General features: G+C 46.5%; 5 protein-coding genes across 6 annotated transcripts in view; 1 reads left to right on the plus strand and 4 right to left on the minus strand.

The window, feature by feature from the left end:
* LOC129835230 (Y+L amino acid transporter 2-like) overlaps positions 1–11173 on the minus strand; it is a 20325-nt gene extending 9152 nt beyond the window's left edge. The window contains exons 1-2 of the mRNA XM_055900757.1: positions 10843–11173; positions 5090–5751 (exon numbers count right to left, since the gene is read on the minus strand). Of these exons, the coding sequence (XP_055756732.1) occupies positions 5090–5594 (505 nt within the window). The 5' untranslated portion in view covers positions 5595–5751; positions 10843–11173. The remainder of the gene's footprint in view (positions 1–5089; positions 5752–10842) is intronic.
* Positions 11174–12865: 1692 nt separating this feature from the next.
* Positions 12866–20940, minus strand: LOC129835232 (sal-like protein 4). Its single transcript, XM_055900758.1, has 3 exons — positions 20572–20940; positions 15461–18792; positions 12866–15267 (listed from the first exon to the last, which is right to left on the minus strand). Exons 1-3 carry the CDS (start codon positions 20645–20647, stop codon positions 15028–15030), a joined length of 3648 nt encoding a protein of 1215 aa, XP_055756733.1. The 5' UTR covers positions 20648–20940; the 3' UTR covers positions 12866–15027.
* Positions 20941–28862: 7922 nt separating this feature from the next.
* Positions 28863–37755, minus strand: LOC129835234 (tetratricopeptide repeat protein 5-like). Of its 2 annotated transcripts, none has more exons than XM_055900760.1 (10): positions 37623–37755; positions 36904–37057; positions 35845–36056; positions 35251–35401; positions 34898–34989; positions 34704–34760; positions 34415–34561; positions 33933–34147; positions 30470–30614; positions 28863–29571 (listed from the first exon to the last, which is right to left on the minus strand). In XM_055900760.1, the coding sequence occupies exons 1-10, from the start codon at positions 37683–37685 to the stop codon at positions 29452–29454; spliced, it is 1356 nt and encodes a 451-aa protein (XP_055756735.1). In that variant the 5' UTR covers positions 37686–37755; the 3' UTR covers positions 28863–29451. The 2 variants fall into 2 exon arrangements, with proteins under 2 accessions (XP_055756735.1, XP_055756736.1); XM_055900761.1 differs by having other exon boundaries at positions 36925–37057; positions 37623–37750.
* Positions 37756–37949: 194 nt separating this feature from the next.
* On the plus strand, positions 37950–45118 carry mettl3 (methyltransferase like 3). The gene is made up of 11 exons (XM_055900759.1): positions 37950–38374; positions 38654–38847; positions 39438–39893; positions 40114–40289; positions 42139–42352; positions 42616–42803; positions 43032–43070; positions 43169–43277; positions 43415–43480; positions 43646–43758; positions 43902–45118. Exons 1-11 carry the CDS (start codon positions 38272–38274, stop codon positions 44011–44013), a joined length of 1770 nt encoding a protein of 589 aa, XP_055756734.1. The 5' UTR covers positions 37950–38271; the 3' UTR covers positions 44014–45118.
* On the minus strand, positions 44285–54801 carry si:ch211-237l4.6 (uncharacterized protein LOC446130 homolog). Its single transcript, XM_055900762.1, has 3 exons — positions 54546–54801; positions 47588–47690; positions 44285–45805 (listed from the first exon to the last, which is right to left on the minus strand). The coding sequence occupies exons 2-3, from the start codon at positions 47670–47672 to the stop codon at positions 45636–45638; spliced, it is 255 nt and encodes an 84-aa protein (XP_055756737.1). The 5' UTR covers positions 47673–47690; positions 54546–54801; the 3' UTR covers positions 44285–45635.
* Positions 54802–69620: the final 14819 nt, after the last annotated feature.

The following is a 69620-nucleotide window of genomic DNA, read 5'->3' on the forward strand; positions in this document are numbered from 1 at the left end:
TCTTCACTATGTTAGCATCTCAAATGGCACCCTATTCCCTATTTAGTACACTACTTTTTGACAAGGGCCTATAGGGCTCTGGTCAAAAGTAGTGCGCTAAATAGGGAATATGGTGCCATTTTGGACATAGCGTCTATATATAGAGTATATCCCTCACACTGCATAATGTTTGATAATCCTCTGGTATACCCAACATTTTCCTCAACAATATTTTCCTGCATTACTGTAATGCTAAGTAGCCGTAATGGTATCTACCATACAGTGTTTACCTAAAGGATTAACACTCACAAGTTCACATCTACAACTCAAGTGAATGTTCATGTTAAAACAAACATATACTTTGACACACACACAGTACATACACACATCACCCTTCCCCACATAAATAGAGGTTCATAACTAGGGCCCTGTGGTTTTCCTGGTGCGGTCACATGGTCAGGCCAAATATCAAGATCCTAATCATAATCAGAGATGGATGAAGGCCTATGTACATCATTGATCATCATAACAGTCACCATCTCTCCCTTCTTCTCCCAAATGAAGAGCGGGCCATGACACTGTGTCCACCAATCTCCCCTGAAATGAGGATTAATACTTATCTACCAGAATACCGTTTCCCTTCCTCCCCCAAACGGAGGACAAAGCCTTAAAGATCATAACCCTTTACCCCAGTTATGAGGCCATGGATCATAACAGTCTCTTATCACTAGGAGGTCTCCTTAAACATAACATATCTCTCCATTCAGACCGGTCCAGACAGAGGCAGTGAGTGATCCGGACTAATAGAGAACTGACAGTGTAGCGGGCCACACAGATGTCCTAGGCGTGGTTGTATTGACAGTGAAAGGCTAGAAGGGTGGGAGGGTGTGGATCAGGTCGGTTCTCTAGGCTACTCTAGATCTGGTCCAGATGTGTGGTGAGACCATATACTATATCCCAAATGGCACCCTATTCCCTATGTAGTGCACTACCATATGGGCCCTGGTCAACTGTAGTGCACTACATAGGGAATAGAGTGCCATTTGGGACGCACACCATAGACTGTTTCAAAATAGGGGTAAGATTGCCGGCTGCCATGTTTGGGCTCTGTCCTGTGGTGTACGCAGAACTCCTACCCATTTATACAGGATCACGGTTAGGGTTGACGGTAGGGTAATCTGATCCTAGATCTGTAGTTATAGTTAATTTCTACCTGGAGGTGTTTCCGGTCTTCTCATGGCTGTGAAGTATGTTGAAGTTGCCTCTAACGCCTCTAAACACTGATACTAGATCAGGTGTTTTTCCATCCGGTTGATGGTTAATGTTAGGATGGGGTGTAGGCTAATCTGATCCTAGAGCTGTGGTTATAGTTCACTTCTGTGCCATGCTGACTGAGCTGTCATTAGCCATTAGCCTGGGGTCAGAGTCTTGAAGTAAAAAGGACTTTTACCTTTTTACCTAGCAGCTATCAGCACATTCACATTCCTTAAAGCACTGCTTATCTAAGAGAGCGTGTGTGTGTGTGTGAATGTGGGTGTGTCAGGATTGTAATTAGATGAATGAGTGATATTTATTACTTGAGAGATGTTTTAGAACCTGAAGGAGAAAGCTTATCTCAGAACTGTCCCGACTACCACCCCGTAGCACTCACTTCCGTCATCATGAAGTTTTGAGAGACTAGTCAAGGACCATATCACCTCCACCCTACCTGACACCCTAGACCCACTCCAATTTGCTTACCGCCCCAATAGGTCCACAGACGACGCAATCGCAACCACACTGCACACTGCCCTAACCCATCTGGACAAGAGGAATACCTATGTGAGAATGCTGTTCATTGACTACAGCTCAGCATTTAACACCATAGTACCCTCCAAACTCGTCATCAAGCTCGAGACCCTGGGTCTCAACCCCGCCCTGTGCAACTGGGTACTGGACTTCCTGACGGGCCGCCCCCAGGTGGTGAGGGTAGGTAACAACATCTCCACCCCGCTGATCCTCAACACTGGGGCCCCACAAGGGTGCGTTCTGAGCCCTCTCCTGTACTCCCTGTTCACCCACAACTGCGTGGCCATGCACGCCTCCAACTCAATCATCAAGTTTGCGGACGACACTACAGTGGTAGGCTTGATTACCAACAACGACGAGACGGCCTACAGGGAGGAGGTGAGGGCCCTCGGAGTGTGGTGTCAGGAAAATAACCTCACACTCAACGTCAACAAAACAAAGGAGATGATTGTGGACTTCAGGAAACAGCAGAGGGAGCACCTCCCTATCCACATCGACGGGACAGTAGTGGAGAGGGTAGTAAGTTTTAAGTTCCTCGCCGTACACATCACGGACAAACTGAATTGGTCCACCCACACAGACAGCGTTGTGAAGAAGGCGCAGCAGCGCCTCTTCAACCTCAGGAGGCTGAAGAAATTTGGCTTGTCACCAAAAGCACTCACAAACTTTTACAGATGCACAATTAAGAGCATCCTGTCGGGCTGTATCACCGCCTGGTACGGCAACTGCTCCGCCCACAACCGTAAGGCTCTCCAGAGGGTAGTGAGGTCTGCACAACGCATCACCGGGGGCAAACTACCTGCCCTCCAGGACACCTACACCACCTGATGTCACAGGAAGGCCATAAAGATCATCAAGGACAACAACCACCCGAGACACTGCCTGTTCACCCCGCTATCATCCAGAAGGCGAGGTCAGTACAGGTGCATCAAAGCAGGGACCGAGAGACTGAAAAATAGCTTCTATCTCAAGGCCATCAGACTGTTAAACAGCCACCACTAACATTGAGTGGCTGCTGCCAACATACTGACTCAACTCCAGCCCACTTTAATAATGGAAATTGATGGAAATTGATCAAAAATGTATCACTAGCCACTTTAAACAATGCCACTTAATATAATGTATATGTATATACTGTACTCTATATCATCTACTGCATCTTGCCATCTTTATGTAATACATGTATCACTAGCCACTTTAAACTATGACACTTTTATGTTTACATACCCTACATTACTCATCTCATATGTATATACTGTACTCGATACCATCTACTGCATCTTACAATGCCGTTCTGTACCATCACTCATTCATATATCTTTATGTACATATTCTTCATCCCTTTACACTTGTGTGTATAAAGTAGTTGTTGTGGAATTGATAGGTTAGATTACTCGTTGGTTATTACTGCATTGTCGGAACTAGAAGCACAAGCATTTCGCTACACTCACATTAACATCTGCTAACCATGTGTATGTGACAAATAAAATGTGATTTGATTTGATTTTTAGTAAGACTCGTAACAGTGTTCTATCTTGTTGCTGTAGTAGCAGTGGTATTCTGTTAATGTCCATGACTTCCGTCTCTTTGACCCAGGTTTCCATCTGGTTGTTCTCATGTTCTATGTGTTCCATCAATCTGTTCCAGTAGTGGCTTATACTGTACTTACTCATGACTATCAATCCCACAGTAATAATATGACTATCAAACCCATAGTAATAATATGACTATCAATCCCACAGTAATAATATTACTTTCAAACCCAATGTAATAATATGACTATCAAACCCACAGTAATAATATGACTATCAAACCCACAGTAATAATATGACTATCAAACCCACAGTAACAATATGACTATCAATCCCACAGTAATAATATGACTATCAAACCCATAGTAATAATATGACTATCAATCCCACAGTAATAATATGACTTTCAAACCCATAGTAATAATATGACTATCAAACCCACAGTAATAATATGACTATCAAACCCACAGTAATAATATGACTATCAAACCCACAGTAATAATATGACTATCAAACCCACAGTAATAATATGACTATCAAACCCACAGTAACAATATGACTATCAAACCCACAGTAATAATATGACTATCAAACCCACAGTAATAATATGACTATCAAACCCATAGTAACAATATGACTATCAAACCCATAGTAATAATATGACTATCAAACCCATAGTAATAATATGACTATCAAACCCATAGTAATAATATGACTATCAAACCCACAGTAATAATATGACTATCAAACCCACAGTAATAATATGACTATCAACCCACAGTAATAATATGACTATTAGTGGTTGTGCTGAGGGGTCCAGGTTTCTTCTAATCTGTTAGAACAATATCCATGACAACACTCCCTCCTTCCCTCTCTCTACATTCCTTGCTCATCTCTATTCTTCCTTGCTTCCTTTGGTGGTTTATAAATGATCAATTTACACTACATTATTGTACTCTATTGTCATGAGTAATGAGCATTGCCAGCAGTTTAATCTGGTCACACTGACGCTTTGTAATGTTGCTAAATTATCCTGAAATTTAGTCAATTCTCCTTTCCCCTATTCTCTGTCTTATACAGGAAACACTTGTTGGTGTCTGTAGTCTCTGTTCTCCCCTCTCTGTTCCCTTTTCAACCTTTCTCGTGTTCCCTTCTGTTGCTAAGGTGCTGACTTGGGTATGCTGTGAGTCATTTAGTTTCGTTTCCCACATTTTCCACAAAGAGAGGAGCACACACACACATCACTGTTCGCTACTCACGGGAGTATGAACACACACACACACATCACTGTTCGCTACTCACGGGAGTATGAACACACACACACACATCACTGTTCGCTACTCACGGGAGTATGAACACACACACACACACATCACTGTTCGCTACTCACGGGAGTATGAACACACACACACACATCACTGTTCGCTACTCACGGGAGTATGAACACACACACACACACACATCACTGTTCGCTACTCACGGGAGTATGAACACACACACACACATCACTGTTCGCTACTCACGGGAGTATGAACACACACACACACATCACTGTTCGCTACTCACGGGAGTATGAACACACACACACACACATCACTGTTCGCTACTCATGGGAGTATGAACACACACACATCATTGTCTGCATGCAAAGTCCTTGCACACACATACCTGATCACTTCCATCGGTAAGGAAAAACTCAGGGCCCTAACCATGGTAGAGGCCTACAGTGGAACAGTATTGCACCAACACAAACAAAACCTCTCCATACACAATGACTATAAAATACTCACATATACAGGCTGCAGCCAGCATGCGGTTAGCCAGATAGGGGGCGATGCAGGTGGGGAAGACGGGCTGCACCATGTAGTTAGAGAAGGTGATGGCTATGACTGCCTGGCTGGTGGGCTCTATGATCAACAGGGAAGTCCACAGCCTGATGAAGGCCAGGAACCCTCCGAAGGCCTCCAGGATGTAAGCATAACTGGCCCCTGACTTGGTGATGGTGGTCCCCAGCTCGGCGTAGCACAGGGCCCCGAACACAGAGAAGATACCGCCGATGGTCCACACTACCAGCGACAGCCCGTAGGAGGCGCTGTAGATTAAGACTCCTTTAGGCGAGACGAAGATGCCCGAGCCGATCATGTTGCCCACGATGAGGCACACGCCGTTCAGGAGAGAGATCTCCTTCTTCAGCTTCATGGAATCGTTGTCGCCCCCTGAGCCGCCCGAATTGAGCGAGGTCGACCCGCCGTTGGTGGCGGGATCTTGTGTGGGGGCGGGGCTGTAGGATGCCATTGCGCCGGAGGTGTGGGGTGGAGGTTGGTGATTGGAGGGGATGTGGGGAAGTGAGTAGTGATTGGACCAGGCGGCTGTCAATATGTCAGAGGAGAGGATTGGTTGTAAGAGCTGAGTTAAAGTTGTTTTCCAGCTATGAGGGTCCCTCTGGTGACATCTGTGGAGGAAAGAGATGTAAAAAGTGTTATCAGAGAGTGTGTAGGTGTTGCCATGGAAACCAAGCTGCTGTCTATATGGGCCTAGTCATCAACTGGGACATAAAAAACAGTACAGTTTTTTACATAGATGTTGGTCTGTATGCTACATTTGTAAAACATGAGGCTAAACTAACTCATTGCAAAATAACACAAATGTTATAGCACACACACACTGCTGCTGGTTATTGGATTGGATTTCACAGATGGCAATTTGTGAGCCATTAGGGGTTTCGGTAAATAGCCTTTTAAGTTAGAGTGTATTGACAGAGTGGGAGAGAAAGACAAACAGCCTGACATCACTGTAACGTTCATTACTGGCTGTCACTGTGATATTTAGTCTATCATTTACTGTAAGTATTCTACAGTGTGACAGACACACAGACACACAGAAACAAAGAAACACAGACACATAGAGAGACAGACACACAGAAACACAGAGAGTGTCACGCCCTGGCCTTAGTATTCTTTGTTTTCTTTATTATTTTTGTTAGGTCAGGGTGTGACATGGGGAATGTTTGTGTTTTGTTGGTTTTGGGTGTTTTTATGGTAAAGGGGTTGTTGGGTATAGTATATGGGTTTGTGTGGAGTACATGTGTCTAGTGTTGTCTATGTATGTTTAGTTGTCTAGGAGAGTCTATGGTTACCTGAATGAGTTCCCAATTAGAGACAGCTGATTTCGGTTGTCTCTGATTGGGAGCCTTATTTAGGGTAGCCATAGGCTCTCATTGGTGGTGAGTAGTTGTCTATGTCAGAACGTTTGTAGCCTGTTGTATGTGCACGACGTTTATTGGCTTCACGATCGTTTGTTGTTTTGTTAGTTTGTATTAAGTGTTTCGTGTTTATTTTTCGTCATCTTTAAAAAATAAAAGAAGATGGCTTATTTTCCTAAAGCTGCGTTTTGGTCCATCAATCCTCCACACGATCGTGACAGAACTACTCACCATTACAGGACCAAGCGGCATGGAAAGCGGCAACAGGACCCACCTACACAGGATTCGTGGACCTGGGAGGAGATACTGGATGGTAAGGGGCCGTGGGCACAACCGGGAGAATATCGCCTTCCTCGTGAAGAGCTGGAGGCAGCTAAAGCCGAGAGGAGGCGATATGAGGAGGCAGCACGGAGACAAGGCTGGAAACCCGTGAGTACAACCCAAAAAATTTCTTGGGGGGGGCCTTAAAGGGAGTGTGGCGAAGTCAGGTAGGAAACCTGCGCCTACTCCCTGTACTTACCGTGGAGAGCGAGAGTACGGGCAGACACCGTGTTACGCAGTAGAGCGCACGGTGTCTCCTGTACGTGTGCATAGCCCGGTTCGGTACATTTCAGCTCCACGTATCGGCCGGGCTAGACTGAGCGTTGAGCCGTATGTCATGAAGCCGGCCCAACGCATCTGGTCACCAGTGCGTCTCCTCGGGCCGGCGTACATGGCACCAGCCTTACGCATGGTGTCCCCGGTTCGCCTACATAGGCCGGTGCGGGTTATTCCACCTCCCCGCACTGGTCAGGCAACGGGGAGCATACAACCAGGTAAGGTTGGGCAGGCTCGGCGTTCAAGGGAGCCAGTACGCCTGCACGGTCCGGTATTTCCGGCGCCACCTCCCCGCCCCAACCCAGTACCACCAGTGCCTCCTCCACGCACTAGCTATATGGTGCGTGTCTCCAGCCCTTTACCACCAGTGTCTAAACCACGCACCAAGCCTCCTGTGTGTCCTGTGCGTCCTGTTGCTGCTCCCCGCACTAGCCCTGAGATGTGTGTCCCCAGCCCGGTGCTACCAGTCCCGGCACCACGCACCAGGCCTACAGTGCGCCTCAGCCGGCAGGAGTCTGCCGTCTGCACAGCGATGACTGAACTGCCCGTCTGCCAAGCGCCATCTGAGCCATCCGTCTCCCCAGCGCCATCTGAGCCATCCGTCTCCCCAGCGCCATCTGAGCCATCCGTCTGCAATGAGCCTGCAAAGCCGCCCGTCTGCCATGAGCCTGCAAAGCCGCCCGTCTGCCATGAGCCCACTGAGCCGCCAGCCAGACAGGAGCCGCTAGAGCCGCCAGCCAGACAGGAGCCGCTAGAGCCGCCAGCCAGACAGGAGCCGCTAGAGCCGTCCGTCAGACAGGATCTGCCAGAGCCGTCCGTCAGACAGGATCTGCCAGAGCCGCCAACCAGACAGGATCTGCCAGAGCCGCCAACCAGACAGGATCTGCCAGAGCCGCCAACCAGACAGGATCTGCCAGAGCCGCCAACCAGACAGGATCTGCCAGAGCCGCCAACCAGACAGGATCTGCCAGAGCCGCCAACCAGACAGGAGCAGCCAGATCAGTCAGCCAGCCATGAGCAGCCAGATCCGTCAGCCAGCCATGAGCAGCCAGATCCGTCAGCTAGCCATGAGCAGCCAGATCCGTCAGCTAGCCATGAGCAGCCAGATCCGTCAGCTAGCCATGAGCAGCCAGATCCGTCAGCTAGCCATGAGCAGCCAGATCCGTCAGCTAGCCATGAGCAGCCAGATCCGTCAGCTAGCCATGAGCAGCCAGATCCGTCAGCTAGCCATGAGCAGCCAGATCCGTCAGCCAGCCATGAGCAGCCAGATCCGTCAGCTAGCCATGAGCAGCCAGATCCGTCAGCCAGCCATGAGCAGCCAGATCCGTCAGCCAGCCATGAGCAGCCAGATCCGTCAGCCAGCCATGAGCAGCCATATCCGTCAGCCAGCCATGAGCAGCCAGATCCGTCAGCCAGCCATGAGCAGCCAGATCCGTCAGCCAGCCATGAGCAGCCAGATCCGTTAGCCAGCCATGAGCAGCCAGATCCGTTAGCCAGCCATGAGCAGCCGGATCTGTCAGCCAGCCATGGGCCGTCCCTCAGTCCGGAGCTGCAGTCCCTCAGTCCGGAGCTGCAGTCCCTCAGTCCGGAGCTGCAGTCCCTCAGTCCGGAGCTGCCATTCCTCAGTCCGGAGCTGCCATTCCTCAGTCCGGAGCTGCCATTCCTCAGTCCGGAGCTGCCCCTTACCCTGGTGCTGCCCCTTACCCTGGTGCTGCCCCTTACCCTGGTGCTGCCCCTTACCCTGGTGCTGCCCCTTACCCTGGTGCTGCCCCTTACCCTGGTGCTGCCCCTTACCCTGGTACTGCCCCTTACCCTGGTACTGCCCCTTACCCTGGTACTGGCCCTTTGTTCGGAGCTGACCCTGGTACTGCCTCTTACCCTGGTACTGCCCCTTAGTCCGGAACTGCCCCTTAATGCAGTGTGGTTAATGTGGAGGGGGGTCATTTGGAGGAAGCCTAGGAGGTGGTTAGGGACTGTGGTGACGTGGGGACCACAACCAGAGCCGGAGCCGCCACCGTGGATGGAAGCCCACCCAGACCTTCCCCTAGACTGTGTAATGGTGCGCCCGGAGTTCGCACCTTAAGGGGGGGGTTATGTCACGCCCTGGCCTTAGTATTCTTTGTTTTCTTTATTATTTTTGTTAGGTCAGGGTGTGACATGGGGAATGTTTGTGTTTTGTTGGTTTTGGGTGTTTTTATGGTAAAGGGGTTGTTGGGTATAGTATATGGGTTTGTGTGGAGTACATGTGTCTAGTGTTGTCTATGTATGTTTAGTTGTCTAGGAGAGTCTATGGTTACCTGAATGAGTTCCCAATTAGAGACAGCTGATTTCGGTTGTCTCTGATTGGGAGCCTTATTTAGGGTAGCCATAGGCTCTCATTGGTTGTGAGTAGTTGTCTATGTCAGAACGTTTGTAGCCTGTGTGTGTGCACGACGTTTATTAGCTTCACGATCGTTTGTTGTTTTGTTAGTTTGTATTAAGTGTTTCGTGTTTATTTTTCGTCATCTTTAAAATAAAAGAAGATGGCTTATTTTCCAAATGCTGCGTTTTGGTCCGTCAATCCGCCACACGATCGTGACAGAGAGTCAGACACACAGAAACAAAGAAACACATACACACAGAGAGACAGACACACAAAGAGACAGACACACAGAGACACACAAAGAGACAGACACACAGACACAGAGAGACACAGAGACACTTCGCTAGGAGTCAGCAGCATGCTGAACGGAATTTTTTAAGAGTTCATTGCCTTCAGCAGCATATATAGAATAGTTTGAATGACTAGACACATGATGTCTTAGTGCCCATACTGAATATCACACACGTGCTCAGTCAGGACCTGAACAAAACAACACACACATCGCACTAAGTGAGGGGACAGGGCCGCGCAGGGGTCTACAGTTTATCACAAGATCTGTGTGACTCTGGAGAAAATCCATCACAATACAGAATGCATCAACAAGTCAATCATAGGCAGTCATATCACAGGGAGAGAAAAGCACTATCCTGACACAGAAAGGGAACACAGGTCCAGTCACATCAACCAACGATATATCAGAAAGATCAGGAAGAGGGACATCTGATGAACACAGTAGAGAGGTAGGCTACAGATGTAGGACCAGTATTGTTGCTGCAAAAGTAGGGGTGAGACGCCGGGTGGGGGAGAAGGGGAGAGATGGAGAAGTAGTGCAGATAGATTGATACCCCTGGCATGTGAGTTCTGTTCAAAAGAAGTGATTACGAAGGACAGCCTCCTGCAAGTGATTATAAAGGGCAGGGCAGTAGGCGTTGGAGTCAGATACAAGGTCCAAGAATGGTAAGATAAGTAGGCTACTCAAATTGACTATCATATACCACTCAAGGTTGCTGTATCATATTTGAAATCCCTTCCTCTTTGTTTCTCCCTCTGTTTTTATCTCTCTCTGAATATGACAAGCTGGCAGCAATCGTTTGGCCAACTCGGAGCTTATTCATTGCAAAGCTGGCAAAGCTGCAGAGTTGACACAGCACATTTTATTGATGACTAGGGGCTAGTAAGGGTACACAGGAATGCCATTAGAAGTTAATCTGTAGTGCAAAGACCTATCTCCTCAGAGAAAAACACATGTTGAACAGAGAGTCAAATGTACAGTTACTACAGCCAAACGACAGTCTCTATATTTGAAATATATAATACAAATGTAAAACCTCACATTGTTACTGTATGTTAGGATAGACGCCAATTTAATTCAGGGGTCTTACCTTCTCCAGATGCGCTATAGGTGAACTTGGCTTCCTTCCCTTGGGGTCTTCTTGCACTTCTTCTCTAAAGCCTTTGAGTCGCAGGTTTTTATAGAACGTTCATGACAATTGCGCATCCCTCATTGTTTTACTCACTATTGCTCTCTGTGCGCGTTGTCGCTCTCCACTGATGACCTTCCCTCTCTGCCCGTCACGCCGCGTTCTCTGCTCGGATATGGCTCGCCTTCCTGTCGGAGTCTGAAGGTGCACAGGCCGATCAGCTGATGAACTTCTGCTTTTTGACCCAGCAGCTACCAAGGAGACAGGTGGAAGAGGAGGAGGGATAGAGAGGGAGAGAGGGATGGACTGACTTTATACCACTGTCTGGGCTCTGACAATGGGTTTCGCTGTCAAATGAATTGCTTCCTATCACTTTGATTAATGCATTAACAGGCCTGATCACGTTTACGCTGGGCTATTCACAAGTTCACACATTCTTTCTTTTGTGGCAATTCAAATCAACATGGCCCTTTGGTTGTTGTTTTAGCCTACCTGTTGTTGGTGGTGATTGCTTTAGTTTTGGGCTATTATGTTAGGCATTGTTGTTGATGATGTTTCTTCTTCCTCGTTTAATCATCTGGCGCGGAAGGAAACAGTGGGATTCGAATGCATGATTAATCACTGAGAAATGATTTAAAGGATCTTGAGGACTCGAAGTCACTTAGAATTGCATCACTATCCTAAGTTATTGTTGTATTATTATTGATAATATAGTTGTTTTTAAACACCGATGATATCATGTTATGGTCAATAATCTTGACGTATGAGTACCTAATGAGTTACGACACTTAAGGAGATCTCTGCATTGAATAGTTGGAATTGATGAGGAATCCCAAAATCGGTTACACAGCCCCCTCCTGTGGTCATTATTTGCTTCACGCCTCCAACGTTGGCAAATGAACGGTTTGAGCGCTTCATTACGTCATTATGCTTATTGTGGTATTTTGCTTTTGTGTTCAGTGTTCCTGATTGGCAGAGTTTGTTCTAAACGTACAATTAAATTACCAATTTCAGCATCTAGACAATCAATCAATTAACATTCGTTTTGGAACATTTCATTTTGACACTTCACATTGTTCAGGATCATTGATCGTAAATGGTTTATATTAAAGGCTTCCCATTAACACACTGTGACGTTCCTGTGAAGATACTAATGAAGCACCTGATGAATATCTTTAGGTATGCCATCGACAGCTTGATGATCAAGTACACTACCCCAATCCACACCTGTAATCACTCCATACACCCCCATCCTTCCCTCTCAAATCCAGCCACCCAACAATCATCCCTGCATCACTTTCTAACTACCCTTTTTTGATGTCTCTGTCTCACTCCAACACACGGATGAACTTCTCACACATGGCATGGCTTTTCAGCCCTTTGTCTCTTTCCCCTTTCTGCTCCCAAATTCTTCTCCTTGGTTACCGGTTGTCATGGTTTTGGGAGCCCTAGCTAGTGAGAAGGGTGGTTGGAGGATTAGGGCGGCCATTTTGGAGACAGCTGGCCCAGGTCTCTGTGTGTGCTGTCCCCTGTCCCGCTCGCAGTCGCATAAGGGGGATGAGGGCTATCATTGTGTGAGGATTAGAGCTTCCTGTGTCAGACTATTACACTAGGTGGGGGAGGACAGAGAGAGGGAAAATGAAAGAGAAAATGAAAGAGAGCGAGTATGACAGAATAAGATGTGGGGTGGGGGGGGGCTCTACAGCTGCACTCTCAATCACACAAGCACTGATTATCCATATCACACACATGCATGCATGCAAGCAAACAGACACACACCACAGAACCAAGGAACTGGTACATATAAAAAGAAAGTGAAGCCAAAAAAAGGCAGAATAAGTAGATGGCGAGAGTACACTCAGACATACAGAACATGTTGACATGGAAGCAGAATACATAAACAGACCAATGAATGGACTGAGACCAGACAGACTGTGACAAACAATACACAAAGCCAGACAGACTGACAACAACCAAAAAGCAATTCTTTCCACCATCACCATCATTTTATTATTTTTTTACATCAAAAAATGGGAAGCACGTGTTATCATAACTACAAAAACAATGGTTGGGAAAAACCATACAAAGGCTAAAAAAAAGTACAAAAACTAAACCAATCTAATGTAGGACGCAGCCGAAAACTTGAACTCTCAAGTGCTTTGAGAGAGGGAGAGAGGGGAGGGAGAGAGATGGGAGGAGGAGAGAAAGGGAAGTGGAGGACAGAGACAAGGAGAAAGGGAAAAGGAGGAGAGCGAGGGAGAAAAAGAGATGTTAGAGGTAGAGAGAGACAAAAGACATGGAGGGAGGATGTAAATCTATCAGACATAATTAATTCTGGTCCTTGGGAGGTTCAGTTGGTTTATTATAGCCTGGTACCCAAACTTCACAACAGTGAAGCATAGCACCATCTGTTTGAATTCCAGGCTACTTCAATACATCCCTGTGCAGAGACATCCAATCAATTATGGATGAACCGATTACAATCACCAATATAGCGCATTGTTGTTCATGTCTAAAAGTTGCTGCTGTATGGTCAATCATAACAGCAGGAACCAGGATTGCCAACATACATTGTATATACAGACTGGTCAGTGTAACAATCATCGTCAGTATAATCCACATTTTCATAATCACTGTTTCAATGGATGTATGGACAGCAATGTACAAAGCCAGTGCAACTCCATTGAAACAGTCCAGCAGCAAGACAGTTTAAAAAGTGAAAAGTCTGTAAAAAAAAAATAATGTAAATAAACATACACATAGCAACCACAGTTAATATATATACTGAACAAAAATATAAACACAACATCTAACAATTTTACTGAGTTATAGTTCATATAAGGAAATCAGTCAATTGAAATAAATTAGGCCCTAATCTATGGATTTCACATGACTGGGCATAGGCCCACCCACTTGGGAGCCAGGCCCAGCAAATTTGAATTTATTTTTCCCCACAAAAGGGCTTGTTACAGACAGAAATACTCCTGTTAAATCAGCTGCCCGGATGGCTGTTCTCAGACAATCCCACAGGTGAATAAGACAGATGTGGAGGTCCTGGGCTGGCATGGTTACACGTGTTCTGCGGTTAGACATACTGCCAAATTCTCTAAAACAACGTATGGTAGAGAAATGAACATTAAATTATCTGGCAACAGATCTGGTGGACATTCCTGCAGTCAGCACACCAATTGCACGCTCCCCCGCTTATAATAACCTGCCCAGGGACTGCGGTTGAAAATTAGCCGGCTGGCTAGAACCGGCACTTTTACTGAAACGTTGATTAATGTGCACTGTCCCTGTAAAAATAAAATAAACTCAAACTCAAACCTTCAGATATCTGTGGCATTGTGTTGTGACTAAACTGCACATTTTGAAGTGGACTTTTGTCCCCAGCACAAGGTGCACCTGTGTAATGATCATTCTGTTTAATCAGCTTCTTGATATGTCACACCTGTCAGGTGGATGAATTATCTCGGCAAAGGAGAAATGCTCACTAACAGGGATGTAAACGAATTTGCGCACAAAATTGGGGAAATAGGCTTTTTGTGCATATGAAACATTTCTGCGATATTTTATTTCAGCTCATGAAAGATGGGACCAACACTTTACACGTTGCATTTATATTTCTGTTCAGTATACAAGAAAACTGCCACTACTACACTAGCCTGTCTTGGTATGGCATTCGTACCATATATCCTAGAGTGATATTTCACCTATTTCTCCTTCACTTCCTTCCCATTCCAAATAGACATTTCATTCATATGTTTGACTAGAACTAGCTGCTCTCTAAAACATACATCCCTGCTTATCTATTCTATTGTGATCCAACACACAAACTTCATTGTGTGCCGTTACACTACAAGAGAATTCTGTGACATCGTATCGTCAAATAAGGCCTCTTCGTGTTCTTTGAGATGGTGGTATCGTAACCATGCCGAGATGCTGACTGAATTAGTACTTCACAACAATCTAACATTTTATTATAGACAAAATAGACCCAACTGACTAGTAGCAAAATTACACATAATAAGAATCAATCTTTATGGAATCAATTCTAATTCTGTGATGAAAATACATTCCCTTGTCAGGGCCTTTAATTTAAAAAAAAATTGGCTGACACCATTCAGCAGCCAATCATATGCCGTTTTACTCAGTAGTGTCCGCAGGTTGCTCTGCTTCCTCCCCAGAACCAGCAGTGATTGGCTGATCTTCTAAGGTAACGAGTTTCTCAGGAGATTTGGCCAGCCGTTCCTTTTCATCCTGCTCCCCACTGTTCCCATTGGCTGAGAAAGAACTCTGATCCTCCACAGTGTCATTGGTCAAAGTGGCGGAAGGAGAAGTCTCGGCGGGGACGTTGGTCAACACAGGGTGTGTCTTCATGTGCCCCTGTTGATGGAAACACAGAAAAATGGTATTGGTTAAGTGATCAATTACTTTAACTAGAATACATTTGCTAGCATGAAAACACAGTAAAACATGAGGGATAGACAAAGCTCAAGAATCACAATTTAGCTTCCGTCAAGTGTTTGTATATCCATTGGAACGTATGGTTCTAATTACGATCCATCCTTATGCTTACCTTTAATCCACTGCGGCTGGCGTATGCCTTCCCACACAGAGTGCAGGAGTAGGGTTTGGAGGGCGTTGATGCTGGGGTGGCTAGCTGGGAGGCCTCTGGTTCCTCTGGAGCCCTATCACTCTCCTCTGTGGAGCTAGGGGTCACTTTCTCACTCTCAGGCACCATTACTGATGAGGTATCACTGGGTGCTGTGCCCTCGCTCCCCCCTTCAGATGGGGCCATTTCCCCTTCAGGATTGGGCTCCTGTGGGGTAATACTGGAGGCCTGGGGGGCTGGCTCTTGGGCTGCGGCTGGCTCTTGGGCTGCTTTATGGCTGGCAGGGAGGGTGGGCGTGGGGGAGGGGTTGAGGGTGGCAGGGGAGTTCGGGCTGGATTCAGATTCAAGGCTGAGGAGGAGTCCATCTGGAGAGTTGGTCTGGTTCTCTGTGGTCGACCTAGAGCTGTTAGTGAGCCTTCCTGACCGACTACTATCAGTATCCACACCCGGTCTGTGGACACAGAGGGCGAGAGGGACGTTTTCCTTCACCTCTACATCACCCTCCACCGCTGAGGCGGGCTGGGAGCTGGTCAAGGATGGTCGCCTACTTGGGCTGGTGTTAGAGAGGTCAGCTGGGGAGTCTTGCGAGTTTTCTATGGAGGCTCCAGCAGGGCCGTCGTCAGACTCAGATCTTTCCCCCAGGAGCATGGGGTCTTCTGGGGAGGGATTATGGGTCAGAGGTGGGCTAATGCTGGCCGTGAAGGGGGAGGGTTCAGACTCCCCCTCTATATGGGGGCTCGGGTCAGCTGCATGGGGTTCCTTGGTCGCTGGACCTCCTGAGTCCATGTTGCTGACCAGTGGGTTAGAGATGGAGCTGGTCATTGTTAAGGCCAGGGGGTGGAGGCCTTGGAGGCAGGGTTTGGATCGAGAGTCTGTGGTCATCTGGCTCAGATCGGTGGGATCTTCTTGGGCCATATTTGTACCTTCCTCCCCCTCTCCCCCCGGGGGTATCTGACCCCCCAGGTGCATGCGGATGTGTTGCTGCAGCACCAGGGCGTTGGTGAACTTGCGCGGGCACAGAGGGCAAGAGTTCTGGGTGCGGGAGTTGGCCGGGCGGGCGCGGTGGGTGGCGAGGTGGGCCCTCAGGCTTCCCTTAGTGGAGAAGGAGCGTCCACACAGCTTACAGGGGAAGGGGCGTTCACCCAGGTGGGTGGCCTGGTGGAGACTCAGGGCCCTGGGGCAGGAGAGCACCCTCAGGCACACCCCACACTGATTAGGAGACAGGGCGGGATTGGTGGATCCAGGGAGATCCTGTGCCTGGCTGTTGCTGCTCACCATGGCCCCAGGGTTGGGGTTGAGGCCCAGGGCTGCCATCATCTCCCTGCGGTAGGAGTTGGTGGTCAGGTCGTGGCCGTGGGTGTCCCTGTTTGAGAAAAAGCCGTCTGCTGGGCCAAAGGAGGACGACTGGCCCCCTCCCTGGTGCTGCTTCTCCAGTTTCATGACCAGCCGCTGCAACTTTGAGGTGTCGGAGGTTTGGGTGAAGGAGGTTGTGGAGGACGAGGACGTCTGGGGTTTGGAGTAGGGAGGGTAGGGGAGCTGGGTGTGGGGGGAGGTGAGATGAGAGGCAGTGGTGTGGGACCCTGGGGGATAGAGGAGGGCAAGGTGGTGGGGTGAGGGTCCTCCGGGGAAGAGAATCTTGGGGAAGTGGGCCAGCTGGGAGTAGGGAGAGCCTGGATGTATGGTGGAGTGTGGAGGGGTGTTCTCATCAAACCTCTGCTGCTTCACCCCTTTGAACTGGCCACCCATGGAGGATGAGGATGATGATGAAGGTAACACACTACTCGAGGCACTGGCTGCTGCAGCGGAGGCCCTGTTCAGCTGTAGCAGGGAGTGAGCCGTGGACAACAGTGCCATGTCCATACTGGGTGGCATAGGCATAGATGAAGGGGAAAGCCGAGGAGACGCCCCGGACAGGAAACTGAGCGCCATTCCTTCTGTCATTCCTTTCACGCCACCGAATGGCGGCTCCTCGTCTTCCGCCCGGCGCTTCCTGCGTCTCTGGCCTGCGGTGGTGGCAACGGGGGCGGGCTGCTCCAGAGCCGGAGGGAGCAGCGAGAGCGACAGTTCCGGGTTCTGTTCACGGTGGCGGAGGAAGTGGGCCTTGAGGTTCCCGCGGGTGGTAAAACGGCTGAGGCAGACGGGACAAAGGTAGGGCCTCTCCCCCGTGTGGGAGCGTAGGTGGATTTGTAGCGAGGAATCACTGCTCAGGACCTTACCACAAAACTTACAAGCATGCTGTGGACGCACTGCAGATGAGGACGCAGCCGAGGAGGAGCTGGACAGCAGCAGGTGGTCTTGGGAGTGGCTGGTGGTGGGGAGGGGCGGGGTGGGGAAGCTGACCCCGTTACTGTGGCCGAACGGGGAGGTGTTGGAGGATTTCTCATGGAGGTAGCGCGGGGGCAGACCCAGGGACAGAGGATGCACGGAGGATGCTATCGAGGAGCTCCATGTGGTGGAGGGCGAGGTAGATTGTGATGCTCTGGTCCCATTACTGTGAGAGGAGAGGCTGGGCTTGGAGACAGTGGGCTGAGGGAGGAGGGAGGGGAGGCAGGCCAGGAGAGGGGAGGCCGAGGATGGGACAGGTACTGAATAGGAATGGTGTGTTGGGGAGGGGGATCCTGCTGTGGATCTTTGGTGGTTCTCTCCACTACCAGCCTGGGAGGTGTCTTGGGTATAGATGGCACCTCCTAGCCGGAGAACATGCCTACAGATCTCCTCAGTCATCTGCATCTGGTGGATCTGCCTCTGCTGCAGCACCCTCAGCTCCTCCAGGACCACAGCCAGGGTCAGGGGCACCTGGATCTGGCCTAGCCCCGGCACCGGTGGGCTGGAGCCATTCTGATGCCCAGGACTGGTGCTCTCCTGGCGGGGAGGGAGGGAGGAAGACAAGGAGGAAGTAGTGGTGGTGGTGGTGGCAGAGCTGCCCATCTGTGGTGAAGTCATAGTGGCGTGGGAGTGGGCCTGATGGGAGAGGCAGTGGCCCGATGTCTGATTGAGGTTGAGTGGCAGGGATTGCGTCTGCGAGGATAAGGAGGGGTGAGGGAAGTCTGGAGAGAGGGATGAATGGGTGTTGGGGAGGGAGGTGGTGGTGGTATAGGGGGCGATGTGGCTGGGCCAGTGGGGGGGCGAAGAGCTCTCACTGGGGAGGGAGGGTCCGTGGAGACCCCCAGGTGACGACCGAGGGGCCAGGGGGGGCTGGTGATATTCGAGGGAGGTGGGGGACGACGATGAGGACCCAGAGAAGGTCAGTTCGGAGCCCAGAGACGTGGAAGGTGACTTGGCTAACAGCTGGTCATCTATGGACAGAGAGAGAAAAAGAAGAATTAAGACTAGTGCCCCTTAATCACTCTATTCCACCAAATGGAAAGTTCAGTTTCATGATCAAATTCATTGATGTTAAGTCCCCATAAGAACCATGAAAGGCTTGGTGCAAGGCTACATGCTCTATTGGATTGAAGTGTGGGTCAAAGTAAGTCCCAAAGTCCAAACCTTTAACTGTAATCATTGATTACAACAATTGTTTCATATTTAAATCCCAAGCTTAAAGTTGCAGTCTTCTCTTGTAAAGCAATGCATTAGCAGATATTGATTAATAGTCTAGAAACATACAGAGAGTCTTTCCCTCTTTATGATATTATCTTGTCTTCTGTCCACATCCTCTTCCCTGAGCATAACTCTCCAAATGTATTCTTACCACACAAAAGCTTGCAGACCACCTTGCTGCTATGACATGTTTAAACGGACAATGGCCATTTGAGACAACCCATAACCCCTCTTAACCCGCCCCTCACTGCAGCAGTTCACTTCTTTCATCTACCTATTCTCCCTTCCCCCCCCTGACGTCACATCAGGGGTCAGAGGTCAGGACATGCTAAGGGTACTGGGCACTGTCCAGAGGCTTGTGATTGGTCTACTCATCTGACCTTTAGAGCTCTGGGGTCAAATTCTTTCAGAATCTTGAGCACAGAGTGAGCGAGAGAAAAGAAGGGGGAGGGGAGTATGGACAATGGAAGACTAACTGTTCCCTCCCAGAGGGACAGGGACATGGAATGGATGACTGTACTGGTAGCTGCTGCTAAATAGTCTAGCTTGGTTCTCTTCACAGACATCAAAGTGTGCAAAACAAGTTTATTTAAAACAAGTTCACCTCTATGGAAATGTACCTGTAGAACTTCTAAGAAGTCATTTGTATTTTCTAAGGTGTGGAAAATGTTATATGCAAGTGAAGGTGCAAACATTCTGCATCACCCCCTCTAAAATGCATTTAACACATCAAGTCAATAGAGTAGGAGGGGTAGAGAGGGAAGCATTCAGTGAGCATTGAGAGTGTAGAAAAGTGGGGAGAACAAGGAGGAAAGGAAACATGAGGGAGAAAAGCATAGAGAGAAGAGAATAGAAGCAGAGAGAATGAGAGATCTTTACCAAAAGTACCCCCCCCCCCCCCCCTGATCCAGCCTTATTGTTGATGAATAGGGAGACTGTCGTCTAAGTAATGAAAGACCTCCAGTTGTCAGCCCTGAGCAGCCTGTTAGTTTCCTAGAGGACTAAACATCACAGGAAAATGGTCACAGATGGATATTATCATCCAGGCCACAGGGAAAAGTTTACAGGGCCAGCCCTCAAGTACCTGGGACTCCACTACGGGGCCCATTGCAGAACTACACCAGATTGCAGTCCACTAAACGAACTTATTGCAAGAGCAAATTACTTTTTGCAATTAAAAAAAATATGCAAACAAAGCACAGAGATACACATATCAATATATGCTGATGATTGGTCACCTGAGTAAAATGACTTTTTAGATGTGAAAGGAAACATTTGAGGTATTTACATATAAAATATAACAAAATAAACTAACTTTGACTTAAGGCCTACTACCTAGCAGGATTTTAACTGCAGTTACTGCAAACAAAGCCATCTTATAACGTTACCTTGATAACCCTATTGAACGCCATCATAGTTGTAAATTCCGACCTGTAACTTTGCTTGTTGATTCATTCATAGAACTATGGGAAATACCCTATGGGAAAAAAACAGACGCATGCCTTAGAATAAGCATAATAAACTTTTCTCACCGTGCGATAGTATCCGCGTGCCCCCCTGGTCCGAGTTAACGAGCTGCTGCGGTCGTTTCTGCTTCCGGCGTGACATGATTCACGAGGAGACTGAGAGAAGGGGGGCATTCGCCGAATAAATAACACTGGCCACTTTACGCACTTGTAGGCTTCACGTTCCAGAATCCAAACTCACATTTCAGGAAATTTAGAATTTCTAAATGCATGTAGACAACGGTATAGCTCGTTGGTCCCTTGCATGGAAGAAATCAAAGAGGGGCAGAAATCCCTATAAATGCGCCGTCATATGAGCTGCGGAGAGTGCGTGTGTGGCTGTTTTCCTAAAGTAGTCTCTCGCTGCCCAAAACTTGCGCCACACCTCCCCCGCTCCCCTACGCAGGCACACACAAACAGAGACACACAGACACACAACCTCTTCTTGTTCCTCACTGATATTTGCATTTCAATGGCGCGGAACACAGACTCCCTGGTTCTCCCCTTTCTCTGTGTTTTGCGTATTTTCTCCACGCCATCACTAAACTCTCAATCAAAGATCATCCTGGGTGTTAAAATCCACATGAATAAATCAAAGCAGCATATGACTTTACTTGGTACATGCTGTTTGAACCCATTCAACTAGAATTTGTTGACGAGCTTTCTGAGATTTTGACGATAATGAATTATTTTAAGCATAACATTTGGGGAATTAAGTGATAGAAAAAAAGTTTAGCATTAATTTATAAATAAATTCTGAATATTAAACAAATAGGCCTACATACATGAATTGCTATTTTTATTTTGGGTAATTTATCCTTTAATACTCAACAAGTGGTCAAGAGACAAGGAAATAATAATAGCCTTATCATTGCTTGCAATATATATGATCATTATATGCGAAATATTCACATGGAGGGCAAGGGGGTTCATGACTGTCTATATGTCCACCATTGCCGAATGAATGGGACCCATTTGCACACTGATTTACATTTGGCAAAATATCAACAAAGAGGTGGTGTGAGAATGTTGAGGCGTTTCCATCCATTCCGCATCAGAACATGCATGTGTTCCATTACATGTGATCCTACACACTGACCCATCCTTCTGCCAGTGTTCTTGTCCGCAGGCAGAGCTCTACTTAAAAAGCAGAGATGGGAATCTGCGACAATGGCGCACTGGACACAGTTGAGTGAGCATCTCTTCTCTCTCAATTTGAACTCCTGGATCCAGTGCTGCTCCGGCACAATGCCCCTCTTCCACCCCCTGATGTTAGTCCCGTAACACGTGGAGGAGGGATACAAAAAGAGACAGAGAGGGAGAAAAGGAAAAAGGAGGTGGAGGTGTCTCCCATACTGTACATGACATGTCCTATTCAATGCATGAGGACAGGAAAGAAAGGCAAATGGTTAATTAAATGGAAAGAAAATTATTGCCTGTATTAATTGCATTAAAACAACGAGTGCACAAAGATTTGCCTGCATTAAGCCAATGCACCAAAAGGGTAGTATCACCTGTCGATTAAATAAATTAAGTGTGTAAAAATCTACCAAAAAAATACAACTAGTAAAAATGAATGCAAAAAAAAAACAATAACACCATTGAACTTGTAATACACTGTCGTGGAAATTACCACCAGGGACACCTGAAGTCAATATTAAATTAATCATTCTTTATTATCAGCAAGCTGGTCAGGTTCCAACAAACTTAAATGCACCATAGTACATGTCAGTCGGGAGCTCTGCCGGGGCAGTCCCATTAGTTCTCTGATATGCTGCTTACACAGACAAGTTATATTAGCATGATTTACATGATTCATTATTCATCATTAATTCATCATTAACATTTGGTTTCTGCATGTGATCGACCAATACCTCATGAGGCTTGTTCTCTCCAAGCTGAGACCTTGAAACTGAGATATCCCTATTTATTCTCAAAGCAATGTTCTGGGCATACTGCCAAATTGCTTATACTGAGAGTGAGGATTCCTCCGAAGCACAATCAATCAGTCACTTGCATGAACCCAGTCGAACTGGTTATTAGAAGAGCACAAACATAACATTTTCCTTCACAAAGCTAATCCTTTTTTATTATTAATACAATGGTATTGCTTTTGTTCATTTAGTACTACTACATAAAAGTAAAAAAACTTTTGTATGAAAGAAATATGTATTTTCTTATATAAAGGGCCTATTTGACTGGTCCCTTAAAATGACTAGCTAGCCAATCAGAATTTTCATTAAGCCCATTGCAAGATATGTAGCTAACTAGCTAGTAAACTTTCAGCATCAAAACATTTCTCAAAGGTCCGACTTTCAGCCATTGAAACAGGTAAGATAGCTAAACCCATTGACTGCCGTGCACAACGAGAGTTTTATAGAGTTGTAGCTTTTTATTTATTTATTTTTTAGGGGGTAGATCAGCTTTAATCCTGCAGATAGCTTGTAGCTTCCATCAATGTTATTTATTTATAAAAACCCTCTTAGGCCTCACTCCCCCTTATCTGATATATCTACTGCAGCCCTCATCCTCCACATACAACACCCGTTCTGCCAGTAACATTCTGTTAAAGGTCCCCAAAGCACACACATCCCTGGGTCGCTCCTCTTTTCAGTTCGCTGCAGCTAGCGACCTGAACGAGCTGCAACAAACACTCAAACTGGACAGTTTTATCTCAATCTCTTTGTTCAAAGACTCAATCATGGACACTCTTACTGACAGTTGTGGCTGCTTTGTGTGATGTATTGTTGTCTCTCCCTTGTTGCCCGTTTTGCTGTTGACTGTGCCCAATAATGTTTGTACCATGTTGTTGATAATGTTGTGTTGCTACCATGCTGTGTTGTTATGTGTTGCTGCCTTGCTATGTTGTTGTCTTATGTCTCTCTTTATGTAGTGTTGTGTTGACTCTCTTGTTGTGATGTGTGTTTTGTCCTATATTTATATAGTATTTTTTAACCCCAGGCCCCCGTCCCACAGAAGGCCTTTTGCCTTTTGGTAGGCCGTCATTGTAAATACGAATTGGTTCTTAACTGACTTGCCTAGTTAAATAAAGGTTAAATAAAATACAAAATAAAAAAATGTAATTGTCTGCATCATTTCCAATCCCCCATATATACAGTGCATTCAGAAAGTATTCAGACCCCCTTGACTTAATCCACATTTTGTTAAATTACAGCATTATTCTAAAATGGATTAAATAAAACAAAATTATCATCAATCTATACACAATACCACATAATGACAAATACATTTTTGCAAATGTATAAAAATAACCCACAGAAATACCTTATTTACATTAGCATTCAGAAGCTTTGTTATGAGATTCGAAATTGAGCTCAGGTGCATCCTGTTTCCATTGATCATACTTGAGATGTTTCTACAACTTGTTTGGAGTCCACCTGTGGTAAATTCAATTGATTGGACATGATTTGGAAAGGCACACACCTGTCTATATAAAGGTCCCACAGTTGACAGTGCATGTCAGAGCAAAAACCAAGCCATGAATTCAAAGGAATTGTCTGTAGAGTTCGGAGACAGGATTGTGTTGAGGCACAGATCTGGGAAAGGGTACCAAAACATTTCTGCAGAATTGAAGGTCCCCAAGAACACAGTGGCCTCAACCATTCTTAAATGGAAGAAGTTTGGAACCACCAAGACTCTTCCTAGAGCTGGGCGCCCGGCCAAACTGAGTAATCGGGGGAGAAGGTCAATGGTCACTCTGACTGAGCTCCAGAGTTCCTCTTTGGAGATGGTCGTCCTTCTGGAAATTTCTCCCATCTCTTCAGCACTCCACCAATCAGGACTTTATGATAGACTGGCCGGACGGAAGCCACCCCTCAGTAAAAATGCACATGACAGCCCGCTTGGAGTTTGCCAAAAGGCACCGAAAGACTCTCAGACTAAGAGAAACAAGATTCTCTGGTTTGATGAAACCAAGATTGATCTCTTTGGCATGAATGCCTGGAAGAGGCCTGGCACCATCCCTACAGTGAAGCATGGTGGTGGCAGCATCATGCTGTGGGGATGTTTTTAGCGGCAGGGACTGGGAGACTCGTCTGGATCGAGGGAAAGATGAACGGATCAAAGTACAGAGAGATCATTGATGAAAACCTGCTCCAGAGTGCTCAGGACCTCAGACTGTGGCGATGGTTCAACTTCCAACAGGACAACGACCCTGAGCACACAGCCAAGACAACGCAGGAGTGACTTCGGGACACGTGGACTTGAACTTCGAACGAACATCTCTGGAGAGACCTGAAAATAGCTGTACAGCGATGCTCCCCATTCAACCAGACAGAGCTTGAGAGGATATGCAGAGAAAAATGGGAGAAACTCCCCAAATACAGGTGTGCCAAGCTTGTAGCGTCATACCCAAGAATACTCGATGCTTTAATCACCGCCAAATGTGCTTCAACAAAGTACAGAGCAAAGGGTTTGAATACTTATGTAATGTCCCATGTCTGGAAACCTGTTTTTGTTTGTCATTATGGGGTTATTGTGTGTAGATTGATGAGGGGAAAAAACTATTTAATCCATTTCAGAGGCTGTAACATAACAAAATGTGGAAAAAGTCAATGGGTCTGAATACTTTCCTTAGGCCCTGTATATACAGTACCAGTCAAAAGTTTGGACACACCTACTCATTCAAGGGTTTTTCTAGTAAAGACATCAAAACTTTGAAATAATGCATACGGAATCATGTAGTAACCAAAAAAAGTGTTAAAACAAACCAAAATATATTTTCTTCAAAGCAGCCACCCTTGCCTTGATGACAGCTTTGCATTCTCTCAACCAGCTTCATGGGGAATGCTTTTCCAATAGTCTTGAAGGAGTTCCCACATATGCTGAGCACTTGTTGGCTGCTTTTCCTTCACTCTGCAGTCAAACACATCCCAAACCATCTCAAATGGGTTGAGGTCGGGTGATTGTGGAGTTCAGATCATCTGATGCAGCCCTCCATCACTCTCCTTGTTCAAATAGCCCTTACACAGCCTTTATTTTTGTAAAACTAGGCAAGTCACTGACGTGATCTTCCTGTCTGGGTTGGTGCCCCCCCTTGGATTGAGCCGTGGTGGAGATCATTGTGGGCTATGCTCGGCCTTGTCTCAGGATGGTAAGTTGGTGGTTGGAGGTATCCCTCTAGTGGTGTGGGGGCTGTGCTTTGGCAAAGTGGGTGTGGTTATATCCTGCCAGTTTGGCCATGTCCGGGGGTATCGTCGGATGGGGCCACAGTATCTCCCGACCCCCTCCTGTCTCAGCCTCCAGTATTTATGCTGCAGTAGTTTATGTGTCGGGGGGCTAGGGTCAGTCTGTTATATCTGGAGTATTTCTCCTGTCTTATTTATTTATTTATTTACCGTTATTTTACCAGGTAAGTTGACTGAGAACATGTTCTCATTTGCAGCAACGACCTGGGGAATAGTTACAGGGGAGAGGAGGGGGATGAAAGAGCCAATTGTAAACTGGGGATTATTAGGTGACCATGATGGTTTGAGGGCCAGATTGGGAATTTAGCCAGGACACCGGGGTTAACACCCCTACTCTTACGATAAGTGCCGGTGTCCTGGGTGAATTTAAGTATTCTCTCTCTCACTCTCTCGACCTGAGCCCTAGGACCATGCCTCAGGACTACCTGGCCTGGTGACCCCTTCTGTCCCCAGTCCACCTGGCCGTGCTGCTGCTCCAGTTTCAACTGTTCTGCCTGCGGCTATGGAACACTGACCTGTTCACCGGATGTGATACCTGTCCCAGACCTGCTGTTTTCAACTCCCTAGAGACAGCAGGAACGGTAGATACTCTGAACATGATCGGCTACGAAAAGCCAACTGACATTTACTCCTGAGGTGCTGACCTGTTGCACCCTCGACAACCACTGTGATTATTATTTGACCCTGTTGGTCATCTATGAACATTTGAACATCTTGGCCATGTTGTTATAATCTCCACTCAGAACAGCCAGAAGAGGACTGGCCACCCCTCATAGCCTGGTTCCTCTCTAGGTTTCTTCCTAGGTTTTGGCCTTTCTAGGGAGTTTTTCATAGCCACCGTGCTTCTACACCTGCATTGCTTGCTGTTTGGGGTTTTAGGCTGGGTTTCTGTACAGCACTTTGAGATATCAGCTGATGTAAAAGGGCTTTACAAATAAATTTGAAGTCAATTAGGAACAAATTCTTATTTACAATGATGGCCTACCTCGGCCAAACCCTTCCCTAACCCAGACGCCACTGGGCCAATTGTGCGCCGCCCTATGGGACTCCCGATCACGGCCGGTTGTGATACAACCCGGGTCTGTAGTGACGCCGCCAACACTGCGATGCAGTGCCTTAGACCGCTGCGCAACTCGAGAGGCCCAGCCTGGAGGTGTGTTTTGGGTCATTGTCCTGTTGATAAACAAATGATAGTCCCAATTAAGTGCAAACCAGATGGGATGGCGCATCGGTGCAGAATGCTGTGGTAGTCATGCTGGTTAAGTGTGCCTTGAATTCTAAACAAATCAGTGTCACCAGCAAAGCACCTCATCCCACCTCCTCCTCCACGGTGGAGATCATCCGTTCACCTACTCTGCATCTCACAAAGCCAAAGCGGTTGAAACCAAAAATCTCACATTTGGACTCATCAGACCAAATGACAGATTTCCACCGCTCTAATGTCCATTGCTCGTGTTTCTTGGCCCAAGCAAGTCTCCTCTTATTATTGGTGTCCTTTAGTAGTGGTTTCTTTGCAGCAATTCAAACACGAAGGCCTGATTCACGCAGTCTCCTCCCTCCACCTCCCTGGTATCCCTCAGTTCCCTTGTCTTTTCCAGGTGATGGAGGAGTACAAGAGGAAGAACAGTGAGGTGTCAGAGCATCTGATGGAGAGGAACAGGCTGTACCAGAAGCCACAGGGGCTCAATGACTCGCTGAGACTGCGTAACATGGTGGTGGGGGACAGAGACCCACAGAGTTCAACACAGGTTAGAGAGGGGGGGGGGGGGGGGGGGGGTCAAGAGGGAGATCTAGTGATATACTATAGGCCTGAAACATAACTAGAAACCAGTATGTACAAATACTCAGGCTTTCACATGAATTCAGGCACTGATGTCCTTATAAGAGTTGACCGGACTTGTGCAAGCGGATCTCAAGTTAGGATTTGTAATGAAGACATAGTTGAGGATGTATAGAGAAGAGTGGGTACACAATACAAATAGTAAGAGACAGAGAAAGCATTTTGAGAGGTATTAGAGACAAAACAGGGAATAATTAGTGTACTGTCTATGAAAGGGGAAAATCAACTTTACAAAAATAGCTTCAGTTCACCACCTCCCACCTGTTTCCCAGGGGTGATCAGAAAGCCCTCTCCCCGGAGGAGTCCTCCATTCTTGGGCATGAGCCCGAGGGAGACATGCACCTCTTCTCCCTGGAGCCAAGACCTTCCAGTTAAGCTTTCCTGTCAGAGACAGGGACCTTCCTCAAAAATTACTGGGACTTGAATTAGAATTCCAGGATTAGAATTAATAGAATAGACTCATTCTTATTCTAATACTGAGACAATGTTGGTTTGGTACCTGTCTGCATTTAAGCAATAAGGCACAAGAAGCAGTGCTGTATCATGAATACAGTCACAGGTAAATGGTGTAAATCAATTCATAGAATTTAATTCTTCCAGCAGAAGAGATATAGTCCGGACAAAAATGTGGTTGTTAGTTATGTTGGTCATATTGCGACAGACGCAAACCAGTCGTTTAAACGTAATTCTTTTTGCAAAGTTGCTATGCAAAAGGACTGGTCTTAATTTTTAAAGAAAATGGTTGCTATGCAGGCTAGATAACGTTGTTGTCACTTGCTAGCTAGCTAGCTAGCCAACTTCAACTACCTCAGTCACGTCAAACATTAAACCGGGAATGACAGTACAATAGCTGCATTTTCCTTTGTTTGAGCTTTTTTCTATTGGCATTTACTTGGATATGATACAGTATGTCCAGTTACATAAAATAAAAAAATTATAATAATGACGTTGATGGGTGATTGCGACTGGCTCAGAAAAAGTTGCCCCGTATGGGCACCGTTCACTACGTATGGTACTGGCAAGCTACAGAGATCGACATTCAAAAGTGAAACGTTGTTTCCGAGTTCAGATAGGCAGACATCGAGGCTTATATTAACCCCCGCTGTACCATTCTAAATAGTAGGCTGGAAGTATGGGGAAATAGTGTGGGGGTTGATATAAATACGAGATGATTCGGGAAAACAACATAAACATGATATTCTTATGGAGATTAGGTGATCATGTTAGCAGGCATAGGTGTGTCTGTGACGGCCAATCAGCATCCAACAATACAGTTTGATATTGTAGTTTAGTGGTTGCATTTTTGTTACCAGAAGTTACTTTGATTCACAACTTAATGTTTGCACAACATCACGATGAAAGGTGATCAACTACATAAGCTAATGATAAAGCAAAAGTTGAAATCATGTCCACATTGGAGACATATTTGTTTTAATGTCTTGAAACCATGTCTGACACCATCTTCACCACAATTAATTATCATTTATTTATTTATTTTATTTAACCTTTATTTAACCAGGTAGGCAAATTGAGAACACGTTCTCATTTACAATTGCGACCTGGCCAAGATAATGCAAAGCAGTTCGACACATACAACAACACATAGTTACACATGGAGTAAAAACAAACATATAGTCAATAATACAGTGAAAAAAAATAATCATATTAGTAGTCAGTAATTTACTAAATCCCCCAGCCTCCCTCCCACTTTAACAAAATACAAACAAAAATATTTATAAATATGTACAAACAGTGTATTCCTAAAGACTATTTAACAAACAAGGATCTACTATTTACAAAACTAAGATTAAAAAAAAAAAGGCACACAGGCCTTTTTTTAGATAGAGGCACCCCCTTCTCTCATTCACTCTGGGGCTTGTAGCTGACTGAGGCTGCAGTCTGAGCCTGGACGTTCTGTCTCTTGCCGTTGACGATGAGGAGCAGAGGGGAGTCCACTCGTATACTGCGGAAGTCAAACGTCTACAGCAGGGCCAGGAGAGATCGGAAAAACAGAAATTAAGAGACCACCTAGATCTGTAGTAGCCTTGGTGGAGTTCAAGTGATGTCAGTTTTGATAATTAAGTCTAACAGAGGGAGTCTGTCTTTGGCTATGTATGCACACATTATAAATATTTATTTTTTATGAATATGAATATGATGAAAAACAACAGTTTAAACATTTTGGCCAAGGGATCCTTGGAATAAGTTTAGATTATGTAATATGATTCATCTCCAATTTTCGTTCTTAACCCTGGCCAACACGGGCTTGGAAGGCTCACAGGGATATTGGTATCTTTTATTTATTTGTATTTATTTTACCGTTATTTTACCAGGTAAGTTGACTGAGAACACGTTCTCATTTGCAGCAACGACCTGGGGAATAGTTACAGGGGAGAGGAGGGGGATGAATGAGCCAATTGTAAACTGGGGATTATTATCTACAGTACTCCCTCAATTATACATTTTTCAACTCAGTACTTCTTGAATTGCCCCCCCAAAATCAAAATTAATTAAATGCAGTCATTTAAGCTTTAAAACTGCAAAGTTTTCTCTCTGCCTCATGGCAAAATAGAAGAATTACAGGATATTAGCTTAAACTTCCCCATTTCCCCTCCGAAGCCAGGAGATGGGCCTTTAAAATGTTCCTTCCCAGGGCCTGACACTTAGACCGTCAGACCATGCACTGCCAAAATCATAGTAGAGCTCATTGTGTGCCATTTAAAAAAACTCTAATTCCAGTTATGAGGAAGGAGGCCAAACAGATTCAGAGACACCTAAAATCAGTGCATTCAGCTAAAGTAGATAGAATTACATCACAATCACTATAAGTAAAAAGTGTGTAAAGATCCATGTAAGCTGTAGAGAAAGACACACTAACCTGGTCGTTGTGTGCTACACTGTGGCGTTTGACCTGTGGCTCCGGGATGACCACAGAGTCTCCAATCAGAACTCCCCAGTTGTCTGCTGTGTTATAGACCATGACCACGCAGCATGTTTCCTCACTGTCCACCATGCCGAACGTACTGGGAGACAGAGAGAGACAAGTATCATATCACTGTCTATCCACCATAGCAAATGTACCCCAGCAAGGCAAAACATACAGTATTATAGCCCTTCCGTTCATACACCTTCAAACAAAGGGGCATGTAGACAGCAACTTACTTCCATCACCCCAAACATGCAGAAAAAGGTACAGTTGAAGTCGGAAGTTTACATACACTTAGGTTGGAGTCATTAAAATTTGTTTTTCAACCACTCCACACATTTCTTGTTAACAAACTATAGTTTTGGCAAGTCGGTTAGAACATCTACTTTGTGCATGACACAAGTACATTTTCCAACAATTGTTTACAGACAGATTATTTCACTTATAATTTACTCTATCACAATTCCAGTGGGTCAGAAGTTTCCATACACTAAGTTGACTGTGCCTTTAAACAGCTTGGAAAATTCCAGAAAATTATGTCATGGCTTTAGAAGCTTCTGATAGGCTAATTGACATCATGAGTCAATTGGAGGTGTACCTGTGGATGTATTTCAAGGCCTGCTTTCAAACTCAGTGCCTCTTTGCATGACATCATGGGAAAATCTAAAGAAATCAGCCAAGACCTCAGAAATAAAATTCACCTCCACAAGTCTGGTTCATCCTTAGGAGCAATTTCCAAACTCCTGAAGGTACCACGTTCATCTGTACAAACAACAGTACGCAAGTATAAACACCATGGGACCATGCATCCGTCATACCGGCTTTCGACTCTGTCAATCACCACATTTTTATCTGCAGACTCAACAGCCTTGGTTTCTCAAAGGATTGTCTCGCCTGGTTCACCAACTACTTCTCAGACAGAGTTTAGTGTGTCAAATCGGAGGGCCTGTTGTCCGGACCTCTGGCAGTCTCTATGGGGGTGCCACAGGGTTCAATTCTTGGACCGACTCTCTTCTCTGTATACATCAATGATGTCGTTCTTGCTGCTGGTGATTCGCTGATCCACCTCTACGCAGACGACACCATTCTGTATACTTCTGGCCCTTCTTTGGACACTGTGTTAACTAACCTCCAGATGAGCTTCAATGCCATACAACTCTCCTTCCGTGGCCTCCAACTGCTCTTAAATGCAAGTAAAACTAAGTGCATGCTCTTCAACCGATCGCTAACAGCACCTGCCCGCCCTTCCAGCATCACTACTCTGGACGGTTCTGACTTAGAATATGTGGACATCTACAAATTCCTAGGTGTCTCGTTAGACTGTAAACTCTCCTTCCAGACTCACATTAAGCATATCCAATCCAAAATTAAATCTAGAATCAGCTTCCTATTTCGCAACAAAGCATCCTTCACTCATGTTGCCAAACATATCCTGGTAAAACTGCCTATCCAACCGATCCTTGACTTCGGTGATGTCATTTACAAAATAGACTCCAACACTCTACTTGGCAAATTGGATGCAGTCTATCACAGTGCCACCCGTTTTGTCACCAAAGCCCCATTTACTACCCACCATTGCGACCTGTATGCTCTCGTTGGCTGGCCCTTGCTTCATACTCGTCGCCAAACCCACTGGCTCCAGGTCATCCATAAGTCTTTGCTAGGTAAAGCCTCACTTTATCTCAGCTCACTGGTCACCATAGCAGCACCCACCCGTAGCATGCGCTCCAGCAGGTATATTTCACTGGTCACCCCCAAAGCCAATTCCTCCTTTGGCCGCCTTTCCTTCCAGTTCTCTGCTGCCAATGACTGGAACAAATTGCAAAAATCACTGAAGCTGGAGACTCATATTTCCCTCACTAACTTTAAGCAGCTCACAGATCACTGCACCTGTACATAGCCCATCCAACTACCTCATCCACATACCCTTATTTATGTTTTTGCTCCTTTGCACCCCAGTATCTCTACTTGCACATTCAACTTCTGCACATCTATCACTCCAGTGTTTAATTGCTAAATTGTAATTATTTCTCCACTATGGCCAATTTATTGCCTTACCTCCCTTATCTTACCTCATTTGCACAGTATATAGACTTTTTTATATTGTGTTATTGACTGTATGTTTTGTTTATTCCATGTGTAACTCTGTGTTCTTGTTCGTGTCGCACTGCTTTGCTTTATCTTGGCCAGGTCGCAGTTGTAAATGAGAACTTGTTCTCAACTAGCCTACCTGGTTAAATAAAGGTTAAATAAATAAATAAATACTGCTCAGGAAGGAGACGCGTTCTGTCTCCTAGAGATGAACGTACTTTGGTGCGAAAAGTGCAAATCAATCCCAGAACAGCAAAGGACCTTGTGAATATGCTGGAGGAAACTGGTACAAAAGTATCTACATCCATAGTAAAATGAGCCCTATATCGACATAACCTGAAAGGCTGCTCAGCAAGGAAGAAGCCACTGCTCCAAAACCGCCATAAAAAAGCCAGACTACGGTTTGCAACTGCACATGGGGACAAAGATCGTACTTTTTGGAGAAATGTCCTCTGGTCTGATGAAACAAAAATATAACAGTTTGGCCATAATGACCATTGTTATGTTTGGAGGAAAAAGGGGGAGGCTTGCAAGCCGAAGAACACCATCCCAACCGTGAAGCACAGGGGTGGCAGCATCATGTTGTGGGGGGTGCTTTGCTACGGGAGGGACTGGTGCACTTCACAAAATAGATGACATCATGAGGCAGGAAAATTATGTGGATATATTGAAGCAACATCTCAAGACATCAGTCAGGAAGATAAAGCTTGGTCGCAAATGGGTCTTCCAAATGGACAATGACCCCAGGCATACTTCCAAAGTTGTGGCAAAATGGCTTAAGGACAACAAAGTCAAGGTATTGGAGTGGCCATCACAAAGCCCTGACCACAATCCTGTAGAAAATGTATGGGCAGAACTGAAAAAGCGTGTGCGAGCAAGGAGACCTACAAACCCGACTCAGTTACAGTTACAAACCCGAAATTCACCCAACTTATTGTGGGAAGCTTGTGGAAGGATACCCGAAACGTTTGACCCAAATTAAACAATTTAAAGGCAATGCTACCAAATACTAATTGAGTGTATGTAAACTTCTGACCCACTGGGAATGTGATGAAAGAAATAAAAGCTGAAATAAATAATTCTCTCTACTATTATTCTGACATTTCACGTTCTTAAAATAAAGTTACTGACCTAAGACAGGGAATTTTTACTAGGATTAAATGTCAGTAATTGTGAAAAACTGAGTTTAAATGTAATTGGCAAAGGTGTATGTAAACTTCTGACTTCAACTGTACATCTCACACACAGAGATCCACACGCATAAAGTACACAGCAGACTCCATATTACAGATAGTAGTCTAACACTAGAGGAAGGGGAACTCACAAGGCCATGCGTCCCTCTGAGGCCAGGCTGAACACCACCTTTCCCAGGGCAGCCACCCCAGCGTTGTGGCCGTGTGTCAGGGCAGACAGGGTCCGGGGCTCCAGGCTCCCAACGCGGCCTGCGGGGGAGCGGAACTGAGGGGAGGAGCACGGCCCCAGGGCCAACGGGCTGAGGTTGGAGAGCATCGTTCGCAGGCGCCGGGCTTTCACCTTCCCCTGAAGGGGTGAAAGAAAAAGAGTAGGACACTGTTATCAGTGGAAAAGCATAGGACTCTGCTGCCACCTACTGGTGATTTATAATTATATCTGATACACATTTGCATTAGTGCTGGAGTTGACAAGAAATGTGTTTGTATATTTTATTAAGTTTATATCCTATACAGATCACATGAACTGCTGATAGATGTAGATTGGAGACTAATGTGCCCTGTCCAGTTAATCTATATGTATGTGTGTGTATGTGTGGGGTTCTCCTGTTTCTACCTTGTTCTCTGTGAGTGCTGTGAGTTTCTCCAGGTATTCCAGTAGCTGCCTCTCCCTCTCTGGAGGCTCATCCCACGCAGGGTCCAGGGCCGCAGCGCGACTGTACCCGCCCAGGGCAGACCCAAACATCTCCTCATACTGAAACAGCTGGAGGGGTTAGACACAGGCATGGATCATTAGCTTCAGTTAACTTTTATATGCATTTTTCTGTGTAATGGAATTATTGAAGTAATTTACCACACGCATATTATAAGAATCATATCAGAACATGCCAACAATAATGTTTTACCGTGGCTCTATTGAAGTGCAGATCGGGGTTGGAGGTTGCTGTTCGGTCCACTTTCTCCTGAGAGAGAGAACAGAGGAGGGAAGGAATTATATAGTGCTTAACAATGATTATTGCACAACGTTCTAATTGACCCACTCATACTATTCTGTCAGGCTTTGTAAATACAACTGAGTTTGGTTTGTGTGTGTACTCACAGCCTGTGCATAGGCACTCAGAGCCTGCTGAGACATCTGTGGATTCTGTCTGCAGGTGAAGAACAGGGAGATGTAGGCATTCCCCAGGATGTCTGTCAACATACACCAATACATCATCAATAGATCATCCACTATCCACTCATATTCAGTACTAGAGGACGTTTTCTAATACCAACATGTACATTCTTTTATCCTCTCTTTGGAGATCCTGAATTACAGCTAAACCTATTCACACAACATATGTATGCATATGCACCCCCACTAACCCCGGACGTGTCCCCCACACTTTAATTCTCTGAACTCCTAACCACTGTAAAATATGAATCTGTTATGAGACTATCCATCATACTCACACCAGGAGGTGCCGTCGGTGACGTCCAGCTGTACAGCCTGCCTGGCCATGGCCACGCTCTCCAGCACCCTCTTCCCCTGCTCATCCCCGCCCCCTCCTGGCAGCTGCCTCAGCACCATGGACAGACTACGCAGAGATACTTTGTTCTTACTCTGGGACGGAGAGAGAAAAGCAACCATGTATGCCACAGAATGCCCCACTCATTAAAAATAATAATAATTGGAAATTGGTTTGGGGGTAGTTCAATTTCAATGATGTAGCAATAAAGAATAAAACAGACCAGAGTAAACAGAAATAAAGGTAGAAAGAGACAAATGAAGGTGCACACAATGGGAGGTAGAGTTATGGCTTGAAAGGTTGTGATAAACAGCTGTTGTTTATGTAGGCCTATAACTACGGCTATAACCAGTGATGAACACTTTACATGCATTCTGTTCTTGATCAGTAAGGTTCTACTGCATACCTTGATCTCAACACAACAACAGTAGCACGGCACCTCTCTCCAGTTAACCTGAAGAGCTTAAGCATGCTGTCTGTGAATTAAAAGCCCAGCTATGTAAATAAAACACACGATTACTGTGTTCTTATTGCTAACCTGCTGCAGGGCTCCAGTGAAGCAGGTCTTAGCGGTGGTCAGGTCTCCTTTCTTCCAATACTGCTCTCCCAGTGTGTTCCAGCCCTCCACTAGTCCAGGCTCCAGCTTCACGGCCCGGGACAGGCACTCCCCAGCGGTGGTGCTAAACTCCGGAGCCACCCCCAGGGAGCGGCCCCGCAGCAGCAGGAACTCAGCACTGTGCTTATACGACTCTGGAGGAGACGAAGGGACGACAAAGATGATTCTCTAGTCTAGGGGTTCCCAAACTTTTTCACTCAGGCCCCCCTTCCAGCATTGGAGAACATCTATTTCTATGGGCACAAGCACGGTTCACATCCCTCTTGTTGGCATAGAGAAAATGTTGCAGTTTTAAAGCTTAACATACATTTTCCCATGTCTAATGTGTATTCATGTGATATGTCAGTGACTCGAATACTCCAACAAAATCTATTGGCTAAAAAACCGAGCTGAAAAACATTATCTGACATGGGCTAGTTGATCTGTACATTTCTGACAAGTTATAAGTAGCACTGTAAGGTATGCAATGACTAACATGACAAGAGAAAAACGGATGATGCACTACCCAATTTAGAAATTGAGTTACTTCTGTCGTTTTTGGGGGGGGGGGGGGGGGGGGGGATGACCCCTGCCCCCTGGGAGGGAGCGGGAACCACTGCTTTGGTCAACTGACTTTTGCTGTTTGTTTAAAGATGTAACCCCACATATTAGATGCTAAGCTCAGTCAGCACTGTGCTTATGTTACCTCGTCCCCAGGCTCAATAGCTACCGCATGAGACAGCAGGCTGGTGGACGACAACTGTGCTTATATGACTCTGGATTGGAAGAGATGGAGGGACACCATAAGTCTTAGTTATGTAAGTCTTTGATGATTAAATAATAAATAAAAAGATCACTCTCTAGTCAGGCAGGCTTAGTGAGCACTGAATCGTGTGGTAAAAGATTTGTAACTACACAAAAAATTCAAAATGGATACAAAGCTATCATGCAAAATCTCAGTATATTATTTTTTACATGTGTGGTTACCAAATCAGAACACACCTTTCTTTTCTGTTATCTCACCTTCTTTCTCCTCCAGCTTCTTTAGTGTCTTCTCCATCTCCTGTGCCACATCACTCGGTTTCCTCTTTGCATCCTCCACACAGTGAGTCTCAAAGTAATGATCCCGAAAATGATACAACTCATCCACTCGTTCCTGATCCAGAAAGAGATACATTGTTGATACCTGTTAAGGACATTAGCTAGGTGCGTGGCATGCAATCATGATGAGCCAGATCAGGTTACAATAATGTAATTTTGAAATGTGTTGCTATGCAGTAAATACACTTGATGCTGTTGGTTTCCTTGCATAAGTGCATGCATGCTCACTGGCATTGAGGGATGATGACACAGCAAGATAGCTAGCTTTCGCTGCATATGGCTAGACATCTCAGGCGCCAATTTAGCTGGCTAACCCAGATTGAGAGACACTGTCGGTCAAGCCAAGCTAACGTTAGACAGTTAACTAACCGACAATCAGCTGCCGGCTCGTCAGATTTAGAGACAACCAACTCGGATAGAAGATAGTACAATCAACCACAAGATTTTGGTCGATTAATATGACAGTTGGTATCAGTTGTTATAGTAACGAGTCTGGAGAGCTAGCTAGCAACAAAGGACAGGTGGGATGTAACTGTTTAAATAAGACGTCCATTACAATTGCGAGTTTAATTATGGCAATATATTCCATGCAGTGATAATAATATAATATTTTTCAATACTTTTAAAATCTGTAAATCATCTTTGTCAGTCGCAGGATCACCATCCTTCTCCACTTCCGCCATCTTTTCCAGTGGTTGTTGGAAGAAGAATTCGAGAAGAGATTCGAGAAGAGTACATTGACAACACGGCACCTGCTGGCCTGGAGGGGTATGCAGTAGCTAGATAATATTAAACTATTATTTGCTAAACCATTCTTATTTACTTAAAGTAATAAACTCAAGTTTTTTTTTTTTTTTTTTTACCGCATATTGCTAGCTAATGAACTAACAACACATGTCATATTGTTGTTGAACAGACTGAACCGGAAAGAGATCTTTTACAACCGGAAATTTGTCCGTTTTCAAAAAACATCCGTCTTGTGCTCATTTTAACATATCGATTGCTTTAAAGTTGTCACGACCTAACATTATGTAAAACATTTATTTGAACGAGTTCTGAGAGGTGACAAATTCTACTTGCAATAGAAAAGTTAGCTGTTAGATTTTGGATTTGTCTGTCTTGGTGGTTTCTTCCAACAACAAGGGGGAACCAGTCACTCGTTGTTGTTGTTAGTCCGACACAGTGCGAGCGGAGTCACATTATCCCGCTAAACTAAGTGATCTTGCATGCCCCGTTTTCGATTCATTTTCGCGGTAGCTCCTACTCTAAATGTCGGATACATGGAGCAACATCCAGGCACACAAGAAGCAGCTGGACTCGCTGCGAGAGAGACTGCAGAGGCGACGGAAAGACCCCACGCAACTCGCTGCAGGTGTGTCTTTATGCTAACGCGTTAGCTAGCTAGAAAGGCGGGATGGGGAAAATAAGATTAGACAATAGGGATTTCAAGACACAGATGTATTTGATTCTATGCTGATGGTTAAAGTTGAAAAAGTTCAGCAAATGTCAATGCTTGTGCATTGTCTGTGGACACCTAGCTATATGGTCCAGATACTAACGAATAACGTGAACTAGTGACCAAAGTTCTTAATCTGCATAAGCACTTTTACTGCTAATGGGATTTACAACTGGTGGTTTTCTTTTATCGCAGAGGTGGGAGGCAGCAGTACTGAAGGGGCTGCAGCGCGGAGTGAGAGTCCCGGACCAACCCTCCAGAGTCCCCCACAGGAGGAGGCTGAACGTCCGCCGGACCCTGAACTAGAGAAGAGACTCCTGGGTTATCTGTCGGACCTGAGCCTCTCACTGCCCACTGACTCCTTGACCATCACTGATGAGCTCAATACTGTGAGTGTGTATCCTTGTGACCAAGATCTAATATTTGCTAAAATAAAATCAGACCAGGGTTCAAATACATGTGTATTTGAGTTGAGTATTTGTTATTTATTTATTTTAGTTTTTTCAAATACACAGCCCAAAACAACTACTTTTATTTGAGTATTTGAATGTTTATTTGTTAAAAAAAAAAATAGTATTTGAAAGTATTTTCATCTAGTTAGTTAAAATCCTAGGGCCACTGGACCAAAGAGGAGTGTACGCGGTCTGGGTTCACACCTGGGTGAAATGCATGGGAGTGTATTTGAGTATTTTCAAATAGGCTACATTCCAATATTCAACTAATCCTTTATTTGAAAAAACAATATCTGAATACTTGTTTTGAAAAGTAATTGAAATGCCTAAAATAGTATATGAACCTAGTCTGGATAGTGTATGTGTGTGTGCTGACCGCTATTGCAAATTTTATGAAGACTATGGATATGAATAATCACTTTGTCACTCATAAGCCACTGTTCCCATAACTGCATCACATTCCTTTTCCTATCCTTTCTCTTTCCTCACCTTCCTCTCTCATTCCACTTCTATTTTCTCCTCCACAGTCTGAAGTGCCTGTCACCCATGGCTGCATCCAGAGTCTGCTGCTCAAGTTCTCTGCCCAGGAGCTCATCGAAGTCCGGCAGCCATCCGTGGCCACCTCCCCCTCTTCTTCCTCAACGCTCGTCATCTCCGTGGACCACACAAAACTCTGGGCCATGATTGGGGGCGGGGCCTTAGGCCAGAGGAAGAGGAAAGCAGAGGACCAAGCCCACCATAAACGTCCGCCAGGTTCCTCCCCTGCTCTCCAGAGCCCGCCCTCCCCTCCGCCCACTTCCTCCATCTCCCTGGCACCGGCTTCCTCCTCCCAGCTGACCGGGCCCTCTGATTGGAAGGCTGGAGGAGGAAGGGGCGGGGCAGATAAACAGGGCAGGACCAGTAAAGGGCAGACGTCTCACCTGGACATGGAAATAGAGAGCCTCCTGAACCAGCAGTCCACCAAGGAGCAGCAGAGCAAGAAGGTACATTCACACCTTGGTAGAGGGAGGGGAAAGAGACGGGGATACCCTGGGGGTAGTTTGAAACATATCAGTACAAACCTTATTATACTGCCCGATGTTCAAACCATTTTTCAACCACACTGTCAATGGCGAAATCAAAGTGTGTGTGTGTGTGTGTGTGTGTGTGTGTGTGTGTGTGTGTGTGTGTGTGTGTGTGTGTGTGTGTGTGTGTGTGTTATAGATGAGCAGAGAAATCCTGGAGCTTCTGAACACCAGCACAGCTAAAGAGCAGTCCATCGTTGAGAAGTTCCGCTCACGTGGTCGTGCTCAGGTCCAGGAGTTCTGTGACCACGGGACCAAAGAGGAGTGTACGCGGTCTGGGTTCACACCCCAGCCCTGCACCAAGCTGCACTTCCGGTCAGTACTACTGCCACACACAACCATAAGAGTACACTCCCAAATATGTTTTATTCTTGATAACTATTTTTTACACCCTTTTTCTTCCCAATTTCAATCTTGTCTCATCGCTGCAACTCCCCAACGGGCTCACGAGGCGAAGGTCGAGTCATGAGTCTTCCGAAACATGACCAGCAAAACCGCACTTAACACCTGTCCGATTAACCCGGAAGCCAGCCGCACCAATGTGTCGGAGGAAACACTGTTCACCTGACCACCGAGGTCAGCCTGCTGGTGTCCGGTCCGCCTCAAGGAATCCCTAGTGCGCGATGAGATGTGTAAAGCCCATCCGGCCAAACCCTGCCCAAACACGGACGGCGCTTAGCCAATTGTGCGCCGCCCTATGAGACTCCCGATCACGGCCGGTTGTGACAAACCCGGGTCTGTGGTGACGCCTCTAGCACTGTGATGCAGTGTCATAGACCGCTGCGCCACTTGGGAGGCGTATTCCTGCTGACTTTTTTGCATCATTTAATTTAACCCCAAATCGCCTTTTTCCTGATTTTGTTGTTGTGCTGATCACATCCCTTATCAAATCAAAGTTTGTCACATGTTCCCAATACAACCGTACAGTGAAATACTTACTTACAGGCTCTAACCAACAGTGCAATTTTTAAGTAAAAAAAGTTTAGGTGACAATCGATAAGTAAAGAAATAAAAACAATTTCTTGCCATGCGGTATTAGAGAGAACAGTCTGGCTGGGGTCTTTGACCATTTTTAGGGCCTTCCTCTGACACCGCCTGGTGTTGAGGTCCTGGATGGCAGGCAGCTTAGCCCTGATGATGTACTGGGCCGTACGCACTATGAGCAGTTGCCGTTCCAGGCAGTGATGCAACCAGTCAGGATTCTCTCGATGTTGCAGCTATAGAACCTTTTGAGGATCTCAGGACCCATGCCAAATCTTTTCAGTCTCCTGAGGGGGAATAGGCTTTGTCGTGCCCTCTTCACGACTGTCTTGGTGTGTTTGGACCATTCTAGTTTGTTGGTGATGTGGACACCAAGGAACTTGAAGCTCTCAACCTGCTCCACTACAGCCCCGTCGATGAGAATGGGGGCGTGCTCGGGCCTCCTTTTCCTGTAGTCCACAATCATCTCCTTATTCTTGGTTAGGTTGAGGGATAGGTTGTTATTCTGGTACCACCCGGCCAGGTCTCTGACTTCCCTATAGGCTGTCTCGTCGTCGTCGGTGATCAGGCCTACCACTGTTGTGTCGTCTGCAAACTTAATGATGGTGTTGGAGTTGTGCCTGGCCATGCAGTCGTGGGTGAACAGGGAGTACAGGAGGGGACTGAGCATGCACCCCTGAGGGGCTCCAGTGTTGAGGATCAGCGTGGCAGATGTGTTGCTACTACCCTCATCACCTGGGGGCGGCCCGTCAGGAAGTCCAGGATATAGTTGCAGAGGGAGGTGTTTAGTCCCAGGATCCTTAGCTTAGTGATGAGCTTTGAGGGCACTATGGTGTTGAACGCTGAGCTGTAGTCAATGAATAGCATTCTCACGTAGATGTTCCTTTTGTCCAGGTGGGAAAGGGCAGTGTGGAGTGCAATAGAGATTGCATCATCTGTGGATCTGTTTGGGTGGTATGCAAATTGGAGTGGGTCTAGGGTTTCTGGGATAATGGTGTTGATGTGAGCCATTACCAGCCTTTCAAAGCACATGCCCGGAGTACACGTCCTGGTAATCCGTCTGGGCCCGCAGCCTTGTGATTGGCTGTATGTCTCCATTTAATCACTTACAGTCTATTTTAATTGGCTGAAGCATCTTATCTGGTCCCGCTGTTTTGGCTGAGCCCTGTCGTCTCTCCCTCAGACGCATCATCAACAAGCACACAGACGAGAGTCTTGGAGACTGCTCCTTCCTCAACACCTGTTTCCACATGGACACCTGTAAATACGTGCACTATGAGATCGACGCCCCTCCAGAGGCAGAGGGGGGCCCGATGGGGCTCCAGGCTGGGGGCATGGAGGTGGGACTACACCAGGGGGAGGAAGACAGCAACGTGGGGAAATTGTTCCCCTCTCAGGTGAGGAAGAGAAGGAATAAATTGAGAGAGGAGGGAGAGGGACCTGAAGGGAAAAGGGGGAGGCCTATGAAAAGGAAGGAGGAGGAGGAGGAGGAGGAAGACTAGGCTTTTATTTTGATACATGTCTCTAATGGTGTAATTCCCCAAAGGGAGAAATTAGGTAAATGAATCTGTCTACATAGGTTATGTCAGTTACCTCCAGAAGTGGTCAGACTGACGCTGCAGTTCAATCCAGTCTGATCTGATTTTGTCCCCCGTCACAGTGGATCTGTTGTGACATCCGGGTCCTGGACGTGTCGATTCTGGGGAAGTTCTCTGTGGTGATGGCCGACCCTCCCTGGGACATCCACATGGAGCTGCCCTACGGAACTCTGACGGACGATGAGATGAGGAAGCTCCACATCCCCGTCCTCCAGGACGACGGCTTCCTCTTCCTCTGGGTGACTGGCAGGTACCTCCACCAATCAGATATGAGTGGAATAGTGTGTTTCTACTCGACCAATCAGCTGCCAGAAGAACAGTGCATGCTAATGAACATGCAGGGTCTGACAGAGGTTAATTATATGATAACAAGCCATAAACTCTTGATTTTTGTTTACGTTAATTGTTGCTGTGATTGACATATTTCACTTTTTTCAATAGGCTGTTCAGTCTTCATTCCTTTCTCTATTTCTTTTAGGGCTATGGAGTTGGGTAGAGAATGTCTGAGTCTTTGGGGGTAAGTCTTTATTCATCAACCTTTGGGACCAATAAGTAAGTAAGTCAACTGTCGTAATCTGACTGTTGGTCTTACCCATGCTTTTTCCCCCCTCGTAGCTATGAGCGTGTTGATGAGATCATTTGGGTGAAGACCAACCAGTTACAGAGAATCATCCGTACCGGGAGGACTGGTCACTGGCTCAATCATGGGAAGGAGCACTGCTTGGTGAATGTGATGTTGTGTGTCCTCATACCTCTTATCTGACTCTGTGGGCTCTGGGCAGTCAGTTGTGTATATTTACTGTTATTGTGGTATAGTTGTGTGTGTGTGTACAGTTGTATTGATGTGTATGTGCTTCTCAGGTGGGCGTGAAGGGACAGCCCCAGGGATTCAACAGAGGGCTGGACTGTGATGTCATCGTGGCAGAGGTCAGGGGTCAAACACAATTAATCCATTTGATGTTCCATTCCAATCCTACCAGAGCCTAGAATGTTTTAACTCAACCCTATCGGTTCTCTCTCCCTCTCCTGCTCTCTCTCATTCTTGTCTTTTGTCTCTACCTCTTTCTCTCCTCACCACCTCTCTCTCTCCAGGTGCGTTCCACCAGCCACAAGCCAGATGAGATTTATGGAATGATTGAGAGACTCTCACCTGGTACCAGGAAGATTGAGCTCTTTGGCAGACCTCACAATGTCCAACCCAACTGGTGTGTGTGTGTGTGTGTGTGTGTGTGTGTGTGTGTGTGTGTGTGTGTGTGTGTGGTGTGTGTGTGTGTGTGTATTCATTGAATTTGTAAATGAGGTATGTGGGTATTCTTTCTTTTTCTAAGCCTTCTTTTTTCTCTCTCAGGGTAACTCTTGGTAATCAGTTAGATGGCATTCACCTCTTGGACCCTGATGTCGTGGCTCGCTTCAAGAAGCGTTACCCAGACGGAGTCATCTCCAAACCCAAGAACATGTAGAGAGTGGTCCTAAACGCCTTCCATGGGGTCATCGTTGTCAACTACTTGTCCTGTTATAAACATGTTATGTCATGTTATGTCACGTTATGAACTTCGACGCCGAGGGAAAAACACTGATCGATGCTCAGTAAGTGTCTGATGGACTGCCTTCTGTTTTTTATGTCTTTTTTTGTACCAATTACAACATTTTGTAATAAATATGGTTGAAGGAATATTTATGGATCTCTATGATGCGGATCAGACATACTGCACAATGAATCCACCAAAAACATTTCAGTATACTTTTTTTTGTATTACTTTGTTAGTACATTTTGTCCATTTCCATGACAACAGCACTACAGTATACAAAGCGAGGACTGGCTAGTTTGGGGATCTTGATTGATTTACATTTACTTTGATTAAAAGAAAAACATTGACATTGGAAATGTATCAATATTTTCTTCACAGTAATTAGGAATCACATACATTTTCTCATCATTCCAAACTTACCACAGTAGCACCAGATGTATGCTACTGCGTTCTCGTACAATAATTTTCACAATTTGTACAAAAATATATTAAACAGAATAAGAAGTGGAATAACATGAGTACTTATTATCCTTAAACTAGTAGGTGAAGCAGGAAAAATATTTCTATGTTAGAGAGGGTGGGTTGTAGAACCCAACTAAAGCACCAAAACACTGTTGAAATGTCTTCCAGAACAATCTGTTGACTTTCTCCTCCATTCACTGTTGTTCCCCATAAGATACCATCAGAAGTAAAGGTAAGAGCTGCAGGTAACATTTCTAGATATGAACACAGTGTAGAAGCGTTCCAAGCAGTCAGTTGAAAAGGGCACTAAAAGAAGACAGCCAGCACCAAACTGAATTTAATTGAGAAAATGTTCAAAAGAGGTAAAAAGGCACAAACTCATTAGTATCTTCATCAGCCAAACCAATCAAAATCGAGTTACCATGTTTTTCTCAGCAAGTTAGGATAGTGTTGGGATCAAAACAAAAAAGCCTGTATTTAAAGTTGGGAGTGCATCATTTACTTGTTGTATTCAACAGCTAGTATTTTAAAGACTTGAATTTGCAGTTGTCTTTTACCTGCCCCCCCCCCCCCCCCTAAAAAAGAAAAGGAAAATGATGCACTTGATTGGTAATGATGGAGTAAACATTTGTCCATCTCTACTAGCCACACCAGCAGTGCATTCAGCATTTCTCTAGTGAAGAACTTAATCTACTGTGATATATTCATCCTTTCATAGTCACTTCTGAAGGGGGAGTTGAGAACGAACGTCGAGTATATAGGTACCACTGAGTAGATCAAGTCTCAGTCCTTTACATTCTATGTTCTGTTGATCTATAATAATAGATGTCATAGTGGAGGGGCGAGAGTTCATTTTTGGGCGATGGTGATGATGACAGGAGGGATGCCTCAGTAGATACTAAAGTGTCATTCCCAGCACTGTAAACCAGGGTCGTATTCATTGGGGTACACCGTAGCAAAAATGTTTCACAACGGAAACCAAAAATTAGCGTTTCTTATCAGACAAGCCCAGGTATTCCCTCCCTATTTCAGTCCTTTTTCTTCCGTTTGATGCCTAATGAACACTACTTGGCACGTCGGGGCTGATCTATTCAGCAGGTGGCGTCCACTGCGTTGAAGTTGCTGTCCATCTGGTGTCTGAAGGAGAGGCGAGCCTTGGTGGAGAAGTAGATCTGGGAGCCACTCAGACTGCTGCTGCTCTCGCCCTCGCTACCACACGACACCGTGGATGACAGGCGGGGCTTCATCTCCTCACTGGGGACTGGAGGAGGAACGGAGGAATGGAGAGAGGAGTTATTGAACCAGTAGCACGCAACATTATAGCATCTTTCTTCATGATGTTGTTGTTGCCATGTCTCTACGTGTCTACATAGTGAGGGATGATTTGATCATGCTATTTAAAATACATTATGGTATGCGTCATCCCTCGCGTCTTTTCCTAACTTAAATGTGACATGATATCAACTTCATTGATATTCGAATGATGTAAATCTAATAGAGCAGGATCTTCATTACAAAGGTGTAGGTGGAATGAACGAATAAAGAATGACTAAATGATTGACGGACAGTTATAATACTGGGAAGTGGACAGGAAAAGAAGAACAGAGTGACATAAAACTCATTATTGACTTTCATAAGCGGAGCCTGGAGCAAGACCTTAACTGTAGCTAACTCTGACATACCTGGTTATATCATAGCACTTGTTTCAACATGTCTTCCAAATATGTGTGTTTTTGATAATCATAGATTATGTGTGCAGCATATTATTACTGCACAGACAGCCCCGAGGAGTTCTGACATAATGACACTGTATGTAATTAACTATGTAATGGCTGGGGAGTTCTGACATAATGGTACTGTATGTAATTAACTATGTAATGGCTGGGGGGTTCTGACATAATGATACTGTATGTAATTAACTATGTAATGGCTGGGGAGTTCTGACATAATGATACTGTATGTAATTAACTATGTAATGGCTGGGGAGTTCTGACATAATGATACTGTATGTAATTAACTATGTAATGGCTGGGGAGTTCTGACATAATGATACTGTATGTAATTAACTATGTAATGGCTGGGGAGTTCTGACATAATGATACTGTATGTAATTAACTATGTAATGGCTGGGGAGTTCTGACGTAATGATACTGTATGTAATTAACTATGTCATGGCTGGGGAGTTCTGACATAATGATACTGTATGTAATTAACTATGTCATGGCTGGGGAGTTCTGACGTAATGATACTGTATGTAATTAACTATGTCATGGCTGGGGGGTTCTGACGTAATGATACTGTATGTAATTAACTATGTAATGGCTGGGGGGTTCTGACATAATGATACTGTATGTAATTAACTATGTCATGGCTGGGGGGTTCTGACGTAATGATACTGTATGTAATTAACTATGTCATGGCTGGGGAGTTCTGACGTAATGATACTGTATGTAATTAACTATGTAATGGCTGGGGGGTTCTGACATAATGATACTGTATGTAATTAACTATGTAATGGCTGGGGAGTTCTGACATAATGATACTGTATGTAATTAACTATGTCATGGCTGGGGGGTTCTGACATAATGATACTGTATGTAATTAACTATGTCATGGCTGGGGGGTTCTGACATAATGATACTGTATGTAATTAACTATGTCATGGCTGGGGGGTTCTGACATAATGATACTGTATGTAATTAACTATGTAATGGCTGGGGGGTTCTGACATAATGATACTGTATGTAATTAACTATGTAATGGCTGGGGGGTTCTGACATAATGATACTGTATGTAATTAACTATGTAAGACCTGGGGAGTTCTGACATATTGAGAATGCTAATGTATAAAATACTGTAAGTACTATATGTGGAAGGTTGTAGTTCTCTCACCTGCAGGTAGGGGGCACTGTCTGCCCTTTTCACTATGTAACGGCTGACAGTGATAATGATATTGCATGTAACTAACTACGTAATGGCATGTACAACTCTAATATGTAATGCACTACTATGTAATGTAACTGGCAGCCTGTAGTTCTCTCACCTGCAGGCGGGGGGCACTGTTTAGCCTTGCATCGCTCTTTACAGCGTCTGTACCAGGGGAAGCACTGGAGCACCTTCACACCCATGTCTGGAGCTGAGGACCACTGAGGGGCGGGGGGAGAGAGAGAGAGAGATATGAATGGAGGAGTGAGGGGAGAAAAAAATTGAAAACAGTCTCCTGTAGATTTTTGTGTGTTTATCTGTTTCTGTTATCTTGACTTGTAGTTCCATTGCTTTTACACATCATTTGTTTTACACATCATTACACATCAAAGCCCTAAACGTTTGTGTGGATTGGATTGACTTCTGCATATCATATCAAACCACAACATATTAAACCACAACCGCAAATTCATAGCTAATTGATTAAAACCTCATCACAAGAGCCAAATCAGCTAGTCGATTGTTAAGGCCGTCTCGAGAGACTACCAACTGTTTAACCTGGCCTTGATAACAGTTAACACAACAACTACCCAACAAAACAAACACACATTAACTCCCACAAAGCGTATATGGCCACCGACTGAATGAACCTCTATCAACCAGATGTTACTGAGATGATGGGTCTTTACCTCATCATCACTCACAGGGTCAAACCATAATGGAATTAGTCCCGTCCAGTCCACTAGGCCAGTGGAATTAATAATGGAATTGGTCCAGTCTATGAGGGGACAAAGTGTTCAATGACATGACACGATGATGACTGATGAGGCTTAGCTAATCTCTGTTGTGTCGCTTGTCAGTAGACGCAGGCGAGTATTCACACACATAATCCAGTCAATGGGCTATGGGAGACGGATAGAGCAGCTGATTAGAAGCCTTGGCTTGAATTACACAGAGGTCACACGACACATACAACTCAGGCAGGATAAGACATGCCTGGCCCATCATACCATATAGCATCGTAGGTGCTTAGAGAGATTATATGTGCATAGAGAGATATAATGCTCATGTCATGTCAAGTCTGTTACCCAAGTCATGTCTAATTGGCATTAAGATGCGTACTATGTGAAAGTCAGAGAACTTTAGCTCCATGGATCTCATCCTCTCGTCATGTAGCCAGGCAGTTATAGTGACGCTGAAAGGATTTCATGCAATAAATTATATTTGCATAGTAAATGCAAACATCAATTGATGTATGCAAGCCCATTGAATGCAGTAGATTGACTATGCCTTGGATGTGTCGAGGCTATGCTCCTGGCAGCCTGTCTGTCAATGACTCTGAATGTATTTAGATTCAATGTATATTTAGGGTTAGCATGACTATCTTGGCTTGGCGCACACTACCCACCCTACTATACCTCTCATTGAAGTCAAACACGCACACACACACGCACACCCTACTTTGATCGGCTCTGGCCTACAGCTCTGCTCTTTGATCACTGTGTGTGTGTGTGTGTGTGTCTGATTAGATTAATGTTTGTTGGGTCAATGGTTCATCTATTAAATTCTAACCTCAGGTCTTGTCAGTACTCTACCTGTGTGGCCCTTGGAGATAAGATAAACGGGGAGCCCCTCTGTCCACAGCAATGAACAAATATGCAATTGATTACAATGTTAAAGAAATAAAAGAGAATGGTGGTACTCAACTGAGACTGAAGAGCTGTCTGGTAAAAACCTTTCAGCAGAGTGTCGTGTGTATAGCTGTCTATTCATTCAGGAGATCTCAAAATAAATACCCTGTTTGACTGACACTTTTATCCTGCTATTTACCCTGTGTTCCACTGACCTACTGTTAGGAGCCCCTCGAATAGAACAGAGAAATGGAATGACTCTCTGTGGAAACAAGCAAATGACTTTCTATTATAAAACCTCTCACAAGGTCTTCCATCATCACAGAGCTCCATTTAGCTGTGATCTGAGGTAACATCAAGAGAGGGTGACGGGGCTGCTGACAAACTGATGCTTTCCTTGCAAACCCTTGCCCACTCAGAAGCCTGTCACCGTACTGTGCTGACGTGCAATCTGTAGCTAAAACCCTCTGACCTGGTTATCACTTATTGTTGGTTAGGGAGTGTGTGTGTGTGTGTGTGTGTGTGTGTGTGTGTGTGTGTGTGTGTGTGTGTGTGTGTGTGTGTGTGTGTGTGTGTGTGTGTGTGTGTGTGTGTGTGTGTGTGTGTGTGTGTGTGTGTGTGTGTGTGTGTTTTCCTGGCTGCTACAGCTTTCTCTAAACTCACAGGGATGAGGTCATTTCATAAAGATGTGATACCTCTCTCACACACTCTGTTAGCCCCTTTGACACATAGGGGTCAGGCCAAAGGAGGACTCATTTCAGTGTGACACCCATTCCACTCTGTTACGAGTCAGTCACAATGTGCGAAAATAGCTTTCTTAAAACAACTCTCTCTATTCTCTTTCTCTCTCCCTTTCCCCAACCCCCCCCTCTCTCGTTCATCTCTCTCTCTCTTCTTCTCTCTCTCATCTCTCCCTCTCTCTCAGGTGTGGCTGCAATCCTATCCCATAGACAGACACAGTGAATCCATTATACTAAGTCACACATTGCTTAGCCAAGCACTAATTTTAGGAAGTTGGACCATGCCCACCTAAATCTCAGCTCTTCATATCGATAGTCACTGATCAATTTAGTCACTTAGGAATTCCTATGGGTGTTTAGGGCACCACTGTAATTGGTGAGGCTCTGACTACAGAACATAACCTTGCTTGTTATTGTATGGGTGGTAGTGTACATTGGAGAGTGGGGGAAAGAGAGCAGGCTGGGCAGGAAAGATAACAATCCTGCAGTGTAGCCAAAGTCACACAGCGATAATACATTCTTTGTGTATTAATAAACCACTCAAACACACTTTTTTTTCTCTCTGGGTCACAAACGCATGCACACACGCACACATACACATTCACACACACATACATTCACACAGATGCACACACACACACAGAGAGACTAGATGGCCTGGTCAGTGGTGAGGAATTTGGGGCCCTGGTCATTACTGTCCATAGTACAGCAAGTCTCTGGCAGAGAACAGCAATCACAGAGCCTAGAACAGAAAACAACCAGTCCAGTGGGGGAGGGAGAGAGGGAGATGGCGAGAGAGATGGGGAGAGAGAAAGGTAGAAATGGAGAAAGAGAGAGGGGGAGAGAGAGAGCAGGGGAGAAAGGAGAACAGTGGCCACCTAAACCACAGAGAGAGGGGGAGGCTGGAGCTAGCTTTTGGTCCCCTTTTCCTGTGTATGTTCCCTCTAAGTGCAGGATCCTGCCAGGCCAGGGCAAGGAAGAGTACTGTGTTGACGTGAGGAACGTGAGGGACGTGCAGCCCTGAACCATAGTTTTACTCACACACTGCCTGGTCAGTGACTTGTTCAGGCTGCTACTGAGTGATTTCTCAATGTTAATCAAATACACATAGGTTTGTCTTATCGTGCACTGATTCTTCATAGTGTGTGTGTGTGTGTTCAATGTGATTATCCCCAGTTTACTCTCAACACATCCACAGTTAATTATGTATATTGTACATATGACAGATTACATACAACTGAACTGTATACAACAAAACCATTTTTACAACAGGTTGTGTGTGTTCCTGCCTGGAATGTTTTGTTTGATGGTTAGCAGCATTTAACAGAACCAGAAAAGTCAAGGAGTATGTGAGCAAACTCTACAGAAATCGGATGATCTGTTTTCCAACCTTTCCTACCTCCATTCCAAGTATTCAGCCCCATGGGAGACTAAGTCCCGTCCAAAATGACACCATATTCCCTACGCAGTGCACTACTTTTGACCAGGGCCCATATGGCTCTGGTCAAAAGTAGTGCACTATGTAGGGAAGAGGGTGCTATTTGGGACGTATTCTTAGAATGTGTGGCAGTGAGCCTGGGTCTGTAATGCCCCTGAAAGAAGCAGGCCCCAGCCCAAGTACAGTCCCTCCCTGCCATGGACTATGACGCACATATCGGCCTATTGGTGCCCAGTCTGTCCACTCACATTAGAACCCTTGCCCATCTCCAAAACAGCAATGGAAATTGGAAAGAAATAACAACAACTCTTCAAATCTAATTACATTTCTCAATCTCACTCAAAATACAACTCGTCTTGTAGTTGTGTCAGATCTTTTTATAAAATGTCCCTCTGGCCAATTCACAATGTTGAATAACAGGAGGCCAATGGCATTTTACCCTTGAAGAGGGGCCCCGTTATTTGCATGCCATAAAGAGGGAGCCTCCGTGCTCGTGCACGTGACAGGGTTGAATGAAGTGACAGAACAACAGAACCAGACGGGCTAATCCAAGCTTTCAATTAAACAGTGCATCACCTCTCTCTCCCCACCAATTTCCCCCCACCTCTCTCTCTCTCCCCCCACCTCTCTCCCCCCTCTCTCTCTCCCCCCACCTCTCTCTCTCCCCCACCTCTCTCTCTCTCTCTCTCTCCACCACTCTCTCTTCCCCACCTCTCTCTCCCCACCAACTTCCCCCCACCTCTCTCTCTCCCCACCAACTTCCCCCCACCTCTCTCTCTCCCCCCACCTCTCTCTCTCCCCACCAACTTCCCCCCACCTCTCCCCCCCTCTCTCTCTCCCCCCACCTCTCTCTCTCCCCCACCTCTCTCTCTCCCCCCACTTCTCTCTCTCCCCCCACATCTCTCTCTCCCTTCACCTCTCTCTCTCCCACCACCTCTCTCTATCCCCCCACCTCTCTCTCCCACCACCTCTCTCTATCCCCCCACCTCTCTCTCTCCCCCCTCTCTCTCTCCCCCCACCTCTCTCCCCCCCACTTCTCTCTCTCCCCCCACCTCTCTCTCTCCCACCACCTCTCTCTATCCCCCCACCTCTCTCTCTCCCACCAACTCTCTCTATCCCCCCACCTCTCTCTCTCCCCCCACCTCTCTCTCTCCCCCCTCTCTCTCTCCCCCCACCTCTCTCCCCCCCACTTCTCTCTCTCCCCCCACATCTCTCTCTCCCTTCACCTCTCTCTCTCCCACCACCTCTCTCTACCCCCCCACCTCTCTCTCCCCCCACCTCTCTCCCCCCCCACTTCTCTCTCTCCCCCCACATCTCTCTCTCCCTTCACCTCTCTCTCTCCCACCACCTCTCTCTACCCCCCCACCTCTCTCTCTCCCACCAACTCTCTCTATCCCCCCACCTCTCTCTCTCCCCCCTCTCTCTCTCCCCCCACCTCTCTCTCTCCCCCACCTCTCCCCCCACTTCTCTCTCTCCCCCCACTTCTCTCTCTCCCTTCATCTCTCTCTCTCCCACCACCTCTCTCTATCCCCCACCTCTCTCTCTCCCCCCTCTCTCTCTCCCCCTCTCTCTCTCCCCCCACCTCTCTCTCTCCCCCACCTCTCCCCCCCACTTCTCTCTCTCCCCCCACTTCTCTCTCTCCCTTCATCTCTCTCTCTCCCACCACCTCTCTCTCTCCCCCCTCTCTCTCTCCCCCCACCTCTCTCTCTTCCCCCTCTCTCTCTCCCCCCACCTCTCTCTCTCCCCCACCTCTCCCCCCCACTTCTCTTTCTCCCCCCACTTCTCTCTCTCCCTTCACCTCTCTCTCTCCCACCACCTCTCTCTATCCCCCCACCTCTCTCTCTCCCACCACCTCTCTCTATCCCCCCACCTCTCTCTCTCCCACCTCTCTCTCTCCCCCCACCTTTCTCTCTTCCCCCACCTCTCTCTCTCCCCCCACTTCGCTCTCTCATGATGGAAAACGAGATGCCCAACTGGATTGCTGAGCACTGAGCAGTAACCATGTGTATGTGATTATGTGTTATTTAAATACTTATTTTCAGTCAGCTGCTTCTGTTGGAAGTATTTAAAAGTATTTTCAAATAATTTCCTATAAATAGCCTATTTGAAAGTATTTTCAAATAATTATTTCAAGTACTATTTTCAAATACCTGGGTTAAATGCATGGGAGTGTCTTTTAATCTGTGTATTTGAGTATTTTCAAGTACATGCCAATACTTTCCAATTGTATTTCCAAATACATTCCAATATTTAACTACTTGTCTTTTCAAATAAAACACATCTGAATAGTTACTTCGAAATGTATGTGAAATTAATGAGATGCTTGCTGTTTGGGGTTTTAGGCTGGGTTTCTGTACAGCACTTTGTGACATCAGCTGATGTAAGAAGGGCTTTATAATGACATTTTATTGGTTGATTGATTGAGATACTTTAAACCTTATTTGAGCCCAGGTCTGGCAGTAGCAGGATTTGATTGTCTGAAAGCCTAGAGGAGAGCGTGTGGATGTAAATAATACATGTAGGTGTGTTTACTTCACCGTGGAAGAAGCAGTAGACTACTGACAGGAAGTCTATTCATTCATAAATCATTCTCTGTCTCAATAATAACATGACGTACATAAAATACATTGCTCGGAGTCATCTGAAGTTGGGTAGAAAGGGTCAGTTTTAACTAAGATTGCATTTTCTGATATCCATGCAGACTCCATGTATTCATTAATCATCTCAGAGAAGGAGTTTTTCTTTACGGTCAGTATTTTTAGATTATCCTCCTCTGAAAGCTTTATGTATACGGACCCGGGTCTAAATGCCAAATGATGCAGACAAATATTGAAGTCAACAAAAACACTGAACAACAATGTGCACTGGTAAATCTATGCCGAAGCTTGAGTAAGGTTTATGCTTGCCGTTCTCAATTAGAGACTGGCTATATACAGACAAACGCACAGACTCGTTATTGCGGCTCTAATGGGACTCTTCCACCCAGACACACCGACTACAGCAGAGTAAACAGCCCCACAGCCCGCAGCTCAGCTACCTCTCTCTTAGATGCAAGTTCGTTTTCAACAACATTTGGTTTTTGGTCTTTAACTATGTGTTGTATATTCTGCTGTAAATTCATTAAATGTCTCCTCAACAGCGTACTAAAGTGAAATAAATAACAATGTAATAACACTGTTCTTGTTGATTTAAATTGTTGCTTATGATAAAAGTAGGAACGTCTGGAAAAACGCACTTTATAACGGAAAGAGAAGCACAATAACCTACCTGATGTAGCTGCAACTTTGCAGATCTTGAAGAACAATGCGCAATTTTCAAGTAGGCTACCTGTACACTCGTATCGGACTACTGGTTCCAATTCAATGGTGAATTCACCATTTGCAACTTTGATTGGTGGACTATCTGATGTCAGTTCAAAGGCCAGCTGTCGCGAACTGCCCAAGACTGTGCGGAGCGAGCGTTCTGTTCCAAATGCGCGGTTGGTCCGTGCACTGGATGGCAACATGGAAAGGTTTGTAGAGCGCATGGGGCGCCTGAACTTTAAATAGCTAATCCCTGGAGCACGTCCACGAGACACGCCTCCCTCACTCCCTTGCTCCCCCAATCTCCCTCTCCCTCCTTCTACCTCCTTTCCTCTGTCTTCCACAGCCTATAGAGAGCCCAGAAGGTAAACAGAAGGTAAACAAACACACCTCTCCTTTCACACCTCCCCTTCCATAGGTCTTTGATAAGGCCTGCCTATATATTGACATGGTATGGAGTATGACCATGAAATGATAACAAAATGTAGTGAAACAAAAAATGATTGGTGGTTTTCAAATGGCACTTATGAAGTCCCACTCACATAGACTAATCAGAGCAGTGGTTAGGGGAGTAGGGGATAATTGGGGATTACAAAGTGGATATCTGTCGTTCTGCCTCTGAACAAGGCAGTTAACCCACTGTTCCTAGGCCATCATTGAAAATAATAATTTGTTCTTAACTGACTTGGCTAGTTAAATAAAGGTAATTAAAAAAAAATCTATATATATTTGAAGCAATTAACAAATAAGGTTGAGAAGATAATCATGAGTGCATTGAGTGAATTGGTAATCTGCTTGTGAATGAATGACTGGAGAGATACATTAAAGAAAGTGGGAATGAAAGAGAAGAGTGGAATGAGGGAGCAAAAGAGAGATAAGAGAGATAAGTCCCCTCCCCCCTCTCTCTTTCTCTCTATCTCTCTATCTCTCTCTCTCAGCCAGCTCGGTACCTTTGGATCCGCGGCGTCCTGTCGTGACAGTGTTTATTTGGAAACAAACTTGGACATCAAGTCAAAACAAAACCTAACTGAACGAATTGTATAAACACTCCATTTTCTGGAGCGCATGAGTGAGTGGGGGAGAGGGGGAACGAAGGAGAAGAGGAGGAGTGGTGGAGAGGAGGAGAGGAGGAATGCAGAAGTGGAGGCTGTGTATTTTCACCGTGACCCTCACACAGCTATCTAACAGGGACTTAAAAGGCTGCTAAAGTTTAAAACATACATGTGATGATGCATGGTTGCCAATCTTCCAAGGGTTGTCACGCTCAACCAAACGCACCTTTAAAGGAACGGCGCCACATCCCCTCTAGTGTATTGATGCATTGAGATGGTCTTTGTTCAGCTATGTGTGACCTGATGATATTTCTATGTTATTGCTTGTTTATTAGCTTTGCATGCAAACCTTTAACAGGCTTATAGTTTATCCAGCCAGGGCTTCTGTCTCACTGTGTGAGGACATGGCCAAAGGACTTACCCCGTCTGGTGGAAAGTTACTGGGACAAACTACAGAGGGAGGGAGAGTGATTAGAATTCAGAGTGACCAGCAGTAGCCCGGGCAACATGCAGAGTGACACTATAGTTCTATGACTATTTTATATGGCAACAGATAGAGCGGAAGACAGGGTTACAGTGAGATCAGCAATACACTGTCTATTGAGGTAATATCTATACCTGTTGCACATTTTACAGTGGCTTTACCGTATATGGCACACCCTTAGCATCATTCATCTCTCTCTCTTTCTCCCTCTCCCTCTCTCTCTCTCTCTCTCTCTCCCTCCCTCCCTCCCTCCCCCCTCCCTCCCTCTTTATCTCTGTACGTGTGATGCAGTCGGCCGTCAGTGAAGTGGACCATCGTCTCCAGGTAGTGCCAGCTCCTAGTCAATCATTAGCTCACCTAAGTAAGTCAGACTCTGTTTGCTGATCATAGAATGAGGTAAAAATGCTCTTATTCTAAATTAAATGGACTCTTTATGGTGTTTGGACTGCATCCCAAACGATACCCTAGTCCCTACACAGTGCACTACTTTTTTACCAGAGCCCTATGGCATCAATGTAGGGAATACAGTAGGGTGCCATTTGAGACACAGACCATAACACATGGAAGCAAACAAGGGAGTGGCAGTTGGCAGTCAAGTAGTAGCTGAAGACTCTTCAACTCCAAACACCCCCAAGCAATGTTTCCCCGGAATTACATTGTTCTGTGCAGGAATAAAGCCCCTCCTCTTTCGTTTGTAAAATGTAAACTGAGTCCTTGGCCCTGCAGGTTCCTCCCCTTGTAAGGAGAAGAGCTATGGACCGTGCTTCTACACCTGCATTGCTTGCTGTTTGGGGTTTTAGGCTGGGTTTCTGTACAGCACTTCGAGATATTAGCTGATGTACGAAGGGCTATATAAAATAAACTTGATTTGATATTTTTGTTTAAATTGGTAGTTTCATTGATCTGAAGTAATCACAGCGGTGTCTGAAATGACACCATATTCCCTACATAGTGCACTACTTTTGTACAGAGTCTGGTCAACACTAGTGCACTATCTATGAAATAGAATAGGTTCTGTATCGGGCAAACTGCAGTCATTATAGTTAGTGTATTACATCCAAGATGTCAACAACTGAGATAAGAGGACTCCACTCAAACCACACCGCGATTGGCTCAGAGTCTCATTGTGACATCAGATACACTCAGCTGGGCGACCAATCAGATATCGGATGCCAGATGGAGAAAAGAAAAACGGATATAAATACTTACATCATCCACTGTGAATCTTCGACCCCTCAGCTATTTATTTCACGTCTGCCAGCACTGGCATCATAATTCCACTACGCTCAGTCAGGATAAGAATAGCACTGTTGTAACATAAATATGTGGCACAGAAAGCAACAAGGGAGGGTAACATGTTACAAGCCAATGACAAAGGCAGTGCTACTTGACACAGGATTCATTTCCATAGAGAGGTTATGAACCTAAGCTATGGACAGTTTTATAATGGTTTACACAGTGACTTTATGAGGTGAGACACATAAATGTGTGTGTGTGTGTGTGTGTGTGTGTGTGTGTGTGTGTGTGTGTGTGTGTGCGTGCGTGCGTGCGTGCGTGCGTGCGTGCGTGTGCGTGTGTGTGTGTTCTTGTCTCAAATGGCACCCTATTCCCTTCATTCTGTAGTGCACTACTTTTGACCGGGACTCTGTTTTAAAGTAGTGCACTATATAAGGAATAGAGAGATGTCCCAACTAAGCAACTTCAACCTGCTGTCTTACAATACATCTGCTGTTTATACCCAACAGCACTGCATGACTGATAAGGAGCGGTAGAGATACTCTTAATGATCGGCTATGAAAAGCCAACTGACATTTACTCCTGAGGTGCTGACTTGCTACACCCTCGACAACTACTGTGACTATTATTATTTGACCATGCTGGTCATTTATGAACATTTGAACATCTTGGCCATGTTCTGTTATAATCTCCACCCGGCACAGCCAGAAGAGGACTGGACACCCCTCATAGCCTGGTTCCTCTCTAGGTTTCTTCCTAGGTTTTGGCCTTTCTAGGGAGTTTTTCCTAGCCACCGTGCTTCTACACCTGCATTGCTTGCTGTTTGGGGTTTTATGCTGGGTTTCTGTACAGCACTTTGAGATATCAGCTGATGTACGAAGGGCTATATGAATAAATTTGATTTGAAAAATTTGATTTGATAAGGGCCTTTTCATGTATCTACACAGTATACCAAATGCAGTATACTAAATGGGGGGACTAATACTATTCAATGATCAACAAATTATCAACATTTGAATCAAAGTCAGTAATTCAAATACGAAACCAGTCAAATCAAGTCTGGGCCTGTGTGTCGAACAAGTGTTTACTCTTCTCACCTGCTGCTCTTCCTCTCCACGCCTCCTCCTCCTCCTCCTCCTCCTTCAGACCTCAAGATGTTCCCAACTTCCCACACATCCAGGCTCTTGTGGGTTTTGGCAGGGGCCGGGATAAGGGGGCCTGGGGGACAAGCCAGTTGACGTCGCCCTCGGCTGGTTCTTGTGTCCAGCAGCTTGAGGACATGATGTCCCCTTCCTTCCCTTCCCTCCCGTTCCCTCTTTCTTCCCATTTAGGAGTCTCCAACTCTCTCTCCCCTCTTCTTGTATCCTCACCACTCTTCCTTTGTAGCATGGGAACAAATAGAACAGAAAACAAGAACTAGACAACCATTCCATATAGGATCCTACCAGCCACCACAAATACATGTTGATGATAATCGTTTAATTGTTTTTATTCTGTTACTATTTCTAATTTCTTTAACTCTGCACTGTTGGGCTCGTTAGTAGCCATTACGCTGTACATTCTACACCTGTTGTATTCAGTGCATGTGTCACGATCGTCAAAGGGAGAGAGAGAGGACCAAGGCGCGGCGTGTGAAAAATACATATTCTCTTTATTAAAAGAAGGAAAAACGAGACAAAACAACAAACAGACGACCGTGAAGCTATACAAACATAAGTGCTGACACAAAACACTTCGACATAGACAATTCCCCACAAAACAGCTAAAGCCTATGGTTGCCTTAAATATGGCTCCCAATCAGAGACAACAATAACCAGCTGTCTCTAATTGAGACCCAATTCAGGCAACCATAGACTTTCCTAGATACCTACACTGAACACTAAACCATCTCCTCTACTAAACCCCCTAAAACATACAACACCCTAGACAATACAAAAAACACACAAACTTCCCCATGTCACACCCTGACCTAACTAAAATAATAATGAAAACAAAGATAACTAAGGCCAGGGTGTGACAGCATGTGCCCAATACAATTGTATTGTATTTTTTAAGCAACCAGCAGACCAAATAACTATTTGCTAAAACTAAGTACATATTCCTTGAACTGTTTCCTAGAACTATGATGTCAAAGATCAATATCGTACATGCTTTTTCTCTCTTGTCGCTTTTCGCTTATTATTTACAACATAGCTCAAATTCCTCTGTACTCAGAGCTCCATTTAAATGATGAAGCTGTGGTGGCGGCAACGCTAATGTGATGTCTGTTGTTAGAACTCTATTTATGGTGCATGAACATACTCTAACAAACATGTCTAGAATGTGGAGGCTCAGCTGAATCCAGAGCTTGGGACTCCAAGGTTCTAGCTGAAAAAAAGATGATTGTGAGATAATTGGCTTTACATTTCCAAACCGTCATTGGTTTAAATGGTATCAGCAATTTTCATCTGATATTCTTTTGAATTTAACAACATGAATTGGGGTATTTAGAGTACTATATAGGTAGAGAACATTGAACAGAACAAGACTAAATGTCAATAACTACATGTTGATAAAAATGCAGATAGAACCATTTAGTCTCAAACTCTCATGAAGTCGTCATAGTCACAGTAAGGTGACAACAGGTGCCCATCCTTGAGAAGCAAGCAGAATGTCTTGTTGGTTTGGACATTGACACGTTTTGAAAGGTAATCTAGATTCTTCTCTGTTTCGAAACAGCTTGATGTTAGGATCTGTTATGGATGAATTTGATCATCTACCCAGATACATAAGTAATGGAACATTTTCATATTAGAGAGAGTAGATGTGTACTGTACAATGGTCATACTGTGAATGTTGTCTTTGGCCAAAGTGTCATATTTTGATAATCTAGAATAAGTACTCTCTGCACGATACGATATACTTTATTGTCCATTAACTGAAAATTCCTTTTGTGAAGTCGGCATACAAATACACAAAACAATACACTACAATACCTTTTAGCACAGTCCTGCCCTGCTCTTTCCTGTCCTGTTTTGTCCTGGTCTGACCTGGTCTGTCCCATCCTGTCCTGTTCTGTCCTGTTCTGTCTCATCCTGTCCTGTCTTGTCCTTTCCCGTCCCGTTCTGTCCCGTCCTGTCCCATACTGTTCTGTCCCGTCCTGTTCCGTCCTGTTCTGTCCCGTCCTGTTCTGTTCTGTCCCATCCTGTCCTGTCCTGTTCTGTCCCGTCCTGTCCTGTTCTGTTCTGTCCTGTTCTGTCATGTCCTGTTCTGTCCCGTCCTGTTCTGTTCTGTTCTGTCCTGTCCTGTTCTGTCATGTCCCGTCCTGTTCTGTCCCGTCCTGTCCTGTTCTGTCCTGTTCTGTTCCGTCCTGTTCTGTCATATTCTGTTCTGTCCCGTCCTGTTCTGTCCTGTTCTGTCCTGTTCTGTCCCGTCCTGTCCTGTTCTGTCCTGTTCTGTTCTGTCCTGTTCTGTTCCGTCCTGTTCTGTCCCGTCCTGTTCTGTCCTGTTCTGTTCTGTCCCGTCCTGTTCTGTCCTGTTCTGTCCTGTTCTGTCCCATCCTGTCCTGTTCTGTCCCATCCTGTTATGTTCTGTCCTGTTCTGTTCTGTTCTGTTCTGTCCTGTTCTGTCCCGTCCTGTCTTGTTCTGTCCTGTTCTGTTCTGTCCCGTCCTGTTCTGTCCTGTTCTGTTCTGTTCTGTTCTGTCCTGTCCTGTCCTGTCCTGTCTTGTTCTGTCCTGTTCTGTTCTGTTCTGTCCTGTCTTGTTCTGTCCTGTTCTGTTCTGTCCCGTCCTGTTCTGTTCTGTCCTGTTCTGTTCTGTCCTGTCTTGTTCTGTCCTGTTCTGTTCTGTCCCGTCCTGTTCTGTCCTGTTCTGTCCTGTTCTGTCCTGTTCTGTCCCATCCTGTCCTGTTCTGTCCCATCCTGTCCTGTTCTGTCCCATCCTGTTCTGTTCTGTCCTGTTCTGTTCTGTCCCGTCCTGTTCTGTTCTGTCCTGTTCTGTTCTGTCCTGTCTTGTTCTGTCCCGTCCCGTTCTATCCCGTCCTGTTCTGTCCTGTCCTGTCCTGTTCTGTTCTGTCCCGTCCTGTTCTATCCCGTCCTGTCCTGTCCTGTCCTGTCCTGTCCTGTTCTGTTCTGTCCCGTCCTGTTCTGTTCTGTTCTGTCCCGTCCTGTTCTGTCCCATCCTGTTCTGTCCTGTTCTGTCCCTCCTGTTCTGTCCTGTCCTGTCCTGTTCTGTTCTGTCCCGTCCTGTTCTGTCCCGTCCTGTTCTGTTCTGTTCTGTCCTGTCCTGTTCTGTCATGTCCCGTCCTGTTCTGTCCCGTCCTGTCCTGTTCTGTCCTGTTCTGTTCCGTCCTGTTCTGTCCCGTCCTGTTCTGTCATATTCTGTTCTGTCCCGTCCTGTTCTGTCCTGTTCTGTCCTGTTCTGTCCCGTCCTGTCCTGTTCTGTCCTGTTCTGTTCTGTCCTGTTCTGTTCTGTCCTGTTCTGTTCCGTCCTGTTCTGTCCCGTCCTGTTCTGTCCTGTTCTGTTCTGTCCCGTCCTGTTCTGTCCTGTTCTGTCCTGTTCTGTCTCATCCTGTCCTGTTCTGTCTTATCCTGTTCTGTTCTGTACTGTTCTGTTCTGTTCTGTCCTGTTCTGTCCCGTCCTGTCTTGTTCTGTCCTGTTCTGTTCTGTCCCGTCCTGTTCTGTCCTGTTCTGTTCTGTTCTGTCCTGTCTTGTTCTGTCCTGTTCTGTTCTGTTCTGTCCTGTCTTGTTCTGTCCTGTTCTGTTCTGTCCCGTCCTGTTCTGTTCTGTCCTGTTCTGTTCTGTCCTGTCTTGTTCTGTCCTGTTCTGTTCTGTCCCGTCCTGTTCTGTCCTGTTCTGTCCTGTTCTGTCCCATCCTGTCCTGTTCTGTCCCATCCTGTTCTGTTCTGTCCTGTTCTGTTCTGTCCCGTCCTGTTCTGTTCTGTTCTGTCCTGTTCTGTTCTGTCCTGTCTTGTTCTGTCCCGTCCCGTTCTATCCCGTCCTGTTCTGTCCTGTCCTGTCCTGTTCTGTTCTGTCCCGTCCTGTTCTATCCCGTCCTGTCCTGTCCTGTCCTGTCCTGTTCTGTTCTGTCCCGTCCTGTTCTGTCCCATCCTGTTCTGTCCTGTTCTGTCCCGTCCTGTTCTGTCCTGTCCTGTCCTGTTCTGTTCTGTCCCGTCCTGTTTTGTCCCGACCTGTTCTGTTCTGTCCTGTTCTGTCCCATCCTGTTCTGTCCTGTTCTGTCCTGTTCTGTCCCGTCCTGTCCTTTTCTGTCCCGTCCTTTCCCGTCCTGTCCTTTTCTGTCCCGTCCTGTCTTGTTCTGTCCTGTTCTGTCCCGTCCTGTCTTGTCCTGTTCTGTTCTGTCCCGTCCTGTTCTGTCTTGTCCTGTCCCGTCCTAACCTGTTGTGTCCTGCTCTGTCCCGTCCCGTTCTGTTCTGTTCTGTCCCATCCTGTCCCGTCCTGTTCTGTTCTGTCCCGTCCTGTTCTGTCCTGTCCAATCCTGTTCTGTCCTGTCCCGTCCTATTCTGTTCCGTCCTGTCCTGTTCTGTTCCGACCTGTTGCGTTCTGTCCTGTCCCGTCCTGTTCTGTTCCGTTGTCCTGTTCTGTTCCCACCTGTTCTGTCCCGTCCAGTTCTGTCCTGTCCCGTCCTGTTCTGTCCCGTTCTGGCCCGTTCTGTCCCGTCCTTATCTATTCCGTCCTGTCCTGTTCTGTTTTGTCCTGTCCCGTCCTGTTCTGTCCTGTCCCGTCCTGTTCTGTTCCGTCCTGTCCTGTTCTGTTCTGTCCTGTTCTGTCCCGTCCTGTCCTGTTCTGTCCTGTTCTGTCCCATCCCTTCTTTTCTGTTCTGTCCTGTTCTGTTCCGTCCTGTCCTGTTCTGTCCCGTCCCTTCTTTTCTGTCCCGTCCTGTTCCGTCCTGTTCTGTTCCGTCCTGTCCTGTTCTGTCCCGTCCTGTTCTGTTCTGTTCTGTCCTGTTCTGTTCCGTCCTGTTCCGTCCTGTCCTGTTCTGTTCCGTCCTGTCCTGTTCTGTCCCGTCCTGTTCTGTTCTGTTCTGTCCTGTTCTGTTCCGTCCTGTTCCGTCCTGTCCTGTTTTGTTCCGTCCTGTCCTGTTCTGTTCCGTCCTGTTCCGTCCTGTCCTGTTCTGTTCCGTCCTGTCCTGTTCTGTTCCGTCCTGTTCTGTTCTGTCCTGTCCCGTCCTATTCTGTCCTGTTCCTGCCTGTTCTGTCCCGTCCCTTCTTTTCTGTCCCGTCCTGTTCTGTTCCGTCCTGTCCTGTTCTGTCCCGTCCCTTCTTTTCTGTCCCGTCCTGTTCCGTCCTGTTCTGTTCCGTCCTGTCCTGTTCTGTCCCGTCCTGTTCTGTTCTGTTCTGTCCTGTTCTGTTCCGTCCTGTTCCGTCCTGTCCTGTTTTGTTCCGTCCTGTCCTGTTCTGTTCCGTCCTGTTCCGTCCTGTCCTGTTCTGTTCCGTCCTGTCCTGTTCTGTCCCGTCCTGTTCTGTTCCGTCCTGTCCTGTTCTGTTCCGTCCTGTTCCGTCCTGTCCTGTTATGTTCCGTCCTGTCCTGTTCTGTTCCGTCCTGTTCTGTTCCGTCCTGTTCTGTCCCGTCCTGTTCTGTCCCGTCCTGTTCTGTCCCGTCCTTATCTGTTCCGTCCTGTTTTGTCCCGTCCTGTCCTGTTCTGTCCTGTCCTGTTCTGTTCTGTCCCGTCCTCTCCTGTTCTGTCCTGTTCTGTCCCGTCCCTTCTTCTCTGTTCTGTCCTGTTCTGTTCCGTCCTGTCCTGTTCTGTCCCGTCCTGTTCTGTTCTGTCCTGTTCTGTTCCGTCCTGTTCTGTTCTGTCCCGTCCTGTTCTGTCCCGTCCTGTTCTGTTCTGTCCTGTTCTGTTCCGTCCTGTCCTGTTCTGTCCAGTCCTGTCCTGTTCTGTCATATTCTGTTCTGTCCCGTCCTGTTCTGTTCTGTCCTGTTCTGTCCCGTCCTGTCCTGTTCTGTCCTGTTCTGTTCTGTCCTGTTCTGTTCCGTCCTGTTCTGTCCCGTCCTGTTCTATCCTGTTCTGTTCTGTCCCGTCCTGTTCTGTCCTGTTCTGTCCTGTTCTGTCTCATCCTGTCCTGTTCTGTCCCATCCTGTTCTGTTCTGTACTGTTCTGTTCTGTTCTGTCCTGTTCTGTCCCGTCCTGTCTTGTTCTGTCCTGTTCTGTTCTGTCCCGTCCTGTTCTGTCCTGTTCTGTTCTGTTCTGTTCTGTCCTGTCTTGTTCTGTCCTGTTCTGTTCTGTTCTGTCCTGTCTTGTTCTGTCCTGTTCTGTTCTGTCCCGTCCTGTTCTGTTCTGTCCTGTTCTGTTCTGTCCTGTCTTGTTCTGTCCTGTTCTGTTCTGTCCCGTCCTGTTCTGTCCTGTTCTGTCCTGTTCTGTCCCATCCTGTTCTGTTCTGTCCTGTTCTGTTCTGTCCCGTCCTGTTCTGTTCTGTCCTGTTCTGTTCTGTCCTGTCCTGTTCTGTTCTGTCCCGTCCTGTTCTATCCCGTCCTGTCCTGTCCTGTTCTGTTCTGTCCCGTCCTGTTCTGTCCCATCCTGTTCTGTCCTGTTCTGTCCCGTCCTGTCCTGTCCTGTTCTGTTCTGTCCCGTCCTGTTTTGTCCCTTCCTGTTCTGTCCTGTTCTGTCCCATCCTGTTCTGTCCTGTTCTGTCCTGTTCTGTCCCGTCCTGTCCTTTTCTGTCCCGTCCTGACCCGTCCTGTCCTTTTCTGTCCCGTCCTGTCTTGTTCTGTCCTGTTCTGTCCCGTCCTGTCTTGTCCTGTTCTGTTCTGTCCCGTCCTGTTCTGTCTTGTCCTGTCCTGTCCTGCCCTGTTGTGTCCTGTTCTGTCCCGTCCCGTTCTGTTCTGTTCTGTCCCATCCTGTCCCGTCCTGTTCTGTTCTGTCCCGTCCTGTTCTGTTCTGTCCCGTCCTGTTCTGTCCTGTCCCGTCCTATTCTGTTCCGTCCTGTCCTGTTCTGTTCCGTCCTGTTGCGTTCTGTCCTGTCCCGTCCTGTTCTGTTCCGTTGTCCTGTTCTGTTCCCACCTGTTCTGTCCCGTCCAGTTCTGTCCTGTCCCGTCCTGTTCTGTCCCGTTCTGTCCCGTTCTGTCCCGTCCTTATCTGTTTCGTCCTGTCCTGTTCTGTTCTGTCCTGTCCCGTCCTGTTCTGTCCTGTCCCGTCCTGTTCTGTTCCGTCCTGTCCTGTTCTGTTCTGTCCTGTTCTGTCCCGTCCTGTCCTGTTCTGTCCTGTTCTGTCCCATCCCTTCTTTTCTGTTCCGTCCTGTCCTGTTCTGTCCCGTCCTGTTCTGTTCTGTCCTGTCCCGTCCTGTTCTGTCCTGTTCCTGCCTGTTCTGTCCCGTCCCTTCTTTTCTGTCCCGTCCTGTTCTGTTCCGTCCTGTCCTGTTCTGTCCCGTCCCTTCTTTTCTGTCCCGTCCTGTTCCGTCCTGTTCTGTTCCGTCCTGTCCTGTTCTGTCCCGTCCTGTTCTGTTCTGTTCTGTCCTGTTCTGTTCCGTCCTGTTCCGTCCTGTCCTGTTTTGTTCCGTCCTGTCCTGTTCTGTTCCGTCCTGTTCCGTCCTGTCCTGTTCTGTTCCGTCCTGTTCTGTTCTGTCCTGTCCCGTCCTGTTCTGTCCTGTTCCTGCCTGTTCTGTCCCGTCCCTTCTTTTCTGTCCCGTCCTGTTCTGTTCCGTCCTGTCCTGTTCTGTCCCGTCCCTTTTCTGTCCCGTCCTGTTCCGCCCTGTTCTGTTCCGTCCTGTCCTGTTCTGTTCTGTCCCGTCCTGTTCTGTTCTGTTCTGTCCTGTTCTGTTCCGTCCTGTTCCGTCCTGTCCTGTTTTGTTCCGTCCTGTCCTGTTCTGTTCCGTCCTGTTCCGTCCTGTCCTGTTCTGTTCCGTCCTGTCCTGTTCTGTCCCGTCCTGTTCTGTTCCGTCCTGTCCTGTTCTGTTCCGTCCTGTTCCGTCCTGTCCTGTTTTGTTCCGTCCTGTCCTGTTCTGTTCCGTCCTGTTCTGTTCCGTCCTGTTCTGTTCCGTCCTGTTCTGTCCCGTCCTGTTCTGTCCCGTACTTATCTGTTCCGTCCTGTTCTGTCCCGTCCTGTCCTGTTCTGTCCTGTCCTGTTCTGTTCTGTCCCGTCCTCTCCTGTTCTGTCCTGTTCTGTCCCGTCCCTTCTTCTCTGTTCTGTACTGTTCTGTTCCATCCTGTCCTGTTCTGTCCCGTCCTGTTCTGTTCTGTCCTGTTCTGTTCCGTCCTGTTCTGTTCCGTCCTGACCTGTTCTGTCCCGTCCTGTTCTGTTCTGTCCTGTTCTGTTCCGTCCTGTCCTGTTCTGTCCAGTCCTGTCCTGTTCTGTCATGTCCTGTTCTGTCCCGTCCTGTCCTGTTCTGTCATGTCCTGTTCTGTCCCGTCCTGTCCTGTTCTGTTCTGTTCTGTCCCGTCCTGTCCTGTTCTGTCCTGTTCTGTCCCGTCCTGTCCTGTTCTGTCATGTCCTGTTCTGTCCCGTCCTGTCCTGTTCTGTTCTGTTCTGTCCCGTCCTGTCCTGTTCTGTCCTGTTCTGTCCCGTCCTGTCTTGTTCTGTCCTGTTCTGTTCTGTTCTGTCCTGTCTTGTTCTGTCCTGTTCTGTTCTGTCCCGTCCTGTTCTGTTCTGTCCTGTTCTGTTCTGTCCTGTCTTGTTCTGTCCTGTTCTGTTCTGTCCCGTCCTGTTCTGTCCTGTTCTGTCCTGTTCTGTCCCATCCTGTTCTGTTCTGTCCTGTTCTGTTCTGTCCCGTCCTGTTCTGTTCTGTCCTGTTCTGTCCCGTCCTGTTCTGTTCTGTCCTGTTCTGTTCTGTCCTGTCTTGTTCTGTCCTGTTCTGTTCTGTCCCGTCCTGTTCTGTCCTGTTCTGTCCTGTTCTGTCCCATCCTGTTCTGTTCTGTCCTGTTCTGTTCTGTCCCGTCCTGTTCTGTTCTGTCCTGTTCTGTTCTGTCCTGTCCTGTTCTGTTCTGTCCCGTCCTGTTCTATCCCGTCCTGTCCTGTCCTGTTCTGTTCTGTCCCGTCCTGTTCTGTCCCATCCTGTTCTGTCCTGTTCTGTCCCGTCCTGTCCTGTCCTGTTCTGTTCTGTCCCGTCCTGTTTTGTCCCGTCCTGTTCTGTCCTGTTCTGTCCCATCCTGTTCTGTCCTGTTCTGTCCTGTTCTGTCCCGTCCTGTCCTTTTCTGTCCCGTCCTGTCCCGTCCTGTTCTGTCTTGTCCTGTCCTGTCCTGCCCTGTTGTGTCCTGTTCTGTCCCGTCCCGTTCTGTTCTGTTCTGTCCCATCCTGTCCCGTCCTGTTCTGTTCTGTCCCGTCCTGTTCTGTTCTGTCCCGTCCTGTTCTGTCCTGTCCCGTCCTATTCTGTTCCGTCCTGTCCTGTTCTGTTCCGTCCTGTTGCGTTCTGTCCTGTCCCGTCCTGTTCTGTTCCGTTGTCCTGTTCTGTTCCCACCTGTTCTGTCCCGTCCAGTTCTCTCCTGTCCCGTCCTGTTCTGTCCCGTTCTGTCCCGTTCTGTCCCGTCCTTATCTGTTCCGTCCTGTCCTGTTCTGTTCTGTCCTGTCCCGTCCTGTTCTGTCCTGTCCCGTCCTGTTCTGTTCCGTCCTGTCCTGTTCTGTTCTGTCCTGTTCTGTCCCGTCCTGTCCTGTTCTGTCCTGTTCTGTCCCATCCCTTCTTTTCTGTTCCGTCCTGTCCTGTTCTGTCCCGTCCTGTTCTGTTCTGTCCTGTCCCGTCCTGTTCTGTCCTGTTCCTGCCTGTTCTGTCCCGTCCCTTCTTTTCTGTCCCGTCCTGTTCTGTTCCGTCCTGTCCTGTTCTGTCCCGTCCCTTCTTTTCTGTCCCGTCCTGTTCCGTCCTGTTCTGTTCCGTCCTGTCCTGTTCTGTCCCGTCCTGTTCTGTTCTGTTCTGTCCTGTTCTGTTCCGTCCTGTTCCGTCCTGTCCTGTTTTGTTCCGTCCTGTCCTGTTCTGTTCCGTCCTGTTCCGTCCTGTCCTGTTCTGTTCCGTCCTGTTCTGTTCTGTCCTGTCCCGTCCTGTTCTGTCCTGTTCCTGCCTGTTCTGTCCCGTCCCTTCTTTTCTGTCCCGTCCTGTTCTGTTCCGTCCTGTCCTGTTCTGTCCCGTCCCTTTTCTGTCCCGTCCTGTTCCGCCCTGTTCTGTTCCGTCCTGTCCTGTTCTGTTCTGTCCCGTCCTGTTCTGTTCTGTTCTGTCCTGTTCTGTTCCGTCCTGTTCCGTCCTGTCCTGTTTTGTTCCGTCCTGTCCTGTTCTGTTCCGTCCTGTTCCGTCCTGTCCTGTTCTGTTCCGTCCTGTCCTGTTCTGTCCCGTCCTGTTCTGTTCCGTCCTGTCCTGTTCTGTTCCGTCCTGTTCCGTCCTGTCCTGTTTTGTTCCGTCCTGTCCTGTTCTGTTCCGTCCTGTTCTGTTCCGTCCTGTTCTGTTCCGTCCTGTTCTGTCCCGTCCTGTTCTGTCCCGTCCTTATCTGTTCCGTCCTGTTCTGTCCCGTCCTGTCCTGTTCTGTCCTGTTCTGTTCTGTCCCGTCCTCTCCTGTTCTGTCCTGTTCTGTCCCGTCCCTTCTTCTCTGTTCTGTCCTGTTCTGTTCCGTCCTGTCCTGTTCTGTCCCGTCCTGTTCTGTTCTGTCCTGTTCTGTTCCGTCCTGTTCTGTTCCGTCCTGACCTGTTCTGTCCCGTCCTGTTCTGTTCTGTCCTGTTCTGTTCCGTCCTGTCCTGTTCTGTCCAGTCCTGTCCTGTTCTGTCATGTCCTGTTCTGTCCCGTCCTGTCCTGTTCTGTCATGTCCTGTTCTGTCCCGTCCTGTCCTGTTCTGTTCTGTTCTGTCCCGTCCTGTCCTGTTCTGTCCTGTTCTGTCCCGTCCTGTCCTGTTCTGTCATGTCCTGTTCTGTCCCGTCCTGTCCTGTTCTGTTCTGTTCTGTCCCGTCCTGTCCTGTTCTGTCCTGTTCTGTCCCGTCCTGTCTTGTTCTGTCCTGTTCTGTTCTGTTCTGTCCTGTCTTGTTCTGTCCTGTTCTGTTCTGTCCCGTCCTGTTCTGTTCTGTCCTGTTCTGTTCTGTCCTGTCTTGTTCTGTCCTGTTCTGTTCTGTCCCGTCCTGTTCTGTCCTGTTCTGTCCTGTTCTGTCCCATCCTGTTCTGTTCTGTCCTGTTCTGTTCTGTCCCGTCCTGTTCTGTTCTGTCCTGTTCTGTTCTGTCCTTTTCTGTTCTGTCCCGTCCTGTTCTATCCCGTCCTGTCCTGTCCTGTTCTGTTCTGTCCCGTCCTGTTCTGTCCCATCCTGTTCTGTCCTGTTCTGTCCCGTCCTGTTCTGTCCTGTCCTGTCCTGTTCTGTTCTGTCCCGTCCTGT

The sequence above is a fragment of the Salvelinus fontinalis genome, chromosome 36 (genome assembly GCF_029448725.1).
Source record: "Salvelinus fontinalis isolate EN_2023a chromosome 36, ASM2944872v1, whole genome shotgun sequence".
NCBI lineage: Eukaryota > Metazoa > Chordata > Actinopteri > Salmoniformes > Salmonidae > Salvelinus > Salvelinus fontinalis.

Excerpts from the sequence above, each read along its gene's own strand:
- LOC129835232 (XM_055900758.1), bottom strand. The coding sequence starts at position 20,647 with ATGTCACGCCGGAAGCAGAAACGACCGCAGCAGCTCGTTAACTCGGAC. Across the intron at positions 18,793-20,571 it reads CACGCGGATACTATCGCACG|ATGACCAGCTGTTAGCCAAG; the intron begins GTGAGAAAAGTT and ends CTCTGTCCATAG. Across the intron at positions 15,268-15,460 it reads CCAGCCGCAGTGGATTAAAG|GGGCACATGAAGACACACCC; the intron begins GTAAGCATAAGG and ends TTCCATCAACAG.
- LOC129835234 (XM_055900760.1), bottom strand. The coding sequence starts at position 37,685 with ATGGCGGAAGTGGAGAAGGATGGTGATCCTGCGACTGACAAAGATGAT. Across the intron at positions 34,990-35,250 it reads CACCGACGGCACCTCCTGGT|ACATCCTGGGGAATGCCTAC; the intron begins GTGAGTATGATG and ends GTATGTTGACAG. Across the intron at positions 34,562-34,703 it reads TGCACTTCAATAGAGCCACG|CTGTTTCAGTATGAGGAGAT; the intron begins GTAAAACATTAT and ends TAACCCCTCCAG.
- mettl3 (XM_055900759.1), top strand. The coding sequence starts at position 38,272 with ATGTCGGATACATGGAGCAACATCCAGGCACACAAGAAGCAGCTGGAC. Across the intron at positions 38,375-38,653 it reads CCCCACGCAACTCGCTGCAG|AGGTGGGAGGCAGCAGTACT; the intron begins GTGTGTCTTTAT and ends CTTTTATCGCAG. Across the intron at positions 38,848-39,437 it reads TCACTGATGAGCTCAATACT|TCTGAAGTGCCTGTCACCCA; the intron begins GTGAGTGTGTAT and ends TCTCCTCCACAG.
- si:ch211-237l4.6 (XM_055900762.1), bottom strand. The coding sequence starts at position 47,672 with ATGGGTGTGAAGGTGCTCCAGTGCTTCCCCTGGTACAGACGCTGTAAA. Across the intron at positions 45,806-47,587 it reads ACAGTGCCCCCCGCCTGCAG|TCCCCAGTGAGGAGATGAAG; the intron begins GTGAGAGAACTA and ends TTCCTCCTCCAG.